General features: G+C 43.0%; 2 protein-coding genes and 1 pseudogene across 17 annotated transcripts; all 3 read left to right on the forward strand.

Annotated features, from left to right (window-relative positions):
• The first annotated feature begins 3,175 nt into the window (after positions 1-3,175).
• On the forward strand, positions 3,176-33,499 carry Cd59 (CD59 molecule (CD59 blood group)). 15 transcript variants are annotated; one of them, XM_087205569.1, is made up of 7 exons: positions 3,219-3,398; positions 6,810-6,860; positions 8,504-8,619; positions 9,900-9,983; positions 16,700-16,801; positions 22,502-22,544; positions 31,892-33,499. In XM_087205569.1, exons 4-7 carry the CDS (start codon positions 9,917-9,919, stop codon positions 31,926-31,928), a joined length of 249 nt encoding a protein of 82 aa, XP_087061695.1. In that variant the 5' UTR covers positions 3,219-3,398; positions 6,810-6,860; positions 8,504-8,619; positions 9,900-9,916; the 3' UTR covers positions 31,929-33,499. The 15 variants fall into 15 exon arrangements, with proteins under 15 accessions (XP_087061686.1, XP_087061695.1, XP_087061681.1 ...); XM_087205557.1 differs by lacking the exons at positions 3,219-3,398; positions 22,502-22,544 and adding exons at positions 3,445-3,480; positions 4,026-4,122; XM_087205555.1 differs by lacking the exon at positions 22,502-22,544.
• LOC101710950 (enhancer of rudimentary homolog pseudogene) lies at positions 28,443-29,170 on the forward strand (annotated as a pseudogene).
• A 9,590-nt stretch (positions 33,500-43,089) lies between the features above and the next one.
• On the forward strand, positions 43,090-52,001 carry LOC101710581 (uncharacterized protein C11orf91 homolog). Of its 2 annotated transcripts, none has more exons than XM_021264140.2 (2): positions 43,090-45,209; positions 47,264-52,001. In XM_021264140.2, exon 1 carries the CDS (start codon positions 44,680-44,682, stop codon positions 45,160-45,162), a length of 483 nt encoding a protein of 160 aa, XP_021119799.1. In that variant the 5' UTR covers positions 43,090-44,679; the 3' UTR covers positions 45,163-45,209; positions 47,264-52,001. The 2 variants fall into 2 exon arrangements, with proteins under 2 accessions (XP_021119799.1, XP_004852124.2); XM_004852067.3 differs by having other exon boundaries at positions 43,092-45,154.
• Positions 52,002-71,288: the final 19,287 nt, after the last annotated feature.

Genomic DNA, 71,288 nt, shown 5'->3' on the forward strand with positions numbered 1-71,288 from the left:
AGAAACTTCTAGTGACCCGAATTGAAGACCAGACACCGAAGTACATCTTCAGCATCCTGAAGATCATGACTAAAGCAAAGTGTTTATTTGCACTGTTGGAAGAAAAGGCTGGAAGAGACTAGGATGTTGAATTTACTGCTCACTATGGCTTTATAGGATTCGTGAATGATTCATAACAATGTGAAATTGAGCGTTGAGTCTGAGTGCAGATATAAAGCCAACTGAAGAACTTTGGGAAGAGAGAAGATTAGTGGAGGGAAATTATTGCCAAAGCAAATCCTTAATCCCACAGAGGTTTGTAGAAATATACTGCTGTTTGCACAGGGGTGAGATCACCTGACAGTGCAGTCACCTAATGGCATGTCTCAGAAAGTTTCCCCTCCACTAAGTCAGACATGGTTGCTTCATCAGGCTACCAAATCCTATTATGTCCTATTTTTCCCTGAGTCAACTGGCTTCTCCATTTAGGCTGCCATAATAAAACACCGTAGCCTGTGTAATAGCCAAACAGTAGAAATTAATCGCTCACAGTTCTGGAGAATGGAAAGTCCAAGATCAAGGCACCAGCAGATTCGGAGTCTGGTGTCTACACTGTTCCCTAAGATGGAGCCTTCTTGCTGTGCCCTCACATGGTGGAAGGGGCAAATGAGCTCTGCGGTCTCTCTTCTAAGTGCACTAATCCTATTCATGAGGGCCAACTCCTCAGGACCTGATAACCGCCTAAAAGTCCATCTCATACTCTTGCTTTGGGATTTGGATTCAACATTCAAGGTGTGATTGAGAAATACAGTGTGTATGTAAGTAAAACTTATTACGATAAAAGTGACATCGCCATTCCTCCCTCTCAGAAACTCCCCTCTCAGATTAAACACACACATTTCTTGCCACTTCCTGAAGCAGTTTTGGACTCTTTCATGAGTATCTAGTTGCCCTGTCATATCCGTCTTGATGTCCCGAATTCATTCAAAATGTTTCCATTTCATGGTCACTTTGACTTGAGGGAGGAGCCTGAAGTTGCACAGTGCCAGATCCAGTGAGTAAGTTGCATGAGGACACTAATGTTTTTATGAGTCTGTCTTTCTACTGTATGTGACTCGGCACTGTATTCCCTATACTTCTGATCACACTTCATAAAGACACTTAGGAAAGAGGACATTGATAACTGCTTAAGAAAATAGCAAGAATGATGGGACAGGTGTATTTGGAATGGGGGCCAGGGGAGGTTTTTTGATGAAAATCAATAGCAATGTGTCTTACTGAAAACTTTTAATGTAAACATTCACTCTTTTTCAACAACGCTTTGGGAGAAGCACACATTCAGACCCCAGTATCACCCAGTTATTTAAGAAACTAAACTTTAGAGTTAAACTAAACCAGAGACCTTGTTATTCTTTGCATCCTTTTTCTGGATGACTTCCTGTTTCTAAAGTACCCCAAATCACCCCTGAATCTCTATCTGATCCTTGCATCCTTAGAATGCTCGCTGCTTGTTCTATCAAAATTCATAGTATTGGGCCAGGGATTTAGCTCACTGGTTCCACAGCCTGCCTTGAAAGTGCAAGGTCCTGAGTTTGATTTCCGGTACTGAAAAAAAAATTCAATGTCATGGTTATGTTGAATGAATGATCACTGGTTCATAGCAAGGTCTTGTTGGTTAATAAGCCTCTGTGTTTAATTTCATGGCACAAATGCTTATTCATACAGAAATGGAATTTTAACAGCATTAACATTGCTCAAAGCAGACTAAACAGCCATTTCTGGTTCTCAGACCTCTTGAGAACTACCCATGCTTTACTTGTTCATCTAAAGCTCAGGGTAAGACAGATAAGTAAATTAAAGGTGGCTTAAATAGTGTTCTGGGGTTTTTTGAGACCAGGTCTTATTATGTAGTTGAGGCTGGCCTTGAACTCACTATGTATCCCAGCTGGCCTCAAACTCAGGATGATCCTCCTACCTCAGCCTCCCAGGAGCTAGGATTACAGGCATGCTGCACAACGCCTGGCTAGTTTAAATAGTTCAGGAGTGTTATGATTTACCTTTACATGTCCCGCCACAAGCCTCATGTGCTCAAAGGTAGGGTTTTTGGAAAGTGATTAGATCATGTAGGGGCTTACAGCTGACTTGCCATTAGGAGGGAGAGTCTGGTCAGAAGGGGGAGGGTCTATCTCCCTCCCTCCTCCCTTGATGTCACTCTGTGTCCTGTCTGTGATACCTGGAGCATCTCCTTTGCCCGGTGTCTCTGCCATGATCGTCCTGCCTTGGGGCCAGCCAGCTGTGGGCTGAAACTTTTACAAACCATCAAACAAAGGAAACCTTTCCTCCTTTGAATCGTGGCTGTCACGTATTGTGTCCCAGCAGCAGCGTTGAGGACTGTGACTAAGAGAAGGGGTTATTTTCTTGTGACAAGGCAGAGGTAACAAGGACTGACACCATGGCACAATGGTGTCATCAATGTTCCAGACGTGTTTCCATTGCCATCCTAGCACTAGACTTTCCTCTGAAAGGTCTCCCCTTGCAAACTGGCAGCTACAGCCACTGCACTCAAGGAAGTACGATGAGAAAAGGGCAAAGTCAAGTTCAGGGAAACCAGAGGTCATGTGGAAGATAAGGGGAGATGGCCCAGGGATGCAGGAATTAACACAGGCAGCACAGGGACCTGGTACAAAGGAACCGGAGTGACCCAGACAAACTACAGGCCTGAATTCGGCAGTAACAATGGGGCAGAGTGAAGTGGAGTCGAAATTGAGGTATCTAAAAGGTAAAGCAGGTACGACTGGAGTGGACCTGAGGGAAGGGAAGAAATCAAAATTGGTTTCCAGGTAGATTGTAGGAAAAGCGGTTGGAATGGAGATAGATGTGCAGAACATCTGCAGCCAGCTCAGGTTGGAGGTAAAGATGTGCAAACTGTCTGCAAAGGTATAAACCCCCAAGATGCGTAAAGCAGAGTGGATATGCTACAGCCTCTGGGAGAGCACAGAGAGTAACAATTCTCAGTCCAATCCTGAGAACAACAAATTGAGGAGCAGAGGCAAGGAGAGGAAAAGAGAGAGGGAAGGAAAGAAAGGAGAGAAAAGAGAGGGAAGAAGGAAGAAATAAAGAGAGGGAGAAAAAGGGCTTCAAAGCTTTGCTTTTCTGCCTCCACTTGTGCCCTATCTCAAGCTCAGAACAGCTTGTAAATGCAAAACAACTTGCTTCAAGACACTACCAGAGTTGTGGCTGGAAGTTACTTGGAGCCAGAGTCTCCGCCCAGGAATGGGCGCTGGCCTCTACCGCAGGGAGGCGAGGGGTTGACCCTGGGCGTGGCCGAGACCTGCGGGCTCCAGTCTGGTGAAGGGGACCGGAGAGCGCCAGGCCTAAGCAGAAGCAGGTCGGACTGGAGCAGAACCAGGCGCTCCCAGGTGAGGTCCAAGGCCCTCCGGAAACAGAGCTGGAGTGGGGGGTGGGCTGGGGCTGAAGGCGCAGGCGCCGCGGCCGGCGCAGGTATGGCGGGCTGGGGAATACGGGTCTGCAGTGTCTCCCAGGGAACGCCTAGCTTCTCCCCATCCTCGCTGGGAAACCTAGCCGGGTGTCTGCGATGGGGCAAGGGGTTCCTGGTCAGCCAAGCCCCAGGCTCCCAGCGCGCAGGGACGACGACGGGGTGGGGGTGGGCGGTGTTTACCACTAAGGGGGCAGGGAACGGGCCTCTCCTTAAAACGCCAGCATCCTGAGAACTCAGGCCTCTTCTCTTACCCCTGACCATCTAAACTCACCTGCAGCTCCTGCAGTTCAAAGAAAGAAATCACATTAGAAGGGAAGGAGTTAAGGCCATCCTCCGTGTGGTCTCAACCTTCCTTTCCCCAAGATCCATTTGTGGAATTGTACTAGCAGACATCTTTGTTCTCCTGCATGGGATTGGGCCACACTCTCCTTAGAGTCAGGGCCAATTGATTTCAATCTTTAGATAGTGCTTTTTATTGTCATTTCGTGGGGCACAGGTGCCCCTGTTGGTAATTGCAGCAAGCTGTTTAACCTCATTTTCTCATCAGTGAAATGCTAGGCCTTACTTCCTCGGGTGGTGGTAAGGACTACAGATCTGTCATCCAGGGAATGGCACAGCCTGGAACCTGGTACCAGGAACAACAGGTGATTTTTCAGGCCTCCCTGTCCTCCCTCTGTTATAGTTCTTCATTATAGGTAATTTACTCACAGTTCCTAGGAGGCACACAGACCTCAGAATGTCAGTGTTGGGAGGTGGTTGTTTACTGTGCTTGGGTAATTTATCATTGGAAGAAAAAGAGGGAGTTTTCTGTGACAAGCTGAACATACCAGTAACTTGGGACATAGGTTCTCAGTAGAAAATGGAAACTGCTCTAAGGAAAACACCCCATTATGCTTAGTGGTTTGGAAAGGAAACTTCAAAGGAGGCCTAGTGGTTCAGAAGATAAAAGTCCAGTAAGAAAGGCCCGGGTTTGAGGTCCAGGAACAGATCACAGAGAAGCCCTTGTAGGCAAAGGGCAGATATCTGAGCTCTCAAAGTTTCTGGGGTGGTTGTCTGTAGCAGCAGAACTCTGGGGGATTGGGAGGGGCTCTTCCATTGTGATGGTAATTTGCTCTTTGTCTCTCTCCTTGGGTCAGTAATTACTGTTTTGAGTGAGTGACTAATGTGTGGCTGTCTGGATAGGACTGTGTCCAAGGTCTGAAAGACTCAAGCTCCAGGTCCCTGACATTGCTGCCAAGGGGCTACACTATACCACTTGGGAATTACCAGGCCCTGATAGATAGAAGTAACATAGATCTTTTTACAACAATCCTCTTGCCTTGGGACAGGTAATTTCATCCCCTTGGGCCTCCATTCGCTTCCTATAAAATGAGAACAGTGGGTTTAATTTGTGAGGCTATATCTAGAGTTGAAGTTCATGAGCCCCAGGTCATTGGAGCAGAGATTGTATTTATGGTGAATCCTATGTAACTGTTGGTTTTAAAATCTCTTCTCAGAATGGCAGTGTTAGTGGTTAGTGCTGTACATGCCCCTCCCTGCAACACACACACACACACAAACACACACACACACAAACACACACACACACACACACACACACACACACACACACACGAGGGCTGGTGGGGTGAGGAGTAGAAAAGAAAAAAATCTTCTCTTTTCTGGCCTCCTCAGATGAATGTATTTTGGAGGCAGAATTCACAAGTTTCCCCACTGGGAAGTTAATGGATCCGACCTCAGACCTGGGTTTAAATGCTGTGTCACTGCATTCCAGTAATGTGGTTGCTATATTAGCTTTTTGTAGTTTTGAGTTGGTGTCTCCCTCTGTTGTCCTGGTGGGTCTGGATTCATGAGTTCAAGTGATCCTCCTGCCTCAGACTCCAAAGTTACTGGGACCACAGGCCCAGGCCACCAGGCCCAGCTTATGTTTTTCATTGCTCCAGAAACCAATCACAAGTTTAGCAGCTTAAAACAACACAAATTTACTGCTCTGTCATCCATCCAGAGTCTGACACGGTGGCACTGGGTGAACAATCCAGGTGGCAGGCTGAGGTCTCCGCGACAGGGTATGTCCATGTCCTTGCTCATCCAGGTTATTGGCAGAATGCAGTCCCGTGACTGGGAGACAGATCAGGTTTTCTTTGAGGGTGTTGGGTGAGGACTACTCTTAGCTTCTAGAGCCCACCTGTGTGCCTTGGCTCACAGGATCCTTCTTGTCTTTGAAGTCACCAATAGTGAGTTGAGTTCATCTCATTCTTCAGATTTTGCCCCTTTTTCTGATGTCACATCTTTCTGGCAGATTCTACTGCTTTCCTGTCCCCCTGTGAACAAGCTGGTGATCATGCTGGGTCTTTTGGATATTCAGGATAATCTCTCAAACCACAATCCCGTGTGGAGGTTGCTTGCCACATGAGGACGACTATATTCCGAGGTTCCTGAAGTTAGGATGTGGACATCACTGGGAGTAAGGGCCAACTAGCTAGATCCCTCTACCTCTTGCTTCTTATATTTGGAGGCAGAGATTACATTTCCTATCTAGTATTGTGAGGATTAGCTTGTACCTTAATATGTCAAGATCACCTACCATAGCAGTTGACTCATAATATTTGCTCACTAAATAGAAGTTAACTTGGCAACAAGGACTTGCCTAATGTCTTGCATTTATAAGCTAGTCCATTTAGCAGTGTAATCACAGGAGCCCTGAAGGGCAGAAGAAACTCATTATTTCATCAGCACTAGCTGGTCCTTTGACAGCCCAGCTGGGGAGACCCTTTCAACTCCATGCCTGGCCCTTGTGCTGAGTCAGTATAAGCCAGTTGTTCCCAGTGTGGTCCCCGGTCAGCAACAGGGCTAGGACCTGGGAACTGGCTGAAGTGCACTTTCTGGGGCCTGCATTAGACCTGGGAATTCCAGCCTCAGGAGGATAGGGTTGGGTGATGTGTTCCACAGCCTCCAGGTGACTCAGGTGCCCAGTGAAATGGAAAGCATTGTTGCAATTCCCCTTTCTTCCCCTCTCTTTGGCACTAGTTGGTGTCCACCCCAGTAGCTCTAAGATCCTTTCCTGTTCAGCAGTCAGTGTAGCCTGTTGCCTGGCACACACCTGCTCATGGTTGGTATCTGCTTAGAAGTTGCTATCTGAGGGATGGTGGCAGTGGAGTGGACAGTTAACCTTCTTAGGATTAAATCCACCCACCAGGGAATTCCTACACACTTTGTCATTAAATAATTGTTTCATATGTTAAATGCTTTCTGCTCAAGTTTCTCTGGATTGTATATACATATAGTATGTAATATATATATTTCTTTCTTTTTTTTTTTTTTTTGGTACCAGGGATTGAACTCGGGACCTTGTGCTTGTGAGGCAGGCACCAGAACCACTGAGGTAAACCCCTGGCCCGTATATTTCTTTATATTTGGGAGACTTGGAGTTTTTGGATGGATGATACCATGTTTTTGTTTTCCTATTTAAAACAGTGGAATATTGGTTCACACTATGATTTCTACCCAGGTATCAAAACATTTGCTTCCCAGAACGTTTTTAGCAATTTGATAAGAGATGTCATAAGTTGGTAAATCACCTTGCTGGTTTTTAGCTTCTCCTTGCATCCCAGGTGGCTGGGCATGAATAAATACTTGTCAGGTTGGTTTCACTATAAAATGAGAATCTTTAGTACTTCACCAGTCTTTTGCTCTTTCCTCTTGCTGTTTTCTGTAGTACCTCTGATCTGTGACCTCTGCTATCTGTTTGAACATTGCCAGCTGATGGGAGCTTTTTACACATCTTCGGGGTCTTGTTTTCCCTTTTGCACTGCATCCAGGATGTGGCAGGGCAGATAAGGGTTGGAAAATAGTCATTGGTTTAGGGCAGCAGTGGCGAACCCATGGCTCCTGTGGCATAGCGGGGCTATTTGTATCATTGAAAGCGTTAAAAGATTCGCCCTCACTCATTTAGGAAATCCCCAATCCCTCCCTTATTGATCTTCATTCTGCCTTTTGAAATTACATAACCTCTGGCTCCCTTGCTCAGCTGCCCTTCCCTTATTTGAAAACAGTAACTGTCTTTGGGACACCTTATCAAATAGAACAGCCCTGGTTCCTTCAACATTTTCCCCTTGCCTCTACAGCTGTTAATTATGCTATCCTGATAAGCCAGAAGCATTTCATACATGTGGCAACTTGGCTAAAAATATTATTTCCAGCCCAGATCTGAGCCTAGGAGAGAGTAAATTCTAGGATTCCCTCATCCTTCCAGACTGCTGGGATTACAGGCATCTACCACCATGCTCTGCGTGGACATCATTTTTTTTCTTTTTTGGTTCATTATAGAATATTTGGAGGAAGGGTGGCAACAGTTGAAGACTTAGGAATAAAAAAAGTTATAAATCTGTTTAGCATTAATACTGTCAACATCTCAGGGCAATTGTAAAATGGCTCTAGAACAATCAGCTGTCCCTTTTTCTGTACCCCTCCCCCAACACGTTGCTGTTGGAAGCTCATGTGTTACTAGTGGTTCACAAAGGCCCAGTCTGTTGATCTGAACAACCACACTGGTCACTTCCTTTCTGCACTCTCTTGGCCCTCCTGCAGCCTGTCATGGAGGCAGCTCTAGTGACTAACAGCCTCTTCTTGCCATGGGGATGCCTGTCACAGCAGCTGTTCTTTGTTTTTTTTTTTTTTTTGGTACCAGGGATTGAACTTGGGTCCTTGCGCTTGCAAGGCAAGCGACGGAACCACTGAGCTAAATCCCCGGCCCTAGCTGTTCTTAACTCTTAGAAAAGTGTCCAGTAGGCTGGGCATGGTGGTACAGGATTGTAGTCCTAGCATTCAGGAGGCTGAAGCAGAAGGATCCTTTTGAGTTTGAGGCCAGCCTGAGCTACATAGCGAGTTTAAGGCCAGTGTGAACTAACAGCAAGACCCTGTCTCAAAATAACCCCCTCCAAAAAAAAAAACTATCTGATGCTCCGTGCTTTACTGGTTCTTGTTGTAACCTCACATCAATACCCTCTTCTCCTTCCTTCCTTGCAGCAGTTTTTTGTGGGCCCCAGTCCTGTCTAACCCAAGTGTATAAATCATCTTCGCTACCCAGGAACCCATGAACATGGGGAACCCAGTGGGAAGCTGGCAGTGTGCTGAGTGAAGTGGTGAGTGTCACTTGTAAGGAAAAGCCAGGCCCTGTTTCTCCTTGATACCTTTCCCTAGCAGGACTCCATGTTTTTTCCTCTGGAAAATTCCAAAGGCCTGGATGGCCTGAATTGTCAGTTCCTGTGGGGCAAATGACCTGCAAAAGTGTGAGAGGTAATGCCCTGATAGCCTTAGGGACTTCTGCATTCCGGACCCAGTGGATGGCAGATGAGGACCATCTGTCCACAAGCCCTGAGTCTTACCCTGTGTGGCTCTGGAAGTAGCATGTGGAGCAGCCTGACTTTCAAGGTTGGGAGATTTTTTTTTCTTCAGACTAGGTCTTGCTGGCAGTTTAAGCTTGTTTTTAACTCACTGTGTAGCCTAGGGTGTGTTCAAACTTGTGCCAATCCTCGTTCCCCAGCCTCTCAGGTGGTGGGATTACAGGTGTGCACCACTGTGCCTGGCTGAGGGACTTCCTAGAACTGCTACCAAATCTTTGAACCTGGGGGGGATCCAAAACCTGCCTGTGCCTCGACCTGTTTATTGAGTGAAAGGAAGGTTCAAGGCATTTCAGCCTCCTTTTCTTACCTGCAGCCTATTGTTACACATCTAGTTCCTTGTGTAATGAGGACCACTCCTCAGATTGCCAGTACCTCTCCTTCCTTCCCCTGAATGTGTCCTTGTCACGTCTGGGTTGAGGAGCCAGAACTTGTCCACCTGTCACGCCTCAGCTTCCTGTTCTGGTGCTGAAAGCTTGCTGATCCCCTCAGAGGCAGCATTTGGTTCAATTCCCGCAGTGACCTGGCCTGCAGATGTGACCCCGTCTGCAGAAGTGACCCTCCAGCTCAGCCAGAAGCATGGCCTGGGCCGGCAGGGTGGGGGCTGAGGTTACCACATAGGTTGTTTTCTCACATACATTTTATTGGACTCAACAACCTTTGGGGAGATGGTGTTATTTCCACTGCAGGGCCATGAACACTGGGCTTGTGGGGACTGAGCTGATCTTGGTTTGAGGCTACTGTAGGTGGAACAGGTATTCCTGTGAACCTGAGGAGCTTTGGCTCCCCAGCAGCTGCCCCTCTCACAGGGTCGGGCAGTGTTTCTTCAGGAAGCCAAGGTCTCAGGAGGAGGAGGGTCCAGCGCTGTCATCCAGCACTGACAGTGCGCCTTGGCTATTGATTGGGCTGTTTGCTCCTTCCTTGTGTTTCTTAGGGTCCCCTTGGGCCTCCAGGTCTTGATTTCTGAGATAACCAGCAGTCATTTTTTGATCATGACAGCAGGTCTTGTCCCTTCCTTCCAGACTCTGTGGATATCACAATGAGAAGTCAGGGAGGTGTCACCCTGCTCAGGCTCCTGCTCGTCCTGGCTGCGCTGTGTTGCACAGGTGAGTGGCCCAGAGACCAGAACCATCCAGGCTGCCTGGCCATGAACTTGCTTTTCTTTGCCACCTGTCAAAAGCTGATGCCACTTATAGGGAATGGGTAAGGGGATGTTGCCAGAATCTCTACATGGGTTCTGGCCTCCTTTGAGCCACCACAGCATAAGGCAAATTAAAGAATAGACAGGAAATGAGACTCAGAATGACGAAGCTGGGTCTTGGGACCCTGCTGATGGCAGCAAAGACAAAGGCCCCCAAGCACATCCACCATATATTGAATACAGTCACGGGAAGGAATAGGGAGCAGGTTATGCTTTGAAGTCATCTAGGGAAATATACTGAACACCTGGCATGATGGCACCAGGCAGGGCTGTTAGGGAGTCGGCACAGCTTATCTTGCTTGGATAGAACAAACCAGTATGGGGACTGGGTGCAACTAGCACACAACCCATCGGGTCAGTGAGAAGCCATAATTCAGGTGAAAGGATTTTAATTGGGGACACACTCACCTCAGCTGCTTAAAACTCAGCAGAGCCTTGCTTCACAGACCAGGACCCAGGCCTCAGTAACAGCCATTAGCAAAGGAGCAATACTAGCCCAGCTCTACTACCAGACATGCCCATTTGAGTCACATAAGGGTTTGCTCTGACTCCTGATATAGAACAATATAGCTGAATTAAGGGAGGCAAGAACCATGTGCCACTCATAGCCCACTAGCACTGGACACCCACTGCCACAGTCTGCTACAGCCAGTGGCCCCAGTTTCTGCCCCAGTCCTTGCTCCAGACCTGGCTTTGGTTCTTTTGCTTCTAGTACTGCTGGTCCTCCAGGATTGTGTGACAACTTCCTTTTATGGCCTGGCTCTCAGCAGGTGCCTTCCTGAGTTACAGCTGTCCCCATTTTCAGGGCTGCTTTTTGCAGGGCTAGGGTGACAGGGAAGCTTTGGTTTCACCACTGTTGCTACAAGATATTTAGGCATTTTGGCAGATGCCACTCTTAGAATGCCGCCCAGGTCACTTTGGGGACTTCAGAGCTCAGTCCTTCTTCTGAGTGGCTTCTGGGCCACAGTGGTGGGGATCATAGTAATAGCTGTCGCCGTCTCAGCTAAAGCTTATAGCACTTCCATGGCAATCAGCAGTCTGAGCTTTTTACATGCATTTACTTATTCATCATGCCAACCCAATGGAATACTCTTTTTATTCCTCTTTTGCAAATAACAAGTTCGAGGCCCAAAGCAATAAAATAACTTCTGAGATAATACCCAGAAGGGAGCCTATGCCAGACTGTGAACCCTGCGTGGCCCCAGAGTTCCTGCCTTTCTTACTCCTACTCCAGGCCACCCCTCCCAGTGCCATCCCTTTCCTGGCCCAGCCCTTTCCTGCCACCCTTCCATGCTTCCTGGAGATGATGTCATGAATCTTTAGTTAATTCATCCTCAGTTTCTTGGGGTTTTTTTTTTTGTGGTACTGGGGATCAAATGCAGGACCTTGTGCTTGCAAGGCAGATGTGGTGCCACTGAGCTAAATCCTAGGATCATGCATCTTTAATTAAAATAGGAACAGTTATGCTACTTGCTCTACTACTTGCTACCTTTATAAGGATCAAACGTCATTTTCTGCCTGTGTCATGTTGGTACCATTAAACAGTTTTTCTTTCTTTTTGAGATGGAGGAAGAAAAAGAAGTAGCAATACAAGTTGAGCAATAAAAAAGAAAAATAAGGGCCGGGGATTTAGCTCAGTGGTTCTGCCGCCTGCCTCGAAAGCGCAAGGTCCTGAGTTCGATCCCCGGTACCAAAAAATAAAAACAATAAAGGCACCTCCAGTGTTGTGTTTCAGTAGCTCCCATATACCACTACTGTCATGTAGTCAGAACTCTGCCAAAGTCTATCTCATTTAAGCCTCTGGCCATCCCATGAAGGATTAGTGCATTGTGTCCAGGTGCTCAAGGACACACTTGCATCCTCTCTCTGTCTGGCAAAAAAGAGAAGTCACGACTTCCTCCTCACCCCTGCTCCCTTGTCCATGGGGAACCCGAGCAGGTGTGGGCGGTGATGTTATCCAGCCTGGTCTCCACACCCCACTCCTCTCTCAGTTCTTCCCCCCAGGGTGTTTCTTGTTCTCATGGCGGCAGCCACAGCCCACCTCCAGCAGTCTGCATCTGTCTGTGGGGCAAGCTGGGGTTTGGGGCCATCAGGTGCAGGTCTGGGGCACCCTTAAGCCCCCGCTCAGAGAAGTGGGCTCTGAAGCTCACAACACACATATGGACCTGCTCACACAACACACACACACACACGCGCACACACACATGAGAGACTGCCTTTGTTGCTGTCCAAAACACTGAGGAGCCCTCTGGGGAACCTTCAGGCCAACATGTTGTAGGCAGAAACATCCCATTGGCAGAAAATGACACTGGATCCTCACAGTGATGCAAATCAAATAGCATGACGAGTTCCCAACATTGCAGAGGTGGAGATGCAGGATGACTTCCAGTGGGAAGCAGGGGGAAGAACAGCCCAGAAACTGGTTTTCCAGAGGGTCCATTCCCTGCCACCCTGGCTAAGTAGCTAAACTATCAGAACCATGCACTGACTCATTGCTTGTCTTGAACCTCGGTGCCCTCGGTCCCAAATCTGTCCTGTTTCCTTCTCTTCTACTCAGGAGAGTTAGAGGAATGCCTGGTTAATCCCAGCTTGAGTTTTATGTATGTTTATTAGTACATATTTTGCATACAGAATGATCACATTCACCCTGGGGAATTTGTACCTGTGCATAACACATCTGAATTCTTCTCTTTTCCCCATTCCCCTGCCCTCCCTTCAACTCTTCCCCCTTCCCATTTACAAAAGCTTTGTTTCCATTTTTCCCTTCCATTTTCATTTTTTAAAGTCCCCTTTCCCTTCCTTCTCTCCCCCTCCCTTGCTCCCCTTCCCATTTGAACAAGCTCCTCCTACTTCCCAACATCTGTCCTCCATTATGCTCCTTGTTCACCCTTTGGGTTTCTCACACAAGAGAAACTGCAATATTTAAATATGTGTGTTTGATTTACTTAAAAGTGTGGTCTCGAGGTGCATGCATTTTATATCAACTGTGGAGCTATAAACATAGCTATGCATATATCACTGTGGTATGATATTTTTAAATGTTTTAGAAAGATACCTAAGACAGGCATAGAAGGGTCAAATGGAACCTCTCGTTTTAGTTTCTGGAGGAACCTCTATCCTGATTTCCGTAGTGGTTGTACCAGTTTACACTCCCAGCAGCAATGGAGAAGGCTTTCATTTCCCCCACAACCTCCCCAGCATTTGTTGTTGATTGATTTCTTGATGATAGCCATTCTTTCTGGAGTGAGGTGGAATCTCAGCATTGTTTCAGTTTAGATTTCTTGAATGACCAGTGATATTGCACATTTATTCCAGCTTGGGCTTTAGAACTGATGGCCTGGGTTCCAGTCTCATGCCGCCATTTGGTAGCTGTGTGACTTTGGACAAGCTCGTTAATATCTTAGTCTTAGTTTTCTCTTGCAAACTGGGGATGAAGCTACTTGAGCCTGTCTCTTCTAACAGTTCTATGAAGAGCTTAGCATAGAGTGCTTAGATGTTTGAGCATTAGATGAATGTGCTAGCCCTCAGTATTTCTGCCCCAAAGAAGTTTCAGACAAGGCCCTTGATCCCTCCAGAGATGGTCAAGAGGCCAAGTGAGCTCTGGCTTTGCCTAGTAAAGTCCCTTCTATGGGTGATCTTTTGAAGGTAGCCCTCAAATACCCAGGCTTGCCCGACACCCTCCCTCTTCCATTCTTTTCTTCTCCTGCCTGTGACACACATCCGGCACAAGGAAGGGACTGAAGAGAACTGGCATCTTCATGCATCTTCCCTGTGGGTCCCCTCTTGCCCAGGTGTGACAAACAGTGACACTGGGGGAGAACAAGCAGAGCAGTGTGACAGAGCCCTGCCCACAGGCTCCGGAGCTGTCACTTTGTAGCTGGTGGCCTTGGGTAAGTCATTTCCCCTCTCGAGACACCTGTCTTCTTGGGGGAGAAAAGAGGTTTTTTGAGTGATATTTCAAGGGGTTAACCTGGAAGCTTCCCAAATCAAGAGGTCCGGTGTGATTGGGATTTCACACCTGGAAAGCCAAGTTTGGCCATTAAGCCTATACAGAGCCTGGCTCCTGACTGTGCTCAGGTAGTGAGGACCGGCTCTGCCCTGGACCTCTGGAAACATCTCCATATCCCCTGGTGATAAACTGAGGCTTCAGCCTCACAGCTAGAAGTCAGCTCTTGAAGTCTAAAACCCACACTTGGTTTAACCATGACATTCTTCTATGAGATTCTACATGCTGCTTCTTTGAAATGTCTTTGTACCTGCAGGTGCTGCCAGATATTCCATCATGGTGGAAGCCATGTGTTGGGAAGGTCATTTCTCTCTGAGAAAGGCATGGCCACATGAATCAGGAAGATTTTCTTCTGAATCTTGGCACCTCTGCCTGTCCACATCACAAATGTTGACCATGACTCATCTTTTTCTTGTTATCATCCTTGTAAAAAATGGTGAAGGAAACTGGGTGTGGTGGTGGCCACCTGTGATCCCAGTACTCCTGGAAGGTGACTCAGGAAGTTGCAAGTTCAATCCTCACCTGTGCAATTTAGCAACTAACCCTGTCTTAGAATATTAAACAAGGGTTACTAAGTGCTGGGGATATAGCTCAGTTCAAAGGCCTTGGGTTCAGTCCCCAGTATCACAAAAAGAAAAAAAAAAGGAAAAAGAATCTAGGAAAACCTGAAGTTTAGCTAGGAAATATGAATCTTAGGAACATGAGTGGGAGCACTAGTTGGTTCTCAAATGAGACAACTGAGGGCAGTTTGCCTCTGGTGTAAACTGTTCCTCGTGTCCAGTGACTCTGCTGTGACTGAGCTGTCCCACCCACAAGGGCTTAGAGCTCAGCTGCTTTCTTGCCCTCGACTGTGTACACTGCCGGCCCTGGGTCAGTCTCTTAGCAGGGAAAAGTTTGGTGAGGACTCCGTATCCCAGAGGTCATCAAACTTTTCAAATAAAGGGCTAGACAGTGAGTATTTTAGGCTTTGCAGGCCAGGAGACAAAGTCAAGGATATTATGTAAGTTCTTATGTAAATAACAAGAGAGAAACAAATTTCCTCTTTTTTTTTTCTCTTGCGGTACTAGGAATTTGACCCAGGGCCCTGCTAGGCAAGCACTGTACCACTGAGCTTTCGCCCCAGCCCCAGCCCTTTTCATTTTTGTTATCTTGAAACACTAAGTCTCTTGAAACAAGAAACAGTCTCTCTCTCTCAAGAAACTCTTGAAACACTAAGTATCTTGAAGTCACTAAGTCTCCCAGGCTACCCTGTAATCTGAGATCCTCCTTCCTCAGAATCCCAAGTAGCTAGAATTACAGATGTGCACCACATCACCTGGCTTCCACCAAATTCTGACTGTCAAAGTTCACAATGTAATAATTAACTATAAATATATAATATACATTTGCTAATGGGGGTAATACCTTTTTTCTCGGGAGGATAACATTTTGCTTCATTTGGGTTAAAAATTAATGTTCCTATCACCAAGTGGTTGCAAATGTTTATCTGTGAATATTAATTGGTAAAATGATTTTACATATCTTATCTTTGAAAAGGTCCTTTCACACAAATAGGGAATTATCCATTGGAGTGTGATCTCACTGAGCTTATTTTTGCCTGGAAGACACTTGCGGGACTCTGCTCTCAATGTTTTCTGCTTCATAAGTCATTTCATTGCACACAAGTCATCTGCCAGGTGAAGGATGGGAAAAGCTTCTCAGCTGTGGTTGGATGGATTTGGGAATGGGGATATTCCCATTGCACTTGCTCCAGGGCCCCAAAGACATTACTGGAACTGTGGGTGGAGCTTGGAAATGTATAAGTACTGTGCATCTGGGAGGGGGTGGAAGCTCAACATGAATCTCTGGCCTGCCTCCAATTGAAAACATTTTTATAGGTTTTTAATCTTCCTGTGAAAAATCCACACAATGCACAGATAAAATCACCACAGGATCTTTACTCTCACCTTTTGCAGAATCAATATTGCCTCTGCAGTGCCTCTGACTTTCTTCTGTTCTTGCGCTCCCCTCACTAATGTCTCTGCAGTCTTTTTCTTTTCAGCGAGACCATGTCTGGCAAGTCTAGGTTTGGGTTCATTTTTCTTTGCGTAATCTAAGGAATCATAAACCATGCCAAAGCCACTTGTCTTGCTACTACCAAAATGGATTCTGAATCCAAATGAAAAGATGACATCTGGTACGGTCTTGAACATTCTAGGTAGTTTTTCCCAAATTTCTGCCTTAGGTATTGTTGCTTTGCCAGAGTAAAGGACATTGATGACTATTTTGTTTCCTTTTAAGTAATCAGAACTTCCGGGTCCAGGTAGTTTTTGCTTTTGATTTGGTGCGGTTTAGTTTTTTGAGACAGGGCCTCTATGTAGTTCAGGCTTGTCTTGAATTGATTTTGTAGCTCATGCTGGTCTTCAACTCATGGCAGTCCTCCTGCCTCTGCCACCAGAGGGCTGATATTACAGGTGTCCACACTCAGCTGGTCTGTATAGTTACTGTGTCCTTCATAGGCAGGGCTGAGCTTCAGGCAGCGGCAGCCGGCAGGGTGGAACTATAGGCAGAAAGCTGTATTCTTCTGTCAGGAGGTCAATTAGTGCTGCTTTAACACACTTTCTTCTTAATTCTAGGTTTCAGCCTGACTTGCTATGAGTGTGCTTCCCACAATCAAAACTGCACTGTTCCCATAGTGTGTGCACCAGATATCGATGCATGCCTCTATGCTAAAGCTGGTAAGAGACCCCCCATTCCCTGCCTCCTGCATATAAAGGGGTGATGACAGCCTGGGGAACGTCTGCCTCTTCCATTCTCATTCCACTTATACCCATAAGGAAAAGCCACACTGTTCATTAGCACCAGCTGTGCATTAGGCACTATGCCCTTTCCATAAAGTTTTTGTTTGCTGCTTCTTACCTACTTCTCAGTCTGATCTTTTATTCTTATTTAATACATGAGGAAATAGAACCTCAGATTAATGAACAGGATAAGGTCAGTTAACCTATTTAGAATATGAATATGGAAATTCATCTGATTCTGAGCTTATGCTTTTATTTATTTATTTAAATTATTTATTTTTTGGTACCAGAGATCAAACTTGGGACCTTGCACTTGCGAGGCAGGCGGTGGAACCACTGAGCTAAATCCCCAGCCTGTGAGCTTTTGCTTTTAAATGAATACACTGTGCTACCTTCCAAACTTTTGAGAGACTTTTGTGTGCCAGGGCCTGAGCTAGGGTCTAAAGATGATGGCTCCTGCTATAATCCCAGCTCCTCAGGAAGAAGGGGTGGGGAATCAAGTTTGAGGTTAGCCTAGGCAATTTGGAGAGGCCCTGTCTTAAAATTAAAAAAAAAAATTAAAGCACTGGAGATGCAGCTCCAAGCACTTGCCTAGCAAGCATGAACCCATGGACTGAATCCCCCGTACTGGGGGTGGAGTAGAGGAGAGACATTGCAAAAATGATGACAAAGAACCAGTTGGCTGTCTTAGTAACTTTATTTATACTTCTGTGTCGTTCCATGGGGGATCTAGTACATACAGATTTCCAAGGGGACACAAGCTGAGCTGAGAGGACAAATAAGAGTTAGGAGGGCTAAGAAGGCAAAGGTGTTCCTGGGATGGGCAACAGCAGGTTCCCATTGCAGTGGCCCTGGAGAGCAAAGTGCTCATGAGTGTGGTACACGCAAGTCTTGTCCAATCTGCATCTCCTAGTTGGCTACACTGTGGACTGTCCACCTCCATAAGGCCTGTTAAACCAGAAGGTATGGAATGGTAGACAGAGGATAGAAACCACAAAGCCGTGGACCCTTTCATTTTACTGGGTGTGATTCATGCTTGAATAGATGTGTATAATTTATGTACTAGTGAGGAATGGCAGTTCCAGGTTGATCTTGTTCTGTAAGGCAAAACTTCCAAGTTTCCACTTTTAAGAGATTAAAAATATCATTTTTCAAGATTATTTTCACTCTTACACTCTCTACTGCAAATTCTTCCTGTTGTCAATATCAAGGAATGGTGAAGATGTCTGGTAAACTCATGAAAGCCTTGGGCAACCCACAGTGTCAGAAACTCCTCTAAGAGTGAAGAATAATTTCCTCAGAAAAAAGCAATCCTTCCATAAGTAAGAACCAATTAGACTGATGATGACTAAAACATGAAAGTATCAGCCAGACCTAGTGGTGCACACCATAATTCCTGCATTGCAGGAGGCTGAGACAGGAGGATTGAAAGTTCAAGCCCAGCCTGGGCTACTTAGCAGTTTAGTGACATCCTGTTTTTAATGAAAGAAATAAAATGGGATTGGGATATCAGGGTGAAGGTCCTGGATTTTATCCTCACTACTACTAAAGAAAATATCTGATACTTTTGATATAAATTCCTGGAATGCAGCTAAAATCACAAGTCCTATATCCTAAGTCCTGGATTCTGTAGGAGGACAGTTCCTTGGCCTTCACTGGGGAACATCTTAGTTCACTGTTAATGTAGAAAATGTACTAAGGCCCCTGGAGAGAAAGTAATCACCCCCCCCCCAATGTCTGATCACCAGTTTAATTTCCAAATGTTTGGAATAAGAATTGGACACCAATTAGGAGCTCTGGCTTCTGTCCTGCTACTGGTCGTTTATTTCCACCTGTATTTTTTTTAATCCATGAAATATGTTTTGGATAGTAGAGGGAGAAAGGAGAGGGACATAGACCAGAGCCATAATCTTTTGTTCAACTCTCAAATCCCATAGTTTCTTATCTGGATTGTTAAGATTTTAAAAATGGTTAATATAAACAATGAGAATGGCTCAAATTTAAAACACCAACAGCATCACGTGCTACTGAGGCAGTAGAGTAACAGGAACTCTCAGCACTAATAGTGGGAATGTGCAATGGTACAGGAGCACTTTGGCAGTTTTCCACAAAGCTAAACATACTCTTTCCCTAAGATTTAGCTGTTGCATCCTTTGAGATTTGCCAAAAAGAGATGAAAACTTATGTTCACATAAGAACATGCACATGGAGGCTAATAATAGCCTAATTGATAATTGCTAAAACTTGGAAGCAGCCAAGATGTCCTTCCGTAGATGAATAGATAAACTGTGGAACATCAATGAAATTTTACTCAGCACTGAGAAGGAATGAGTTGTCAGGCCATGGAAAGCCATAGAGGAAACTGAAACACATATTAGTGAGTGAAAGAAGCCAATGTGAAAAGGCCACATACTGTATGACTCCATTTACATGGCATTCTGGAAAAGACAAACTATGGAACCAATCAAAAGGTCAGTAATTGCCAGATGTCAAGGTGAAAGGAAGGATGAATATGAAGAACTCAGAGGGCAACAAGGCCACTCTGTGTGATGGGACCTGCATGTCATGTGTACACTTTCCAACTTCCCCAGGATGTGTACAATGGATTGGCTGCTGTTTTTCCTCTTAAAGGTCCATGTGTTGGAGGCTGGGTCTTCAGCATGATGATATTGGGAAGTAGATCTTTGGTTTTTTTGGTACCGGGGATCAAACTCAGGTCCTTTCGCTTGTGAGGCAGGTGGTGGAACCACTGAGCTAAATCTCCGGCCTAGAAGTAGAACTTTTAAGAGGTGAGACCTAGTGGGGGTCCTTTGGTCAGATGGGGATAAGTCCTTGAAACGAATTAAACTAGATCTTGTGCAACCTCTTAGTAGCTCATGGGAGAGGATTGTTATAAAGAAGTCTGACCCTGGCTCCATCAGCTCTCTCTGGCTCGTGTTTTGAGTTATGACTTTTCTTTTTTTAAACTGTATATCCTTTTATTGGTACATTTTAGGTATACAATATAATGACATTCATCATTGGAAATGTGCATCTTTGCATAATGTCTCTTGGTTCTTATTTTTTTCCTCCTTCCCCTGCCCTCCCTTCAACCCCTCCATCCCTCCCTATTTACAAAGACTTTGTTCCATTTTTTCATTTTCTCATATTAATTCCATTTCCTTCTTTCCTTTCCCTACCCCTCCCACTTCCCCTTTGCCCCTTTTCTTCCTATTTCACATTATTATACCTTTTCGTCCTTATTTACACTTTCAGTTTCTCACACTAGAGAAAGTATTCAGTATTTACACGTGTGTCCTACTTATTTCACTTAAGAATATCACCTCAATGTGCATCCTTTTAGCAATAAATGTCTCTAATTTCTCATTTTTTATGGCTGAGTACTACTCCATTTTTATAAAAAAAGACAAACACATTTTCTTTATCCAGTCTCCAGTTAATGGGCATTTGGGCTGTTTCCAAGTTTTAGCTATTACAAATTATAGTGCTGTGAACATGGATGCACATATATCACTGTGGTATGATTCTTTTAATTCTTTGGGGAAGATACCAGCAGGGGAATAGTTGGGTCAAATGGGACTTCCAATCCTAGTTCTTTTAGGTATGTCCATACTGATTTCCACAGTGGTTGCACCAGTCAACACTCCACCAGCAGTGGAGCAGGGTTCCTCTTTCCCCCACAGCCAAGCCAGCATTTGTTATTGGTTCATTTCATGATAGCAGCCATTCTTTCTGGGGTGAGGTGGAATCTCAGCCTTGTTTTCATTTGCATCTCTCAAATGACCAGTGATGTTGAACATGTTTTTATGTATTCATTTGCTATTTCTACTTCTTTGTCTGAGAAATGTCTGTTCATTTCAGATGCCCATTTTCAGATTGGGTCTTTAAATTTGGAAGGTCTGATTTTTTAAAGTTCTTTATAGATTCAAGATAGTAGACCTTTGACTGAGGAAAAGCAGTGAAAATTTTTTCCAATATTGTGGGTTGTCTCTTCACACTGTTGGTGGTTTCTCTTGCTGTGCAGAAGCTTTTTAGTAAGAAAAGATCCCACTTGTTGATTGTTTGTGCTAGTTCACGGGCAACTGAAGGTTTGTTCATAAAATCTTTTTCTACACCAATGTCTTCACGAGTTCTACCTAACCTCTGTTCCAGCCGGTTCAGCGTTTCTGTGTCGATATTTAGATCTTTAATCCATTTCAATTTTAGATTATTGCATGGTGAGAGATATAGGTCTAATTTTAATCTTTGGCAAGTTGAAACCCAATATTTCCAGCACCATTTATTAAAGAGGCTATCTTTCCTCCAGTGAGGATGTTTGGCTCCTTACTCAAAGATGAGGTGGCTGAGTGTGTCTGGGGTTGTTTCTGCATCTTCTAATCTGTTCCACTGGTCCTCAGGTCTGTTCTTTGCCAGTACCATGCTGTTTTTATCACAGTAGCTTTGTAGTAGAGTTTCAAGTTGGGGGTTGTGATACCCCCTGCCATGTCTCTGTTACCTAGAATTGCTTTTGCTATTCTGGGTCTCTTGTTCCAAATGAATTTTTGGATTGTTTTCTCAAGGTCCATGAAGTATACTCCTCGGATTTCAATTGGGATTGCATTAAATCTATATAGCAGTTTTGGAAGTATGGCCATTTTCACTTTCTTGATGCTTTCTACCAAGGAGCAAGGGATGTCTTTCCATTTTCTGATATTATCTTCAATCTCTCTTTTCAGAGTGCTATAGTGTTCAGAGAAGAGGTCTTTGATTTCTATTGTTAGGTTGATTCCTAGATATTTCAGTTTTTTGGATGCTATTGTGAAAGGAATTATTTGTCCTATTTCTGTCTCAGTGAGTCTATTGTTTGTGTAGAGGAAAGCTATTGATTTTTGTGTGTTGACCTTATATCCAGCTACTTGACTGAATTTGGTTATTAAGTCTAGAAGACTTTTGGTGGAGTTCTTGGGGTCTTCTATATAGAGTATCATGTCATCTGCAAATAATGACAATTTGACTTCTTCATTTTCTATCTTTATTCCTTTTATTTCTTTTTCTTGTCTAATTGCCATGGCTAATGTTTCCAAAACTATATTGAACAAGAGTGGTGATAGTGGATATCCTTATCTTGTTTCTGATTTTAGTGTGAAGGATTTCAGTTTTTGACCTTTTAGTATGATATTGACTGTTGGTTTTTCAAAGATGGCTTTTATCAGATTGAGGTAGAGACTGTCTATTCCAATTTTGTGTAGGATTTTTATCATAAATGCATGTTGGATTTTGACAAATGCTTTCTCTGAATCTATTGAGATGATCATATGGTTTTTGTCCTTGGCTCTATTAATATAGTGTATCACATTTATTGATGTGTGTATGTTGAAACATCCCAGCATCCCTGGGATGAATCCCACTTGGTCATGGTGTATGATCTTCTTGAAGATCTTCTGCATTCCATTTGCCAGTATCTTATTAAGGATTTTTGCATCTATGTTCATTAGTGAGATTGGCCTATAGTTTTCTTTTTCGCTTGGGTGTTTCTCTGCTTTGGGGATCAAGGTGATGCTTGCTTCCAGGAATGCATTTGGTAATATTGCTTCCCTTTCAGTTTTGTTGAAGAGTTTAAACAGTAGTGACAGTAGTTCCTCTCTAAATGTCTTGTAGAATTCACCAGTGAAGCCATCAAGACCTGGGCTTACCTTAGTTGGTAAGTTTTTAATTACATTTTCAATTTCATTGTTATTGGGTCATTTAGAATTTTTTGGTCTTCTTCGTTCAACTTTGGTAATTCATATGTATCTAGGAATCTGTCCATTTCTTCTGTGTTTTCCATCTTATTGTCATATAGGTTCTGGAAGTAGGTATTGATGATCCTCTGGATTTCTGCTGGGCCTGTTGTAATTTCATCTTTTTCATTCCTAATTGCATGGATTTGGGTTTTTTCTTTCCTTTTTCTGATAAGGTTGTCTGAGGGTTTGTCAATTTTGTTTATTCTTTTGAAAAACCAACTCTTGGCTTCATTGATTTTTTTTTGTATCGTTCTCTTAGTCTCCATTGGATTGATTTCTGCTCTGATCTTTACAATTTCCTCCCTTGTATGAGCTTTGGGTTTGTCTTGCTCTTCTTTTTCTAGAAGCTTGAGGTTCAGCATCAGGTTGTTTAATTGGGCTCTCTCTGTTTTCCTAATATGAGTATTTAATGCTATGAATTTCCCTCATAAGACTGCTTTCATTGTGTCCCATAGATTCCAATATGTTCTCTTGTCATTGTCATTTAATTGAAGGAACTGTCTGATTTCTTCTTTAATTTCCTCTGTGACCCATTGGTTATTCAGAAGTGTGTTGTTCAATTTCCACGTGTTTATGAAAATTTTCCAGTTTTTTTTCCTATTGATCTCCAGTTTTATCTCACTATGGTCTGATAATATACAGGGGATAACTTCACTTCCTTTGCACTTGCCTAAATATGTTCTATGAATGAGTATGTGGTGTGTTTTGGGGAACGACCCATGTGCAGCTGAAAAAAATGTGTATTCTGATTTTGTAGGGTGGAACACTCTGTAAACATCTGTGAAGTTCATTTGTTCAAGAGTTTGATTGAATTCTAGTATTTTGTTGCTTGTTTTTTGTGTAGTTCATCTATTTGTGACAGTGGCATATTGAGGTCCCCCACTACTATTGTATTAGTGCTTATATGATTTTTCATGTCCGTTAGTATTTGTTTTTTATAGTTTGGTGCATTAGTGTTTGGTGCATAGATATTTAGGATTGTCATCTCTTCCTTTTGGATTGTTCCCTTTACAAGGATGTAGTGTCCTTCCTTGTCTCTCTTAATCAGTGTTGGTTTGAAATCCACTTGGTCTGCAAAGAGGATAGCTACTCTTGTTTTTTTGGGGGGTTCTTGTCACATGGAGTATTATTTTCCACCCTTTAACTTTCATTGTATGAATTTCTTTTTGAATTAAGTGTGTTTCTTATATGCAGCATATTGTTGGATTTTGCTTCTTGACCCATTCTGCCAGTCTATTTCTTTGGATTGGTGAATTGAGACCATTACATTGATGGTTATAACTGATATGTATTGAGTTATCTTGTCATGACTTTTTCTTTTTGTTGGATTCTCCCCCTTTGCATTTAATTTCTTGTGGTGCCCAACAGATTCATTCTGCTGGGCTTCCTTGGGTTGTGATCCTAATTGTCTTTTCCTAGGATTTTGTCTAGAATTTTTTGGAGTGCTGGTTTGGTATTCATGAAGTTACTAAGGTGCTCTTTGTCATGAAAGTATCTTATTTCACCATCGATTTTGAAAGATAGTTTTGCAGGGTACATCAATCTGGATTGGAGGTTGTTTTCCTTAGGGCTTGAAATACATCACTCTAACCCCTTCTTGCCTTGAGGGTTTGTATTAAGAAGTGTGCTGTGATTCTGGTGGGCTTTCCTTTGTATGTGATTTGTTTCTTTTCTCTAACTGCTTGTAGAACTTTGTTCTTTTGTTGGGTTTCTGGAATGTTAACTATTATATGCCTATACGTAGATTTTTTTTGATCTAGGCTAGTTGGAGTCCTATATGCCTCGTTTATCTGTATGTCAAGTTCTTTTCCTCTGCTTGGGAAATTTTCTGCCATCACTTCTGTGAACAGTTTCTTTGTGTCATCTGCACTCTGCTGTTTCTTCATTGACTCCAATCAGTCTTATGTTATTCTTCTTTGCATCATCTCGCAGCTGCTGGATTGATTTCTCATGGTCCCTTACAATTTTAAAGCAATTTTTCTTTTCCTGGTCACTAATTGCAATCTTATCTTCTATATCTGAAATTCTGTCCTCACATTGGCTCATTCTGCTGCATACACTTTCAGTGGAGTTTTTAATCTCCTGGAAATCTGTTTGCATCTGTTTTATGGCTTCCATTTGTTTCCTTTTTTTGTTTGTTTGTTTGTTTGTTTCCTATGTTTTGATTCCATCATGTTCCTCAGCTCCTCTATTTTTTTATCTATGTCCTCTCTAGATTTATTAATCATGTCTTCCAGTATGGGTACAAACTCTGCTGTTATGTGAGAAATTATTTCTGATTTCATTTTTTCCAGTTCGTCTTTCATTGCTAGTTCAGGGAGTCCAGGTGGTTGAGTATCAGAGTGTTCCATCTCATTTCCCTTTGGGGTTGGTGTAGGTGATCTGGAAGTCTGGTTCTGAGGCTTGTTTAAGTGTCTTCTCATTTTGAGGGGTGGGGGGAGGAGTTCTGTTGGCACTCATATGGCTCACCTTCTCTGGGAGCTGTGGCATGCCTGCCTGGAAGCCTCCTCTGCCCAGGAAGCTGTGCCATGCCTACCTGGAAGCCTCCTCTGCACCGGGAGGTGTGGCACGCTGACCCGGAAGCCTCTTTTGCACTGGGAGCTGTGGCATGTTGACCCAGAAGCCTCCTTTGTGCTGGGAACTGTAGCTTGCCTACCTGGAAGCCTCCTCTGCTCTAGGAACTGTGGCACACTGACTCAGAAGCCTTTTCTGCCCTGGGAGCTGTGGCATGTTGACCTAGAAGCCTCCGCTGCACTAGGAGCCGTGGCACGCTGACCCAGAAGCCTCCTCTGCACTGGGAGCTGTCCCACCACTTGATCCTCTGCTCAGGTCTCACAAGGCTGCCATCATGGTGTTGAGTAGACAGTGTTCTCAAATGGAGGTTTTTGAGTTATGACTTTTCTGTTTTTTGGGGAGGATATGATCTCTGCTCCCACACATGTCCCCATTAGGATATGACATCATCCATTTTTAATCCCTCACCAAGGGCTCAACAAAGCGCTGCCCAGTCTTGGACTTTGAATCTGCAGAACTGAGCTAAATGAACTCCATTTCTTTATAAACTTAGCCTGTGCCAGGCATTTTTAATAACTAAAAAGACACTGCTATAATGTACAACAGCAGAAATAAACCCTAACATAACCTGTGGGTGATAATGATGAATCCATGTATGATTAGCAGTGATAACACATGGTACCACACTGGGTTGATGGTGGGAAGGTTGTGTTTTGGGGACAGGGGGTTTTGTACTTTCTGCTGCATTTTTCTGTGAACCTAAAATTGCTTTAAAGAAATATATGTGTGTGTGTGTGTGTATATATATAATATACTATATCTTTTTTAAAGTGATATGAATCTCAAAATATTTTCTTCTTAAAATAGCCCTTCATTTCTGCAGGTTTTACATCCAGGAATTCAATTAAACATGGATCAACAATCTTTGAAAAAATTTTATCCTGAATATATAGACTTTGCCCCTTTTTATTGTATCATTACACAATCTCAGAGCATTTTCATCATGTTAGGTATTATAATCCAGACATGTATTCAGGAAGATGAGTGTAGGTACTACACAAATGCTATACCATTTTATGTAAGGGACTTGGACACCCTCAGATCATGCTGTCCTGAGAGGTCCTGGAAGCAGTCCCTTTTGGATACCAGGGGTTGACTCTACAGGTGTTCTAGCCTTATGGTAAGGTAGGTGTATCTAAATCTATCTAATCTATCTAATCTGTCTATCTCTGATTGACATTAGCCTAGGAGAAGCAGAGCATGCTGTCATAAATACGAGTCAAAGGCCAGGCACTAAAGAGGAAATCACTTCTCTAGCCACCATTTTCCCCTTAGCTGAAGAATGGGAATGTTACCCCCGGGTCAGTCATTGGTGCAGTTAGAAGACAGAATGAGTCTAATGGTGTTGCAAAAAGTTTAGAAGAGAGACAGGTGTTGAGTTGTTGCTAAATCAGCCATTGTGTGCTGCCACTTGGCAATGTAACCCATGGCATGTAAACCACATTCAAAGAACTTAGAGTGTCCAAGGAGCCTCTGATGACAATGCCAAGCGGCCATTGCCGTGATTGCATTCTGAAGAACATTTAGCGATGCCTAGGACCTTTGGAAGCTGTTGCTTAGATGGATTTGAGCCAAGTCTTTAAAAAGGGGGTGGGGGAATATGCTAGGCAGAGATAACCTCTAACACTCCCATGATTGATAGAAACCACTTTCCTTGGGAGAGTCCCATCTGGCTTTGGGGAGAAAGTCACCATCGTAAGGTGGTTGTTCAAATGTGATTATTCAAGTAAAATGCTTGGCACACTGCAAGATGAATAGGAAGTGATTGACTGGTAGTGATTATTAATAAATGAGTCACTGTTCTCCCCAAGCTGATAGGCTTCTTTAATTAAAATTAGGGTAAGTTTAATGCTTTTGAAGCTCCAATACTACTGAACTGCAGCAACTTTTGACATAATATTAGAAGCATCTACTTACATAATTTTTCTAAAAATAGGACCATAATGGCATATTTTTGTAGAAATTTCCTGTATTACTGAATCACCTAATGATTTTTAAATGAAGTTTAAAATATTTTTAAAGTTAAAGTCATCCATAATACAGAAAAATATCAATCCATATAGAAATACAAATGAAGAGAATTCTCCCAAGTAGGTAACGCAGAATCCTCTCAGAGAACAAGTACACATTTATCCCTGTGCCTAAACATTTTATTTACATAAATGGATTACATTTTAAGTTCTTTTCTGAGATGTAATTCCCATACTAGAAAATATACATTGTAAAGCACACCATTCAGTAGCTCCTAGAATTATCACAAGGTTGTAACACTATCATCACTATCTAATTCCAGGACATTTTTGTCATCCCCAAAAGAAATCCCTTACCTGTTAACAATTATTCTCCATTCCTCTCTCCCACATTTCCTGGAAGACACTGATCTATTTTTTTGTCTTTGTGCACTTGCCTATTCTGGGCACTTCATATAAATGGAGCCATACAGTATTGTGGTCCTTTATAACTGGCTTCTTTCCCTAAACTCAGTGTTTTCAAGATTCACTATGCTGTAGCAGATATCACCCTCTTTCCCTGAAAATAATATCTCACCAGGAAGTAACCAGCCTTGAAAAGTAGAGATCAGAAATGCCAGCCCCAATCAGCCTATCCCTGCCTTACCTGCCATCACTATTCTCTTGCTCTGTGGCTGCTCTGTAAAGCAGATAAGGCAGATAATCAGGTGGTTGGGGCTGGCATTTTGATCTCTACTTTTCAAGGCTGATTATTTTCCAGCTAGGTCTTATTTTGGGGGGAATTCGGTAGTACTTCATTCTTTGTTATGGTCAAAACATAATCCATTGTATAGATGTACCACATTTTGTTTACCTGTTTACTATTTAGTGGAGTTTGGGGTAATTTTCACTTTTTAGCTATCTTGAATAATGCTGCTATGTACATTTCTGTACAAGCTCTTGTTAGTATAGTTTTCCATTCTCTTGGTTAGGTGAACCAAGGAGTAGAATTGCTGGTCATATGGTGACTCTATTTTAACTCTTTGAGGAACTTTTCCAAGACACTTCCACCATTTCATATTCCCACCAGCAATGTTTGAGTGTCCCACTTTCTCTACTTCCTTGCCTAACACATGGTTTTTTCTAGTTTCTTCATCATTGCCTTTCTAAAAGGTGTGAAGTAATATCTCATTGTGATTTTGATTTTGATTTTCCTACTGATTAATGATGTTGTGCATCTTCACATAACCTGTTTCCAATTTGTATATCTTCTTTGTGGAAATATCTGTTGAAATCCTTTGTCCGTATTTTAATTGGAATATTTATCATTTTATTACGGAGTGATATGAATGTTTTAAAATATATGCTGGATACTAAATTATAATCATGCACTTTGCACACATTTTATTTTTTTGTGTGCCTTGTCTTTTTCAATAATGTCCTTTAAGAGATTGTCTGTTGGTGGCATTGTGGCTGAGCTCGTGTGTGGCTTGAGTCAGCGGTTGCTGCAGCAAAAAGAGTTTGGCGTGATGTCTCACACTATTTTGCTGGTGCAACCTACCAAGAGGCCAGAAGGCAGAACTTAAGCTGACTATGATGAGTCTGTTAATGAATGCATGGAAGGCGTTTGTAAAATGTATGAAGAGCATCTGAAGAGAATGAACCCCCAGCAGCCCCTCTATCACATACGATATCAGTCAGTTGTTTGATTTTATTGATGATCTGGCAGACTTTAGTTGCCTTGTTTACCGAGCTGATACCCAGACTTACCAGCCTTATAACAGACTGGATCAAAGAGAAGATCTATGTGCTCCTTCGTTGGCAGGCCCAACAGGCTGGAAAATAATGGTGTTGGAAGCATTAGGGGCTGGGGGTGGGGTTGGAACACAGGTGTGTACAGCGTACTGTAGTGGGAGTTTTGTATTATGGTAATCCTGTTTTCCATTTTGTTACACTCTGGCCAGGATTGAATGTATTAGATGAAATGTGAGATGTGAGAATCTTTTCAATCCGAAACCTCCATTGCCCCCTTTTTCTTTTCCTTTCTTTTTTTTTACTTAAACATTTTTATGATGATTTGGATGGAAGTTGTTCTTTGTCAGTGTTGGTTCCAGTCCTTCAGATTGTTCATATCTGCTTTATAACATTCACTATACTAAGCTTTTGAAGATGGGGTGGAGAATGATGACACAGTTTAGTTATGTCCTCAAAAAAAAGTCTTAGAAATAAATAAATGTTCTTTAGTTAAAAAATAATAATAATAATCTTTGAAGCAAAAGTTTAAATTTTGACAAAGTCCAATTTATTTTTCTGCATTTTTCATTTAAGGATTCTTTATTTTTAGACAACCTACATGACATTTTTTCCCTTAAAAAGCAATGCTGCCATTGTTTTCTAAATAAATTACAAGAGGACATCAGTCCCCTGTATCTTAACTACTAGTGTTGTTTGGATCACAGGCAGTAGCCAGTTATGATGATGGATCCAAAAAAATCTCCAAATTGGTTAAAATTTTTCCATTCCTAAACCATCCTTAAAGAGAATCCCACTCTCATTATAGCCCAGAAAAGTAATTGTGATACTTAACTGGTTGTGTCAACTTGAGTAAGAAATGCCCAGCTATATTGGGTCAGCATAGTTCTGGGTGTGGCTGAAGGGATTTACTGAGGACAGGAGACCCACCCTGGGTAGGCTTGTCACTTGAATGGTGTAAAGGGAAATGAAGTAAGATGCACTTCTGTTTCTTCAGAGGGGCTCCACTCTTCACCTTCATCTTGGGTGTCGTCTCCTGACTTCCCATGCAGACTCTTAAGCCTCCAGCACAGACGCTTCAGCCTTCCGTTGCAGACCCTTTGGCCTCTTGGTAGGGACTCACTTGGGACACTACAGTGAGCGCCAGGCCTTCACCTGGATCCTTTAGATCCCCAGCGTGCAGAGGGCCGTTTTGCACTCTTCCACACCTGACTCTTGGAGTGGCCATTGTAAGCCAGTCTTGTAAATTCTTACATGTTTGTTGTGTTAGTTACTTTTCTTTTGTTGCTGAGACAAAATAACCGACACCCAAAGTTAGAGGGGAAGGGATTTATTTGGCTGACAGTTTTCAGAGTTTTCATTCTATAGTTAGCCAGCTCCAAACCGGGGATTCCAAATGGGTATTGCAGAGGAGAAAAAACATGGCACACAAAAGGTACCAAAGGCAACATCTTTCTGCCTCTTTTATACCATCCAGACCACTGGGATTACGGCAGTTCTAAACCACTCACTCCCATGTAGTGGTTTAGTAATCACAAGTCCTTTAATCCCAGTATCACACACTCTGGATTCAGCTACCTCTGACTAAATGAGGCTTTGAGGGGACAATCAGACCCAAACCACAACACTTGTATATCTTGCATTGAATCTGTTGCTCTAGTGAGCGCTGACTGATACAGCATCCATGCTGTCTAATTGTCTAAAGTCATGCTTTCCTCCAATGAAGATCTGGCAGGTTTTTTTTGAAATTAGCAAGGATATGCTGGATTCCGTGGGCCCCTTTATGAAAGGTTTTATTCTTTCCACTCTGTGCTTCAAATTTACCTTTGATGGATTTCAGATAATCTTTGATGTACTTTCTTGAAGGCTTTTTCTGTAAAGCTGGTTTCCTACACATGCCGGCTCATGACACCAGTGATTAGTGGGCCTGCCTTCACCTTTGGGGCTTCAGCAGAGGTGTTTCCACATGAGCAGAACATCACGGTGACCTCTCTCCTACTGACCATCTTCCCCTCCACCTCCAGCCACAGCCCATCTTGGTTCCCCAAATCTTGCAAATTTCAGAGACTGTCTCCTCATGGCTGATGAGGTCCCTGGAGATACTCATGCTGGTGGCTGGAGGGAGACTGGGTGATACCAACTTTTACCAGGAGCCAAGTGCAAGATGCAGACCAGGGGAGGAGGGGTGTAGCTTCTGGTTTTGTTATTTTAACTCTGGCTCTTTCCATGCCTGAATATACATGCCCAGGTCATTCCTCAGCTGCATGGAAGTCAATTGTATGGAATCTCTCCATAATTTCTTCACCTCTTAATGAAGAGACTGCTTGTTTTCCAGCTTCCTGCTATATAGATATTATTACAGTGATCATTGTTGAGCATAACCTTTTCAACAAGTATCTTCATAGGGTAGACTCCAAAAGTAAAATTGCTAGGTAAAATGGAGCATGGTTTTAAAATACAGGGTAGATAATACCAGATCTCCTTCTTGAACAATAGTATAAGTATCTGTCACCTCCCCTACCTCACTGCCCCCACCCAAAAAGAAAAAAAAATTGTACTGGCTCTTATAAATCTTCAGTTTTATTTTTATTTTGTTTTGTTTTGCATTTTAGTACTAGAGATTGAAGCCAGGACCTTCACACTGAGCTACATCCCTGGCCTCCTTTTTAAAAATTATTTTTCTAAGATCATCTCTCTAAGTCGAAATGTGCCCAGGCTGGACTGGAACTTGTGATCCTACTATTTCAGCTTCCCAGTGTGCTGGAATTACACATGTGTGCCTCCATACCCATTTTCGACTTTTTTGTGGGAATGTTCTATTTTGAGACGTACTGTCATTTACTTCGTTGTTCCCATCCACAACCCTCCTAGAATGACTTTTCTTGCCTACATCTCTGTGTTTCCACAGGATAAGTTTCAAGAAGCACATAGAAGGATTCATTGGCAGAAACAGAATTTTACCTTCTCACTCCATGTGTATCTCTCCACAGGCCAACGAGTATATCAACAATGCTGGAGGTATGCTGACTGCAACTCGCAAACTATTATGAACAGATTACGAGAGAACCAGGTATTATACAGATGTTGCCAGAAGGATCTGTGTAACACAGGACTCCAGAAAGACGATGGAACAGCTCCCTTATCAGGGAAGACAATGCTGCTGGTGACCCCGTTTCTGGCCGCAGTCTGGAATCTTTGCTTCTAAGTCAGTTCCAGCAAGGATTTCCTCAAGTTCTTCCATTTCCTTGCTGCTATTCTCCAAAGCCTTTATTGTTTTCCAGCTGAAACCTGTTAGGCAAGAATAAAATAAGCTTGAACACCATGAATGAGAGATGAGAAGCCCAGTGCTGTGCAGAGAGGGGCCCTCTGAGGGAGAAGCTGGAGGGAGAAGCGTGTGTAACTAGTAGGTTACGTACTTCCTTCTCTCCTCTTTGGAGGACCCATTTGGCAGTGGCAGCTTAAGTGGGTCCTTGGCAACCTGCAGGTATTTCCCTCTGGTTCCTTGGGTGGAGTTAACTGGTATGACCAGTACTTGATTGAGAAAGGTGCTGACAGATTGTTTTTCAGTATCCTCTGTCCCAAGGAACACTTTCCTAAACGTCCTGGCTTGTGCTTCTGTGTAGGCACACTCCGTGTGCTGGATGTGGGCTGTCAGTCAGGAGAAATCTATGGAGGGTTTTTGTTGTGTTTTTTGCAGTGCCGTGGATTGCAGCCAGAGCTCATGCATGGTAGACAAGCGCTCTACCATTGAGCCACACCCCCAGCCTGAGCAGTGATGTTCTTAAAGCAGAGTGATCGGGATCAGTATTCTGTCTCAGTTAGAGGATGTGTGCAGGGAAGGGCAGGCTTTAGAGAGAGAGAGAAAAAATATGGAAGTAGGAAAGGAGGGAGGGAAGGAAGGAAAAAAAGAAAAAAGAAAGAGCTTTGCTGTCTTTCAATATGAAAGTATGATTCCCTAAAATAATAGTGCATCAAAGCTATTTCTGTCTCCTTTTTCCTGGAAAAGTGGTATTATCTTGATAACTTGATTTTGCACCCATAATTAAAGAACATTCTGTGCCATGTGACAGGAAGTATTGAGCGTGCTTTTAAATAGTATGCTTCATGCATGTGCCCATAGAATGCATGTAGTGGAAGCAGCCTTTCGGGCTGCCATTTTGACTCCCAAATGTCATTATTAATAGCGACAGAGCCCAAGCATATTTTACTTGCCTGCATTCAGCTTGTTGGCTCCTAGCTGACTCAGCACAGATCATATGAAATGTGTTTGTAAGGGGTATTGCACTAGCCACAAATATGGAAGGTCTTGGAAGCTGTGTTTTAAAAAAATAAAAAGCTAATGCCCTCTTTAGGAGGGGCAAGATTTTGAACATTGAATTTTGTCAAGATTCAGGAGATTTAAGGACATTTATATTCTGGTGATTTTGGTGGTATTTAACAACATAGCTGGATTTTGCAAATAAAGGAAGAATTTCTTGATAAATATTAATAAAAAATAATTCTAAGTTATATGCTCTGCTAGATTAATGCATTATGTAATCTTTCAGATAACAATGTAGTAATGGCACTTGGCTGGAAATAAAATGTAATCAAATGGATGAGTGTGGTTACTGGTCCAGAAGGATAACAGCACACAAAGTACTCTCAATGGTAGCAATGGAAAGAAGAAATCTTGGGCTGTACCAATTTTCATCTGATGATGACATTCATTACCTGGAGAGAGAAAAATAGAGACTTTTCTCATCACAACCTAGTCCTGCTTGGTGTTCTGTGTTCTCTGTTGGCTCCATGTTTTTCCTGACACCCTTTTTAATTCTCTGTTCCAAGACAAATTGATACACATGACTCTTTCCTCAGTAGGATATTCTTCTGCCTGAGAAAGTGCTAATCATGCCCACAACCACTGGCTGAGAAAAGCAACTCACTTTATACAAGTGTTAAGCAACAAGAACTCATTTTTGACTCACTTAGGCAGGAAATGATTTCTTTGGAACTTTGTGGAGAAATGCATCCAGAGCCCCCAAAAGTCAGGAATTGGACAGTTCCAAAAGTCTTTCAAAGAATTCAGATTCCAGTATGAGACTCTGACTGCTGTCTTGAGTCATGTATCTGCTTCCCGGCCAGAGTGCATTGGGGAAAGGGTAGTTCTTTAAGCAGAATCTGAGTGGTAGTAGATGGGAAGAGGGCTGCTGATCAGCTGAAGTTGGCAAGGGTCACGTGAATGACCTTAAGCCCGAGGTTTCTTTCTGCAAAAAGTTGCTGTGGCTCATGTCATAGAATAAGGATTGAGTTCACACACCCAAAGGTAACACAAAAAAGGCCAGATGAATGGAGGGCCAGTAACATTTGCTTGCATGGCTTCAGAGAAACTTTTGTAGTTCACAATACTGGGTAGTGACAACCCCACTAGGTCTTCTTTAGGGGATAAGCTGTGGGTACAAGGAACAACCAATGGGTAGGTCAGTGGAATTTACAGTACGTCCTGAAGGATGCTGACTATCGTCCAGCTTAATTGGAGTTACTGGGCTTCAAGGTATGGGCATATTCCTCTTGCATCTCACAGTCAACCCCATGACTTAACATTGCACTGTGTCTTAGTTACTTTTCTTATTGCTAAGACAAATTCCAGACATCCAAAGTTAAAGGAGGAAAGGTTTGTTTTGGCTCCGAGTTTATAGAAGTTTCAGTCCATAAACGGCTAGCTCTTAGGCAGCATGACTTGGCAGAGGGCCATCACAGAGGAGAAAGAGTTCATGGGCAGAAGGCAGTGAAGTAGCTAAGAAGCATCAAGTGATGACAGCAGCTGCCTCTCTGTCCCTTTTATTCTATCCAGGCTACACAGCCTAGGACAGGTAGCACTCACACCCAGGGTGGGCCTTCCCATTATCCACACCCAGAACTATGGTAAACCAATCACTGGACTAATTTAGTAATCATACACCCTTGATCCCAGCATCACACACTTAATTCCAGCATCACATAGATCAGCCAGCACTGAAAATTCCCACCTATGACCCCATGAGGCTTTGGGGGTACATCTAGACACAAGCAATAACATGCTATATGTGCCTGACTCACAGGTTTTGGAGTTTGGGCCTCCTGAGAAAATGAACCAGCTTTATATATGTTCATCCACTTATTCACTGTGCGTCTGGTTATAAACATAGGGTTGGTTGGTTTTCACTTTTGTGAGATTTAATTTTCTGTATCTACCTTAAGAATTATTGTGAAGCATGAAGGAATGCATTTGGAAAGGATCTAGCAAATAGGGAGTTGCTATAACAGAAATGCCAGTTATGTGGATATTATGGTTTGGATGTCCGTCGTCCCCCCCCCCCCCCCCCCCCGGCAACTCGTGTTGAAGGCTTGGGGCCCAGCCAGTAGTGCTATAGGGAGGTTCTGCAATCATTAGGGGGTGGGGCATGGGGGAAGAAATTTGGGTCATTGGGTTTGTGCATGGAATGGGATACTGGGACCCTGGCCCCTTCCTCTATCTCTGCTTCCTGGCTGCCATGAAGTAAGTAGATTGACTGCCCTGTACTTCTTGCCCTGAGGTTCTGTCTTGCCTTCTCAAAAGCAGTGTAGCCATCCAATCGCAGAAAGGAAGGTCTGAAACTGATCTGCAACAATCTTTTTCTCATTATGAGTTTGTTTTTCTCAGGTATTTTTTTTACAGAGGCAGAAATCTGACTAACACAATGTAGTTGGTAAAGCTACAAGAGTGAGATAGCAGACCAGACTGTATTTTCCCACCAAATGACATAAGTAGAGCAGGCTCTTCTTTTCAAATTATTTGTATTATTTACATAAGATCTTGCAATGGAAATCTTTTTTATCGGAATGGAAGCTTCTTGTTCAGACGTACATTATTTGGGATAAGATAAGTGACCATTTTGAGTGCTTTAATTTATAGCTGGGTGCCTGTGATGGCTCCCTTTTTCTCCAGAAGGGAGGGACAGCATGCACTCTGCAGGGGACAAAACACCAAACTAGGAAACTCAGGGTTCCTTGTATAGGGAGTGGGACACTTCCTTTCTGTGACAGGCTCCCCGGGGTATTGCTGTGCTCACTCTTGCTGTTGTTCTAGGTTAGTCAGCCCCATCAAGTCAATCCTATATATGATACTTGCTCATCCTGGGTGGTTTTTGGGGGGGATTTTTTGTTTTGTTTTGTTTTTGAGACAGGGTCTTGCTACATAGCTCAGGCTGGTTTTGAGCTCACTGTGTAGCCCAGGCTGGCCTCAAACTTGCAGCAACCCTGCTGCCTCAGCCTCCTGAGTGCTCAGATTACAGACATGTGCCACCACACCGGGCTTAAAATAACATTATAACTAAGGGTATAGTAGTAACAACTTGAGATCCTATTATGTGCCAGGCACTACTCTAAGCACTGTTGGGTTACCAGTTCTCTTAATTTTTTGTTTCCAATATGAAGAGTATAATCTGTACTCAAACCCATCAGAGTGTTTATAGATTACAGGTGATGTCCTGTGTTAGTGAGTGGGACTAGAGGGCCTGGACAGCTCTCCTCTTGAATTCAGTAAGGTCTATCCTTATTATAACACCCTCTGCCTTTTTCTGTTTCTTTTCTTTATCCCCCCATTAACTTTATTGGTACATTTTAGGTATAAAGTACAGTTATATTCATCATTGGGATCTTGTACCATTACATGAGTCTCTTGGTTATTTTTTTTCCCCTTCCCTTGCCCTCCCTTCACCCCCTCCACCCTTCCCTATTTGCAAAGACCTTGTTTCCATTTTTTTCCTCTTCTCATATTTTTTCCTTTCCCTTTTTTCCCTTCCCCTACCCCTCCTAATTCCCCTGCTCTTTCAGACCTTTTCTTCAGGTTACACAATATCAGTTATACATTTTTAAAATTACAATATTAAGATCTAGGAGACATTACCACAGATTTTACAGAATTTAAAAGGATATAGAAAGCATATTACAAAAATCTTTTTTGAAATAAATTTGACAACTTCTAAGTACCTTGGAAGACAAATTAATGAAACTAACTCTGGAGGAAATAAAAAATTTGAATAGCACCTATTAAAGAAAGTATATTCCTAGTTTGAAAACCTACCTGTATGACAACAGCAGGCTCATAAACATTTTAACTGATAAATTATATCAAACAATTAAAGCAGAAAAAAGAAGGAACACTTCTCCCCTCATTTTAGGAACTCAACATTGTGCTAATCCTAAAACTGGATAAAGATAATAGAAGAAAAAAGTATGAACATAGATAGAAATTTGTTTAACAAAACCAACTATTGGAAGTCAGATCTGGCAGGATGTAGAAAGTGGTTTTGTTATAGGGATGGCAGTGTTGGTTCAGCATTGGAAGATCCACCCCCAAAAGTCATCATTTAAACAGAGGAAAGGAAAAAGCCATATGATCCTGTCACTAGTTGGAGAAAAAGTATTGGACTAAATTCTACAGCTGTTCATGGTAAAAGCTATCAGGAGCCTAGAAGTAGAACAGAACCTTCTCAACAGATTAAAGACATGTACTCCATACTTCCAGCGAGAACGCCTTATGTGAATGGAGAAGATACAATGCTTTCTTCTTAAGGTGGGGAACAAGGGCAGATATGCTTACTCTTTATCTGTCCATTAAACTTTGAAACCTAGTCCCCATCAAAATAGTCTGGCAATAAAATGACACAACTAGGATAGGATTGGCATGGCAGAAGCAAAATCTTTATATGTAGATGAAATGATCATCTACACAGAAAATACTAAGATCTCTAGGAGCCCCTAGAACTTGTACTTGAATTTAGCAGGATTAGAAAACACAAGGTATATATAAAAATTCAGGTCTGTGAATACTTGCTATAAATGAAGAATTAGATATTGAAATTTAAAAGTTATGTAGGAGTACAAAGGACACAGAAAAGCCAAAAACAAAAACAAAAGCAGTGTTGGAAGATGTTTAGCACCCAATTTTAAGACTTCTAAAGCTACAGTAATCAAGGCAGTGTTGGTGTAAGAAAAGACATATAGATCATTTGAATAAAACAGAGAATCTAAAAATAGAACCACACATATATGGTCCACTGAGTTTTGAAAGATTATTTAACATTAGCATTTTATAGAATATAAACTCCATTCAAGAGCTGAGGAAGAGATAGTGTCTTCAGCAAACGGCACTAGAACACCTGGTATCCATATATAAAAAATGAATCTCAACCCTTTTTTTCCATACATGAAAATAACTTGAAGGGATCTATGAACCTAAATAAGAAAGCCTAAAAGTATAAAACTTTAAGAAGAAATTATAAGGGAAAATATTTATGAATTCAGGGTAGGCAAGAACTACCTAGGATACAAAAAACATGATGTATAAAAGAAAATATTGATAAATGGGATTCCATCAAAATTTAGAACTTTAAATGACATCATTAAAATGAAAAGTAGTCCTTAAACAGACCATATTTACAATACATATAACCTATGACCAGAATATATAAAGAATTCTTAGAGCTCATTAATAGACCCCCCAATTAAAATGTGGACGTAAGAAGATGATAAATAGCCAGTATAGCACAAGGAATGGTGTGCAACTCTAGAATCAGAAAAATACTAATCAGTACAATAATAAGATTGAATTATACACTCATTAGGGGGAAGAAGTTAAAAGTTTTAAAAGCCTTGTCATGACTTTTTCTTTTTTTTGGATTCTCCCCCTTTGCGTTTAATTTGTCACGCCCAATGCATTCATTCTGCTGGGTTTTCTGGGGTTGTGATCCTCATTGTCTTTTCCTAGGGTATTGTCTAAAATTTTTTGGAGTGCCGGTTTGGTATTCATGAAGTTCCTGAGGTGCTCTTGTCATGAAAGTATCTTATTTCTCCATCAATTTTGAAAGATAGTTTTGCAGGGTACATCAATCTGGGTTGGAGGCTGTTTTCCTTTAGGGCTTGAAATACATCACTCCAAGCTCTTCTTGCCTTGAGGGTTTGCGTTGAGAAGTCCGCTGTGATTCTGATGGGCTTTCCTTTGTATGTGATTTGTTTCTTTTCTCTCACTGCTTGTAGAATTTTATTCTTCTGTTGGATTTCTGGAATCCTAACTATTATATGTCTATGTGTAGATTTTTTTTGATTAAGGCTAGCTGGAGTCCTATATGCCTCACCTATCTGTATGTCAAGTTCTTTTCCCCTCCTTGGGAGGTTTTCTACCATCACCTCTGTGAAGAGCTTTTTTATGTCATCTGCACTCTCTCCTCTTTCCTCACTGACTCCAATCAGTCTTATGTTATTCTTCTTTGCATCATCTTGCAACTGCTGGATTGATTTCTCATGTTCCCTTACAATTTTAAAGCAATTTTTCTTTTCCTCCTCACCAATTGCAATCTTATCTTCTATATGTGAAATTCTATCCTCACATTGGTTCATTCTGCTGTGCAGACTTTCGATAGAGTTTTTATTCTCTTAGAAATCTGTATCTGTTTTATGGATTCCATTTGTTTCCTATGTTGGGATTCCATCATGTTCCTCAGATCCTCTATTTTTTATCTGTGTCCTCTCTAGATTTATTAATCATGTCTTGCACCATGAGCAAAATCTTTGCTGTTATCTGAGTAATTATTTGTGATTTCATTTTTCCCAGATCCTCTTTTGTGGCCAGTTCAGAGAGTCCAGGCGATTGAGTATTGGAGTGTTCCATCTCATTTTCCTTTGGGGTTGCTGTAGGTGATCTGGAAGTCTGTTTTTGAGGCTTGTTTATGTGTCTTCTCATTTCCACGGTGGGTGGGGTGGTGCTTCTGGTGCCCACGCAGCTCACCTTCTCTGCCCTAGGAGCTTGGGATGGCGGTCGGGGAGCTTCCTTCCGGGTGCTGGGACCAGCTGAGCTTCACTCCCTTTTTCTGTTTCTTGAAGTAACTTGAGAAAGTTCCTGTTTCCTTTCCCTAGTAATCAAAAATCCCTGACCAAGACAAATAGTGGTCAGAAAGGTTAACTGAAGGCTATTAACCAAGTCACCATTCACCTTCCGAAGGTAAGAAACACCTACAAACCTCTGTGTCATTGTCAGGTAATGATGCCACCTACTATAGGAAATGTTTGGATTTTAGCCGCTGTTCCCTTCCTTTCTGGTAACAGAACCACAATTGTATTTTGGGGAGTTATAGCCATTAAATTTAGCCTCTGGAGGATTAATAAAATTAGCCTACCTTCCTCTAGCCAAAGGATGGGCGCGTTCTCTCCTGGGATTTGACTTGAGTAAAGTTATGCAAGTGAAAAAAAATATTTTTTTTGGTTGAAAATCTGCCTTAGGAAGGTATTCAGCTTTAAGCCACAGACAGCCCCACTCAGAGTAGTGTAAAAGAATAGTCTGATATCCTTGCATAAGCTGTCCATTGAGAAGCAGCTGCTAGCATTAGTTCAGTTGCTCAGCAATATTGGGTTTGATGTTTAGGTGATATTCTTAGTTTTGACTTCATGAACACAAAGTGATTGCAGAAGTTCCCCCATTGTACCCAGGTTCAAGACAGTAAGAGAAAATGAAGGGAAAACTTCAGTTGTTTCTTTCCTTTTACTAGGAAAGTAAAATTTTCCCAGAAAACCCCAAACTCTCTTCTGGTCAAATCCTCTGGGTGAAACTGTTTTGTGGCCACCCCTTGTGGGGATGGGGGATAGGCAAGGTGAACGTTTACTTTTTCCAGCCTCTTGGGCTAAAGTCAGCAGGGAGAAAGGGTTGACAATAGTGAGATTCCAGCCATCAGCTTCTACCACCTCACACTGGCCATACTGAAGAGGCCCATTGACTCCTTCCTGTTCCCAAATCCCTGAGGTTGTCCTGCTCTCTGCACCTTCTACATCTAGTTCTTAAGCTTGCAGTGCCATGAGTTATCTCATAGTCCTCCGATAAAAATCTCTGCCAACTGATGGATAGAAAATTCTGACCTACCCTGTAAATGTTCCCCTCGAGATGACGTGAAAATATGCAACAGCCAGCGTCTGCTGTAAAGTCAGCTCAGGGTAGCGCAGCTAGTTCATGCTGGTTGATGGGGCTTAAACCAGGGTCTCTCTTCTCCCAGGCATGTCCTACCTGCATGTCCTACCCCACTACACTACTTCTCAGGAGTCAGTTTATCAAAAAAAACCCTCTTTTTTGACTCTGCAAACACACTGGAAAAAGTCTCACCAGGAAAAAAATATTTAAGAGCTGGACTACATTTTTTAGAAACTTTCTTGAAATAGCACTGTGCAGGGAGGTGGAAATGCCTAAGCCCCCAAGTCCAGACCAACACAATGGTTAGTTCAGATGGGTAATAAAGAAAAACTGTTCTGGGTTTCTTAGACTAGCTTGGCTCTTAAATATTGGCACAAATGACTCCCAGTGAGAGCCAGGAAGACCACAAAGGTGCCTTGCCCTGAGCCTGGGGGCGGTGGGGAAGTGGTGGGGAGGAGTGGTGAAGAGGTGGGGCCCTGGAGCCAGCCTGCCTATTGGGAATGCCAGCTCTGCTAACTGGTCACAGGACCTGGGCGCAAGTCACCTGCCAAACCACATGTATCTCAGTTTCCTTGTGTGTAATGGGGGATAATAGCACCGACAGATTTGGGTTGACAGAAACATTAATGAGGGAGGGAAGGAGGGGAGGTTCCTTTGAGTTAGATTCAAGCTTTCTCTGTCTCTTCACTGACCTGGGTTTCCTGGACCTTTGTTTGCCAACAACAACTCAAAAGGTTTTGCTGACTCTACTGTGCCTTGTTATTACAGAATTGGGACTTTACTTGCAGAGTAGGTCTTATCTCAGTATTTTTTTTTTAATCAGGAACTTGAGTTTACTTGTGTAGTTGTTGGAGCAAACATTTTTGGTCAACTTCTTATTTAACCAAACAACTTATGAATTATTTTTTAACTAAACTGCTCCGTATAAAATCTATGTAGATTATTGTGGAGTTGTGGAGGATCTGTAAATTGTTTATCCTTTAATGGATACAGTCAAGTAAAAACATAATTCTCTTGCAACATTTAAAGCACATAATGCAAAAACCTCTTTCCTTCTAGGGCTGATCAACATGTAATACCAAGAGCACCATACCATGTCCAAGTACTTAGAATGCCACATTTAATCTTGCCAGTCCAAGTGAGTGAGTGCCATTGCTCTTTCCATTATATACATTTTAAAAATAGGTTCAGAAAGGTTCATGCACACAATCAAGAACATGTGAATCGAGGGCTTGGTCCCAGGTTTGAGTCCAGAATCCTGGCTCTTACCATCACTACAGTTCTGTAAGAATTAAAAAAAAAAATTTTCCTCTACACTTTTAGTTCCTGTAGCCAGGGCCTGTGAACTAAATTGACAAAAGCAGATTAACAGAAGGACAGGTTCATTACTCATGCACTTGGGGGCTTCACAGAAAGAAAGTGATTACCCACAGAAGTGGTTATGCTTGAGAGCTTATATACCATTTTAACAAAGAGTGATGCACAGAGAAGTGACAGGTCAAAGGAAAAGGATTTGGGTTTCTAGGGCCAATGGAGTGTGGGAATAGCAAAAAATGGTGAAACGAATGCAAAGTGCAGGCTCTTTAGTAAGGTTCATTACATAGACTCAAGTTAGCGTCCCCTCCAGTGATGAGCCTGTCCCCTGGCATGAGACAGGTAAGGAGAGACAGTTTCACAAAGGAAAATAGATGTTACCTTTACAGAGGGAACTTTATCTCCTCCTTGGAGGAAGAAAGGGGAGTTCTTGTTCACCTGCTTTCAAGCCAAAAGAATTCTGATGTCAAAGTGGCACTTTTTTTGTTTTGTTTTTTGGTACTGGAGATCAAACTCGGGTCCTCGCACTTGTGGGGCAGGTGGCTGAACCACTGAGCTAAATCCCTGGCCCCAAAGTGGCATATTTTAGATTAGTATATTCTGATCTCCATAGTTCCCATACACATGACATTATTTTATTTTTTATTTATTTTATTGTATTTTTTTTGGTACCAGGGACCAAACTCTGGACCTTACACTTGCAAGGCAGGCGCTGGAACCACTGAGCTAAATCCCCGGCCTCATGACACTATTTTAAAAGTTTCCAAATCTTTATCCAGCCTTATAATATGCTGAGAATTATGGGACACTTGGGATGGCTTCTTGCTCTCAAGAAGTTCACAGGTCAGTGTAAAGTTTCAGATAAGCCCTCAACCGGAGCACTCCCCCTTACATTTGGACAGTTTCCAAGTTTTCAAGTGCCTCATACACATTCTTCCGCCTTCTGCTTGATAATCTCAAACAACCCTATGGGGAAGCCTGACTTTTTTATTTCTACTACATAGAAAACTGACTCAGATTTTAAGCAACTTGCTGAAGGTTACCCAGCTTGGATACCCTGACTTTACTTTGCTGTTATACACATACATATACACATGAATATGTATATAAAATATGCATATAAACATTTTCATAAATTATGAAAAAAATATATATTTTTTCAGTGTCACCCAAAAGCTCCTGCACCCCCACGTGGGGCTTTTGGGAGTGGATGGAACATGGGTGTGTGATACCCATGATATCAGTGGATTAGTCCACTGATAGGTTTAACATAGTTCTGGATGTGGATAATGGGAAGGCCTACCCTGGGTGTGGGTGGCACCATCCAGTAGGCCTGTAGGCTGCTTTGGATAAAAGGAAAAGGAAGGCTTGCTACTTGCTCCTGTCTGTCCTGCCATGGACTGTTTCTTCTCTGTCATGCTGCCCTGCCTTGGAACCAGGCAACTATGGACTGAAGCCTCTATATACTGTGAGCTGAAATGAACCTTTCTTCCTTTAACTTGTGGGTGGCAGGTATTTTGTTTCAGCCATGGGAAAGTAAGACACACACATACAGTTCACTTGTGGAGCTAGTGCTACATGTGATCTTAAGTAACCCCCACCCATCCTTGTGTATCACCCAATAATAATTGCTTCCTATCAATCCAACGCTAATACAGGCTATGCATAAATGAGCTGGTGACGTCCCTTGGACACAGTGCCAAGGGCTCAAGAACAAAGTGTGAGGGGTTTGAGGTGGGCCCAGGAGGATTTCCTTTTGGTGGTTAATTTGTTGTCTGTCAGCTCCAGATAACTTACGCGTTTGAGAGAGAACTGCACTTCACTGAAAACATTCTTTGCTTCCAGGCCATTGCAAGTCCAGATGAGGTTCCCATTTTCCAGATATTCCACGATACTGCTAAGTTTGGCAGAAACATAAGTTGGCTCTAATAGCCATTCCCTAGCAATCCTCTTCTCCTTTGCCTCCCAGTGTAGGGAATGAAAAATTAGCACTCACTTTCTCTGGGCGGTCAGTGAGGCCAGGAAGAAGCCAGCTGGGAGGGCCAGGGAAGGCTGTTAGGAAATATGCTCTCCCTCATAAAGGGAGAGGAAGGCTGAGCAAAGTTTACTCCTGCAGCCTTGGCCAACTCCCCGCTTCCTGCTTTTGGGTACAGATTAGGATGTGACAGCAGGAGGCTTGGGGACCCAAGAGGCAGAGGGAGGAGCCTCGGGGCCAGGCCGGGCCGGGGGCGGGGCTACGGGGCCTCTGCCAGCAAAGTGGAAGCCAAGGGCCTGCCTTGAGGAGAGGCTTTGCCCCAACAGCAGCGAGGCCATGCTTTCAATGGACAGCCCAGGTTCTGGGGCGTGGCCTCCGAACTTCAGTTCCCCGCCCACTCGGGGCGGGGCGGGGGCGAAGGAGTGGGCCCGCTCCTTCGGGGCGTGGCCTGTGGAACGTGGGACGCCAGTGAGTCAGAGCCTTGGCGCGAGTCTCCCGGCGCGGGGTTCCTCCCACGCACACTCATTCAAAAGATGCCGAAGGTGCGGCGCGGCAGCCGGAGTCCCAGGATGAGCCAGCGGCCGGCACCGCCCCGCTATTTCCCGTCCCTCTACGACGGTGGCATCTCCTCCTCTCCGTTCAAAGAGTTCAACATCTGGGAGAAGCTCTTCGAGCCGCTGAAGGCGGGCGGGGCGCCGGCGGGCGAGGAGGCGGGGGACGGACCCCTGCCCCAGGTGCCCTTCGCCCTGGAGCCCCGGCCGCCGCCTGGCGTGGGTCCCCCCGGCGAGTGCCCCTGGCCCTCAGGCCTGGCCTCCATCCCCTATGAGCCTCTGTGCTTCTACTCGCCGCCGCCGGGCCCTGAGGTGGCTCCCTCGCCCACGGCTCCCAGCCCCGCGGGCTCCCCGCTCGCCTCTGCCCTCCACCCCGAGGAGTTGTGCGAGCTGGAGATCCAGATTAAGGAGCTGGAGTTGCTCGACATCATTGGGGACGGCTTCGACTCCCAGCGCTGTGGGTGACTTCGCCAGGGCCACCCGAGCCCACCCTCCCTGGTTGGCCCCACAAGGTGGCTATAGGCGCACACTCGAGCCCTCAGGAGTCCCTGATCCAAAATCTGTTCCCCAGAACCCAGGCTCCGCCCCCATCCTGGGTTCCCGCTGACTTCTTCCTCTACCCCAAGTCTGAAGTGCAGGCAATCTTTAGCTTCAGACTCCATACTAAGAGATATCTGTAATCTGGACTCAGCCCCACACCTAGGTCTCCACCCACCCCTCCCCATCTTGACATTTAACTGCACAGTAATATTCAGGCCCCTGGGGACTGGACTTCCAACCACCAGAGCCAGCCTTTATATAAAGACCTTGAAGGTTTCCTGTCCAAGCAAAGTGGGGCCTTCAGGTGGGAGGAGGGGGAAGTAGGTGAGGGTCAATTGGAGTGTCTGTAGGGGGAGGCAGGAATTGTGCAGGACCCAGAAAGCCCAAGGACTTTAACGGAGAGGCTTTGGGACACTCCACGTCTCAGTGCTGGAGGCTGGAGGGCAGCCTCCCTGCGATTCTGTGGCCCCACACCGGGGTCCTATACTCTGCCATCTGATCTCAGGGTGAAGTCTGAGGGATCTGGAACAGGCCAGGTGCTGATGTGGGTAGGGGTCCTCTGGTGTGTAGGCTGATTCGTGCTGGAGGGCGAGGGAGCTAAGTCCATTTGTACTCCCAGAAAGATCTATCGCACAGTCTTCAGGAGCTGTCCCTTCCCATCACCTGTCTGGTTAAACTTGCGCTTGCCCATTGGAGGAGGGAGGATGGTTCTAGAAAGACTGTGCCGACTGTTGGATACTGTCAGCAGGAAGCCAGGCCCTGATGCAGAGAGGAACCAGCTGCTCACTTTGCTCTTTGGTTCTTTGTGCCCTTGATGAAAGAATGAAGCCAAGGCACATAGGTGGCCACACAGAAGTCTAGGTAGAATTTATTGTAAAGCAGATGGATATATAGCGAGTTAGGCCTTCCAGAGAGCAGGCCAGCAATGCCACGAAGGCATCTGCCCCAAGTGGGAGTTTGGATGCCTTTTTATGCACACAAAAGTTACTCCTGAGTTTTTGGGAAGTATGATGATTATCCCTTCTATTTACATACTGTATTTTCCTATCAACATTTTTTTGTACGGGTTACTCTGAAATGTTGATATCTCAAAAATGTCTCCCTTGTTCCTTTCAGGTGGTCAGTCTAGGAAGTAGACCACGTCTCAGCTCAAGAAGGGAGGGTCTTTAAAGAACGCTCCCCTATATAATATCATTGAGCATAGGCCGTAGCACCCAGGAATGCTGCCTGCCTTACTTTGGAAATACAGTGCTACTTCAGTTCACAAACTTGATTCTTCCCACGAGTCTGATCCCAAACTGAGTTGGATATGAATGGAATCAAATTCAGTGGTTGTGTTCAATGTTGACCTGTGGGGAAATTTGATTCGGTTCTCATCCAATTCAGAGAGAATTGAGTTTCTGAACTGAGGCACAGCCAGGTGGCAGATAGCAAAAGGCATGCATGCAACATATGACCTTAAAATGCCATCGTGTTTGGCGGGATCCCTTTATCTGTAATCTGGACTCAGCCCCATAGGCCGAAGACCTAAGAAATTATCATATAGTATACATTGAATTCTTCATTTCTTTCCTTAAGTGTAACTGGCAAAGCATGCTATTTTGGACACATACACCCCTTCTTCCTCAGGCCCACTAATGTCTAACCTGCCTAACATATACAACAGGTTAAATGGGAGCCCACGCCACACAAAGAGGAAAAGTGCGAAATAACCTGCATGCCTAGCATGACCCCAGTTCATCATGCACCCTGGAACATAGCCTTTCTCATAGCCATGAAAGGAAAACAATTCCCTGGAAGACTTGGGCCTCCCTAAGGCCAGAATTTCTAACTATCTGTTCACCGGGTCAGATGTGTTTTGGCTGCTAGGACTTTTTCCTCTCATCTTGGATCACAAGTGGGTTTTAGGCTTCTGTAGAAAACACCTTTGGTTTCCCAGAAGCTTACTCTGGAAGAGATTTTTAGAGCCCTTTTCTCTATAGCTAAGCCCTTTTCTCTACAGCTGAGTTTGCTTTCTCTCCTGCAGATAAATTCCTGAAGGCGCTGAAAGATGAGAAGTTACAAGGACTGAAGACCAGGCCACTCGGAAAGAAGCTGGCCTTGCTGTCCTGAGGAGCTGCTCTCCAGAGCCGGGAACCCCCACTTAGGTTTTAGTGCTCAGATAACAAGTCCCACTTACTGTGATTGCAAAGATGGTTATTTTCTGTCCATATTTACTGCTGTCATTGCTCCCAGCATGTGCTCCACATGGAGTACCTGCGGTGTGGTCCATCGCAGGTCTCTCTCCTCTGTGCTGCTGCTGGGGGAGCTCCCTGCGGGGTCTGGAAGCTGCTACTGCACTGGCTTTCAGGGTCTCAAGACTCCAGAGGAGGGGACACCCAAACTGCTACAGCACGAAAACTACCAGGATGGATGTGTAGGAGGGAGGTGGGAGAAACCAAGGGGATGAGGTTTTAGGAAGATCAATTTAGTTTGGAATAAATGAGCCTGGAGTTTAGAGAAAGGCCTGGACTGCAGTATAAATTTAGGGAGTTGCTGACGTGTGGATGTATTTAAAGGGTGAGATTAAATGAGTCCCTTTGGGTGCCCGGAGGAAGAAATAGAACCATTTACATTTGGATATTCCTTTACACAAAACTCAAAACCAAAAATGTAAAACTTTCTGAGCACCAACATTTCCACCGTAAGTGGAGAATTCTATATCATGGAACTTTGTTTTGCGCACAAAATTATTTTAAATAATGCATAAAATTACCTGTAGGCTGCTATATGTGGTATAAAGAAAACATCAATGAAAGTCGTGTTTAGACTTGGGTCCTATCCCCAAGATAGCTCATTATGTATAATACTTAAAGATACTACTCCAAATCTGAAAAAAATGTCCGTAAGTCAAAACACTTTTCAAGCATTTTAGATAAGGGATATTCAGCCTGTATTGAACTTCATGGTGCTCAAGAGTTTGGGGAAAGAGGAGGAACCTCCAAAGAGAATGAAAAGGAGTGGCCAGTGAGGTAGGCATCTTAGACATCAAGTGAAGAACGTTACCAAGGAGGAGAGAGCAGTCAGCTCGGATGAATAGCGCTGGCAGGCCAGTGAGTCTGAGAAGTCACTCAGAGTTAGTGACACAAATTTAGCATTGGTGATAGTGTCGAGAACAGTTTTGCTTGAGTGATGGGGTTAATGCCTGAGTGGCATAGTTTTCAGAGAGAATGGGAAGAGCTGAATTGGAGACGATGGGCGCATATCATCCCTTAGAGCATTTGCCTGCACAAGAGGGCAACCAGGAGGCTGGAGCTGCCTGGGCCAAGGGCACAGTAAGAGAGGCTTTCATTAAGACAGAGGAGAAACTGCGTACTTGTGTTCTGAGGAATGATCTGGGAGAGAGAAATCATGATGATGGTGGAGAGAATGGAAGTCGCTGGAATGGCATCCTTGAGTCGGTAAGAGGCCTGATGCCTTAGTCTGTTTGCATAGTCCTGGAAACACACCAAGGCTGGGAAATTTATAAAGCACAGAAATTGATTTCTCCTAGTTCTGGAGGCCGGGAAGTCCAAGATCATGGCGCAGGAAGCATGGGAGCCTTGTCTCTCTGCTTCCAAGATACTCCCTTAAGGGCTGTGCCCATGGAATGTGTCCTTATGTGGCAGAAGGACAGTAGAGGAGATGAAGCCCAAGTTACAAGCCTCTTTTGAAACTCTGTGCATTCATTCATGAGAGAGGAGCCTGCATGACCTGCACACCTCCCAAAGGGCTTGCTGTCCACCACTGTTGCACTGAGGATGAAATTCCCAGCATGAAGTTTGAAGGCGACAGAACTGTTCAAACCATAGCAAGGGGGGATCCAGTTCACAGTAAAGAGATTGGCTTGGGAGGGGAGGACAGACTGTTCATTTGTAGAAATAGAAGTTACCCCTGCGGTATGAGGGTGCAGATGCTGGCAAGTGAGTAAAAGGTGTAGCAGGAATGCTGGAAGTTGTATACACTGCCCAAACCCTTATACAGCAATCTCCAGCTTGAGGACAGGAATGTGCATGTGTACAAGGCTGGAAACAGAACTGAATGCAGGGAGCCACACGGAGGCTGGAAAGCTGCAGAGTTCATGCCCCACTATGGCGACAGTGGATATCCAGTCCCAGCTGGATGTTGCCAAGGCAGGAGCGTGGGTACAGACCAGGTGAAAGCTCCTGGTTTCTAAACCACGGCAGTGAATCCACATGTTTCCAAAGCACTGTGCAGGCCAAAGGAAAAAGGCGGACTTCTCCCAGAGGTGGCAATCTGCCTACCCATTCCGGTCCTTCTCCCCGCCCTAGAAAGATACCCTAGGCGGTTGCTGCCAATGAAATTAGCTTGTTTTCCCAGAACACTTCAGGCTGCTCACACCATTGGTGGGCAGAGGCTGGAGAATCTTAATGAGAACAAATAATAAACCAAGTATGGGGGAAAACCCAGCCCAGAACTCAAATGGAGATAAGAGTATGTAGGGAGGCCTTGTTTCCATTCCCTCACCAAAGTCCAGGTCATGGTTATAAGAGGAGGCCACCTGGAAACTGCTCCCACTGACAGTGGTCTGGTGGAATGGGAATCACGTGATTGTCTGCTTCTGCAGAACACAGGGGAAGGAAATCCTATCTGGATACCATTCTGGCATCCTGTCTGGTCACCTTCTGAACTCCAGGTGCTCTGGTATCAACACCTTGGATGTGCAGATGCCACTCCCTGGATACCACACAGCACACAGAGGAATGAGATTAGATAGGAATCCAGAAAACTCTATGACATGAAGCTGGGGAATCACCTAACCTAGGGGCTCTTTTGGTTGGGGGAAGCAGAAGGCCACTCGTATAAGCATGGCAGACATCCTTTGTCAGGGTTGCCCGGACATGGAGAAGGAAAGGATGTGGGCCCACTGCTGCACACATCAGCTCTAACTGCCACTTTTTGGAGAGAAAGTACAACTGGCACAACATGAGTCACGCTGCCATCTCTGTTCTTGGTTGAAAATGGGATGGTCAGGGATCTATGGTTGCAGCTCCCCAGAAGTAGCTGGAGTGTGAGAGCAGCTGCTTCTCGAAAGGAGTCTAGGTGGACAATGACAGCACCTATCCCTCTCTGGACCTCACTTGGATTGGGCCCTGCCCAGAAGCCTCCTGTCTCTTTCTGCCACGTCTTCATGCCTTTTGGAGTCAGATTCCCCACACCTTCGCTCCTAGGGAGCTCACGGGAGTCAGGTCGGGTCCAAGTGCACATGAGTGTGAGCAGGCTGGTCTCTCTAAAGAGAAGGAAAGGCACCATGTGGATGTGGATGCCCCATTTTTTCAACCCTAGTTAGGAATCACAGAACTGCCTCTCCATTTCTGGACACTGAGGAAATAAATAGGCAGAGACAGGCCAAGGTGGCTATACTAAAGGAGCCACTGTCGCTGGGAGGGAGCAGAAACTGAAAGGGCTCCCCTCCCAATAGCCCAGGTGTCACTTCCTCCTATAAGTCTTCTCTGATTCTTCTCCCTGGGCTCTGAGTGACCTGTCCCTTCTCTGAGCTCCCACAGTGTGCCGAGCATCCCTTTCCTGGCATTTACCACCTGGAGTATAATGTCATCTCTTTAGCTCCACAGTGATTTCCCTGGGGGAAGGGCTAGGTCATCGTCACCACCACCCTGAGCAGGGCGGTTTGCACATAGCACACACTGCTGTGCCCACTGAGCAACTAATGGCTGTGGACCTGAGAGGAAAGAGTACTCCTGGTCTTACAGTCTGACTTAGGGTTCAGCTTGCTGAAGCATCGATTTCCATTAAATCCTAAGAAAGAATGAGCCAGTGTCGCGCTATTTCAGGAAATGTCTGTTTGTGACAGCATGGAGACTGCAGTGCCTGAGTTCTTTACTGGGACATGAGGACCGGCCTTAGATGGCCTTCTTACCTAGGATGTGGTACGGAGTGTAGTGGTTGAGGTTGCTGGCTCTGATGTCCAGCTGCCCACGCTGCAGCCCCAGCACATACCAGCCGGGTGACTTTGAATAAACTACTTAACCTTTCTGTATCCTTTTTCCTCATGTGTAAAATGAAGAAATTAGTAGGGCCCAACTTCACATACTGCTATGGGGTTTAAGTAAATAAATGTGTGGGAAGTACTCAGAATAACCCAAAGCAAGCACTTGATAAATATTAGCTCTTCTGTCTATCCATTCACAACTCACCTGGGATTATTCTTCTCACCTCAGAGTTTAGGTAAATCCAGCACAATCCGTAACTCTAAAAACAATGCACATAAATGAAGGCCTCATTCTTTACTCATTTACTCATGACCTTACTCTTTTAATAAAACAGATTCTTTTTTAAAATTTAATTTTATTGGTACATTTTAGGTATACAATATAATGACATTCACCATTGGAAATTTGCATCTTTGCATAATGTCTCTTGGTTCTTATTTTTTCCCCATTCCCCTGCCCTCCCTTCAAGCCCTCCATCCCTCCCTATTTATAAAGACTATGTTTCCTTTTTTTCATTTTCTCATATTAATTCCATTCCCTTCTTTCCTTTCCCCTACCCCTCCCACTTCCCACCTCCGCTTTGCCCCTTTTCTTCCCATTTCACATTATCTATTATACTTTTTAGTCCTTATTTTTACACTTTCAGATTCTCACACTAGAGAAACTATTTGGTATTTACACATGTGTGTCCTATTTATTTCACTTAAGAGTATCACCTCAATGTGCTTCCATTTAGCAATAAGTGTCTAATTTTTCATTTTTTATGGCTGAGTAGTACTCCATTTTATTTTTTTTAAAACCACATTTTCTTTACCCAGTCTCCAGTTGATGGGCATTTGGGCTGTTTCCAAGTTTTAGCTACTATGAATTGTGCTGCCATGAACATGGGTGCACATATATCACTGTGGTATGATTCTTTTAATTCTTTGGGGAAGATCCCCAGCAGGGGAATAGCTGGGTCAAATGGGACTTCCAGTCCTAGTTCTCTGAGGTATCTCCATACTGATTTCCACAGTGGTTGCACCAGTCTACACTCCCACCAGCAGTGGAGCAGGGTTCCTCTTTCCCCACAGCCCAGCCAGCATTTGTTATTGGTTGATTTCATGATAGCAGCCATTCTTTCTGGGGTGAGGTGGAATCTCAGCCTTGTTTTCATTTGCATCTCTCAAATGACCAGTGATGTTGAACATTTTTTTAATGTATTTATTTGATATTTCTTCTTCTTTGTTTGAGAAATGTCTATTCATTTCAGATGCCCATTTTGGGATTGGGTCTTTAAATTTGGGAGGTCTGATCTGTTTAAGTTCTTTATAGAGTCAAGATAGTAGACTTTTGTCTGAGGAACATCAGGTGAAGATTTTTTCCCACATTGTGGGTTGTCTCTTCACCCTGCTGGTGGTTTCTCTTGCTGTGCAGAAGCTTTTTAATAAGAAGAGATCCCACTTGTTGATTGTTTGTGCTAGTTCACGGGCAACTGAGGTTTTGTTCATAAAATCTTATCCTACACCAGTCTCTTCAAGAGTTCTACCTAACCTCCGTTTCAGGTGGTTCAGCATTTCTATTTTAATATTGAGATATTTAATCCATTTCAATTTTAGTTTAGTGCATGGTGAGAGATATAGGTCTAATCTTAATCTTTGGCAAGTGGAAACCCAATTTTTCCAGCACCATTTATTAAAGAGGCTATCTTTCCTCCAGTGAGGGTGTTTGGCTCCTTTATCAAAGATGAGATGGCTGAGTGTGTCTGGCGTTGTTTCTGCATCTTTTAATCTGTTCCACTGGTCCTCTGGTCTGTTTCTTTGCCAGTATCATGCTGTTTTTATCACAGTAGCTTTGTAGTAGAGTTGCAGGTTGGGGATTGTGATACCCCTTGCCATGTCTCTGTTACCTAGAATTGCTTTTGCTATTCTGGGTCTCTTCTTGTTCCAAATGAATTTTTGGATTGTTTTCTCAAGGTCCATGATGCATGCTGCTGGGATTTCAATTGGGATTGGATTGAATCTATAGAGCAGTTTTGAATGTATGGCCATTTTCACTATGTTGATTCTTCCTACCCAGGAACAGGGTATGTGTCTCCATTTTCTGATATCATCTTCAATCTCTCTTTTCAGAGTGCTATAGTTTTCAGAGAAGAGGTCTTTGATTTCTTTTGTTAGGTTCATTCCTAGGTATTTCAGTATTTTGGATGCTATTGTGAAAGGAATTGTTTGTCCTATTTCTGTCTCAGTGAGTCTGTTGTTCATGTAGAGTAAAGCTATTTATTTTTGTGTGTTGACCTTGTATCCAGCTACTTTACTGAATTTGGTTATTAAGTCAAGAAGTCTTTTGGTGGAGTTCTTGGGGTCTTCTATATAGAGTATCATGTCATCTGCAAATAATGACAATTTGACTTCTTCATTTCCTATCTTTATTCCTTTTATTTCTTTCTCTTGTCTAATTGCCATGGCTAATGTTTCTAAAACTATATCAAACAAGAGTAGTAATAATGGACATCATTGTCTTGTTTCTGATTTGAGTGTGAAGGATTTCAGTTTTTGACCTTTTAGTATGATATTGGCTGTTGGCTTTTCATAGGTGGCTTTTATCACATTGAGGTAGAGACCATCTATTCCAATTTTTTGTAGGGTTTTTATCATAAATGTGTGTTGGATTTTGTCAAATGCTTTTTCTGCGTCTATGGAGATAATCATATGGTTTTTGTCCTTGGCTCTGTTGATATAGTGTACTACATTTAATGATTTGTGTATGTTGAACCATCCCAGCATCCCTGGGATGAATCCCACTTGGTCAGGTTGTATGATCTTCTTGATGATCTTCTGCATTCTATTTGCCAGTATCTTATTGAGGATTTTTGCATCTATGTTCATTAGTGAGATTGGCCTAGAGTTCTGTTTTTCAGTTGAGTCTTTCTCTGCTTTGGGGATCAAGGTGATGCTTGCTTCCAGCAATGAATTTGGGAGTATTGCTTCCCTTTCAATTTCATTGAAGAGTTTAAACAGTAGTCACAGTAGTTCCTCTCTAAATGTCTTGTAGAATCCAGCAGTGAAGCCATCAGAACCTGGGCTTTTCTTAGTTGGTAAATTTTTAATTACATTTTCAATTTCATTGATTGACATTGGGTTGTTTAGAATATTTAGGTCTTCTTCGTTCAACTTTGGTAATTCATATGTATCTAGGAATCTGTCCATTTCTTCTGTGTTTTCCATCTTATTGTCATATAGGTTCTGGAAGTAGGTATTGATGATCCTCTGGATTTCTGCTGGGCCTGTTGTAATTTCATCTTTTTCATTCCTAATTGCATGGATTTGGGTTTTTTCTTTCCTTTTTCTAATAAGGTTGTTTAAGGGTTTGTCAATTTTGTTTATTCTTTTGAAAAACCAACTCTTGGCTTCATTGATTTTTTTTGTATCGTTCTCTTAGTCTCCATTGGATTGATTTCTGCTCTGATCTTTACAATTTCCTCCCTTGTATGAGCTTTGGGTTTGTCTTGCTCTTCTTTTTCTAGAAGCTTGAGGTTCAGCATCAGGTTGTTTAATTGGGCTCTCTCTGTTTTCCTAATATGAGTATTTAATGCTATGAATTTCCCTCATAAGACTGCTTTCATTGTGTCCCATAGATTCCAATATGTTCTCTTGTCATTGTCATTTAATTGAAGGAACTGTCTGATTTCTTCTTTAATTTCCTCTGTGACCCATTGGTTATTCAGAAGTGTGTTGTTCAATTTCCACGTGTTTATGAAAATTTTCCAGTTTTTTTTCCTATTGATCTCCAGTTTCATCTCACTGTGGTCTGATAATATACAGGGGATAACTTCACTTCCTTTGCACTTACTTAAACATGTTCTGTGAGTGAGTATGTGGTCTATTTTGGAGAACAACCTGTGTGCAGCTGAGAAGAATGTGTATTCTGATTTTGTAGGGTGGAACACTCTGTAAACATCTGTTAAGTTCATTTGTTCAAGAGTTTGATTGAGTTCTAGTATTTCATTACTTATTTTTTGTCTAGGTGATCTATTTGTGACAGTGGGGTATTGAGGTCCTCCACTACTATTGCATTAGTGCATATATGACTTTTCATGTCCGTTAGTATTTGTTTTATATAGTTGGGTGTACTATTGTTTGGTGCATAGATATTTATGATTGTCATCTATTCCTGTTGGATTGTTCCCTTTACAAGGATGTAGTGTCCTTCTTTGTCTCTCTTAATCAGTGTTGGTTTAAAATCTACTTGATCTGCAAAGAGGATAGCTACTCCTGCTTTTTTTTGGGTTCCCACGGCATGGAGTATTGTTTTCCACCCTTTAACTTTCAGTCTATGAGTTTCATTTTGAATTGTGTTTCTTATATGCAGCATATTGTTGGATTTTGCTTCTTGACCCATTCTGCCAGTCTATTTCTTTGGATTGGTGAATTGAGACCATTAATGTTGATGGTTATAACTGATACATATTGACTTATCATTGTGATGACTTTTTCTTTTTGTTTGATTCTCCCCCTTTACATTTAATTTCTTGTCATGCCTGACAGATTCATTCTGCTGGGCTTCTTGGGGTTGTGATCCTCATTGTCTTCTCCTAGGATATTATCTAAAATTTTTTGGAGTTCTGGTTTGGTATTCATGAAGTTCCTAAGGTGCTCTTTGTCATGAAATTATCTTGTTTCTCCATCAATTTTGAGAGATAGTTTTGCAGGGTACATCAATCTGGGTTGGAGGCTGTTTTCCTTTAGTGCTTGAAATACATCACTCCAAGCTCTTCTTGCCTTGATGGTTTGCATTGAGAAGTCTGCTGTGATTCTGATAGGTTTTTCTTTGTATGTGATTTGTTTATTTTCTCTAACTGCTTGTAGAACTTTGTATTTCGGTTGGGTTTCTGAAATCTTCACAATTTTATGCCTATGTGCAGATTTTTTTTGATCATGGCTATTTGGAGTCCTATATGCCTTGCTTATCTGTATGTCAAGCTCTTTTCCCCTGCTTGGGAAGCTTTCTGCCATCACTTCTGTGAACCGCTTCTTTGTGTCATCTGCACTCTCTCCTCTTTCTTCATTGACTCCAATCAATCTTATGACATTCTTCTTTGCATTGTCTAGCAGCTGCTGGATTGATTTTTCATGGTCCCTTACAATTTTAAAGCAATTTTTCTTTTCCTAGTCACTAATTGCAATCTTATCTTCTATATCTGAAATTCTGTCCTCACATTGGCTCATTTTGCTGTGTAGACTTTCAGCAGAGTTTTTGATCTCTGGGAAATCTATTTGCATCTGTTTTATGGATTCCATTTGTTTCCTATGTTGGGATTCCATCATGTTCCTCAGCTCCTCTCTAGATTTCTTAATCACGTCTTGCACTATGAGCACAATCTCTGCTGTTATCTGAGAAATTATTTCTGATTTCATTTTTTCCAGATCCTCTTTTGTTGCCAGTTCAGGGAGTCCAGGTGTTTGAGTATCAGAGTGTTCCATCTAGTTTCCCTTTGGGGTTGCTGTAAGTGATCTGGAAGTCTGGTTTTGAGATTTGTTTACGTGTCTTCTCATTTTGACCTGAGCGGCGGGGTGCTGTTGGCAACTGCGCAGCTCACCTCCTCTGAGCTGGGAGCAGTGGGACAGTGGCTCAGAAGCCCCTTTCTCTGGGCCAGGGGCAGCAGGACAGATGGTGGCCCGGAAGCCAAGTCATTAATATTTTTAAGCAGAGGAAGTTAATATATAATAACTGAAAACAATAAATGGGCTATCCTGATGCTATGTTTTAATCGTTAACCCAGGAAGTTCCAAGAATATGCAAACTACTGCGCTGAACTGGGCCCTCCGAAAATCTGTTGGGTTATTTGTTTTTGTTTTTGTTTTCTGTGCTGGGGATTGAGCCTGTGGCCTTGTGTATGCTAGGCAAGCACTGTGCCACTTAGCTATACCATCAACCCAGACCTCAAGGAATCTTCATACTCAACACTAAATAAATAGATAAATAACTAGATAATATAAAAAACAAAACACTGAAACCATCTAAAAATTTTCTGAATTTAATTTTAAACATTTCAAGGTATATTCCCCTGAGATTTCTACTCAAGTGAGTTTAAATTTCCAAAATAACAGAAGCAAACATAATGTTAATATATGCTGTTAATGATGGGAAAAGGTATGGTATCCTTAATTTATAAAGCGTGGATCCACATCAAGAGGAAATAGAGAGGGCCGGGGATTTAGCTTAGTGGTTCTGCCACCTGCCTCACAAGTGCAAAGTTCCAAGTTCAATCCCTAGTACCAAAAAACACACCGAAAAACAAAAAGAGGAAATAGAGAAACAACTGAAAAGAAAACTGAGCACAAAATAGGCTCATCAATTTGCAAAAAATAAAATATCTTTAAAAAGAACATATTCATTTTCAAATCTAAAATATGCCAGCTAAAACAGGATGCATTTAAAAATTTTACCAATCAAACTGAGCAACTTTGGTGAGTTTTTAAAGTGTTACCAAACTCAGTGCCGAGGAGGATCACCCTCAGCACCAGTCTGATGGAAGAATGCATACACGAGCAAATCTTTTTTGAAAGTTATCTGACAAAATGCCAAAAATACCTGGTGCATGTGTATGCATGTACACAGGCCCATGCATTCACATAAACGCAGTCACCCTCCCCACCCCAGGAATCCATCCCAAGATTCTTCATGGATTTGAGCAAATTTGAGGGAACTTAACTAGAAACTGTGAGAATCTCCAACAACAGGGAACTGTATGACTCCTTATGGCACATGGAGTAGAAAGCTAAGTGCTTTCCTATTCCAGCAAGTGATTTACCAAACTGACATTTCTGCTTTCCTATAAACTGTTGAAGGTGGACCAGACTCTCTTGGACAACCTGCACATCTGTGCCCTGTAAAGCTCAGCACAAGCCATCCAAGACTCAGCCATGTTCACGGCAAATGCCTCTTTATGCCAGTTGTGTTTGTTATCAAAAGCCTCAAGACATGTGCAAACACTGGGAGGTAGATATTCAGTGTCTGTGTGTGTCTTTTCTGCTCCTTATCCATGCTGTAGAAGTCAAGCCAGGATATTCTGGATATGACTTATGCAAGGAACTCAAGTTAAGTTGCCCTGCTGTCCAAGAAAGGGGTTTGTCTATTGCCCAAAGATTACAGAGCGGAAATACACTGGTTTGGATGTAAGATGAAGTGTTTAGGTATGCATCATTTTAAATAATTTTCCATGTTAACTTGCTTTTAAAATAATAAGGACCTATAATTCCCCAGCAGGTCAAATACACAAAGAGCTGCTAAAAACATGATAGGAATAATTGACAGACATGGAGGAATAGTGACAGCACGTGGAAGTGAAAAGAATAGAAATGGAATGTATAGTAAGCTCACCCCTTCGTGAGGTTTGCTTTTATTACATAAAACTAAATAGAAGTCCAAAAAGAGAATATATTACAAGATCCTCAAAATCCCCCCAAGATATTAACTAGCAGATGATTTTATTTTATATTTTCCATTTTGCTTTTGTAGAATTTGTAAAATTTTCTACTTCTTTTCATAATCAAAAGAGAAGTTACTTGAATTTTTATTTTAGTAATTGAAACTCTTCTCTTGTGGAAATTCTACTGGACAAATAATCAAAAAGAGATTGTGACCGAAGCCCATGAGAGTATTAGGCCAATGTGTACAGTCATTCAATAAGGTAAATATTCAGACTTTCTGCTGAGAAGAGACAACAGTCCTACAGAATAAGCCTGGGAATGGTGCAATGAATTTCCTCGGCAGGATGTGCCACAGAGGAACAAGGAGCCCATGGCACCCCTGTCGCCTTGGCTTGAGTGACACCAAGGGAGGAAGGCAGACAGGACAGAGCCAGGGGAAAACTCTGAATGTGGGAGGGGGCAACACCTGTGTGCCTATAAACTTGCGATCCTGGAGAAGCCAAGTTGTCTCCTCCTCCTTTGTCTTCTCTTTTTCAAATGAATTGGAGCTTGTTTTATTTTATTATTTTATTTTATTTTATTTTATTTTATTTTATTTTATTGAGATGGAGTCTTGAAGAGTTTCCAAGGCTTGTCTCAAATCCACAGGCTCAAGTGACCCTCCTGCCTCTGCTTCCCAAGTATCTGGGACTACCTGTCAGCACAGTGCTGGGCCTCTTTTCCTTCATTACATTTTTCCTGACCTGGCTTGAAACCCATAAACTGTGGAAATCTGCCAGAATTGAGAGACCTAACCACCAGGAGGCAGCATGAGGCCATAGCTTTGTCTAAAAATCAGATCTTTGTTTTGTGTGAGGTGGGCCCTCACTATGTTGCCTAGGCAGGCCTCAAACTCATGACTCTCCTGCCTCAGCTTCCCAAGTACTCAGCTGGGATCACAGGACTGTGCCACCGTGCCACCAAAGTCAGGAGATCTTAATCAGCTGGGCTCCCCTGCCCAGTCCTGTCTGTGTTTTAGAATCATCTGGGAAGCTTGTTTGTCTGAGACAAAGTTTGGCAGTGTTGCTCAGGCTGGCCTGGAGCTCCTGGGCTCACATAACCCTCCTGCTGCAGGGTCCCAAGTACTGGGACTACAGGTTCGTACTACCCAATCCAGTTTGAGGAGAGATTACAGGTGTGTGAGCTCTGCACTAAGCCAATTGCACTACTTATCCCCCAGCACAGGCCTTGCTATTTACAGGTTTCTTGAGTGATTCTGGGAAACCAAGGGTTGATGAGAAGCATTGAATCTCTCAAACCTGTAAAGGCACTGAGCGTGGTGGAACACATCTGTAACCCCAGCTACTGGAAAGGCTGAGGCAGTAGGATTGCAAATTCCAGGCCACCCTTGGAAACTCAGTGAGACCTTATCTCAAAATTTAAAAAGGGATGGGGAGGTAGTTCAGTGGCAGAGAGCTGGTGGGTTCAATTCCCAGTGCCACAAAACAAAAACAAAACCAAAAAAACTGAAAAGGCTTTTAGGATCACTTAGCTTAGCCCATTTACTCCCATTTCACAGCTCCTGCAGGAACAGAAGCCTTAGGGGTCACTCCTCAGAGCTCAGTTTCCATCCCTCCTCCAGTGTGGGGGAATTCCAGACTGACCTGCAGAATCAACTGGAGAACAGCCCCAGCCATGCACATGCTAAATTCAGGGCCTGTGTCTTCCAGGCAGCCAGAGGAGGGAGAGAGGAAGTCATAAGAGCTGTATCTGGGACTTCCTGGAGATGACGCAGGGCGGAAGACTAGTTGGATTTCAGTGGTCCATGAATAGCGGAGCTACATTTCAAACCAGATCAGCATAAATCACAGGCATCAGTGAGGTCCCAGATACTGGGAAGCCATGGGAGTCACCTCTGCGGGGACAGAAGGGGGCTCATGGGTACTGACCTTGATATCCAGTCAGAGAAACTATGACCTTGTATGAAATCTTCTAGGTTTTAGCCTGGATTCAGTGAGAAACGTGAAAGGAGGTTGAGAGCCTGGGAGGGACATATCTTAGGAAGATGCCCTGCCCTGCCCTTTCTTCTTTCCTTCCCCCTTCCCCTTCTAACCTCCCCTGCCAACTTCTCCCCGACCCTTCCTCTCCACCCTTTGTACTGGGATGGAACCCAGGGTCCTGTGCATGGGGAACAAGTGCTGTACCACTGAGCTGCACCCCTAGCCCCACTCATTTTTCATCTCTCTGCTTCACTTTCATCTTTGTTGACCAATTCCATCCTCTGATTTTTTTTTCCCGGGGATTGAACTCAGGACCTCGTGCTTGCAAGGTAGCCATGGCGCCACTGAGCTAAACCCCTGGTCCTATCCTCTGATCTTTTATAAATGTCACAGAAGTCTAATCATGGGGAGACAGCTGGAAAAAAACATATATTTTCCTGTGAACTGAAAAACATATATGCCAGTGATCAATCATGGATTTTTTTCTTCACGTGTGTATTATTTTATTGAAGAGAAATCATATAGAAAAAAATCGTAAAATTTCAGGAAGCACATATTTCTCCTAAACACGTTCGAATTCTGAACATCCGTTTTTACTCAGTACCAACTGCTCCCTTGCACAAAATTACGTGTCTCTGAATTTTAGATCTGTTCACTGAAGAGATTTAGAGAGAAGTGATAAAATTGGCTGCTGATCCTCTTGTACCTTCTCATTTATGTCATTTATGATTTGTGGACTGAAGAACAAGCAGGAGCATTAGTACTTCGTGCAGCCACCTATGGTTAATAAAACTTTATAATTGAAATTTGAACTGTATTGTTCAAACACAGAATACCTGGTTCTATTCACATATTCTGTGATAATAAAAATGTGTATCTATTGAAACTGTGCAAATTGAGAACTTCCTATATGTATGCATGTATATCGATATATATAACATAATATGCATGCATAATTTACAGGTATAATGTACACATCATTTGTCATATGTACACACTGAATACATACAGTCATGGGTCATTTAATGATGGAATACATGCTGAGAAATGGGTGATCTCATTGAGTGAATGTCACTGACCGGCATGCACTCACACATGCCTGGGCTGTCAGGTACAGCCCGGTGCTCCTGGTCCAGACTTGACCATGGGCAGCTGTGCATGTTGGTGAGCATGTGGGCACTGAATACAGCTAACCATAGACATGCGACGGGCAAGCCCAGCATGGCAGCTGAGAAGCAGTGCTGTGTGGGGCATTGTGGTGGACAGAGCTGGAAGCTGCACCTGAGCGTTGAATGAGCATGAAGGTCAAGGACACAACTATGCATTCTATAAGCACCATGCACTTAGGGTGTGGCAAATTTGTAATTTATAATTGAAGAAAAAAAATTATTTTGGTACTGGGAATCTAACTCAGGACCTCGAACTTGCCAGGCAGGCACTGTGCTGCTGAGCTGCATCCCTGGCTCTATAATTAAAGAAAATTTCCAGCACCAAAACCAATTTTTTTTCTTCAATTATAAATTAATCTTAGTCTACTGCATCTTTTTTACTTTATAAGCTTTTAAATGCTTAAAACTTTGGTTCTTATAATAATGGCATAAAACACAAAGACTAGGTGTGGTGACAAAGGCCAATAATCCCGGAAGTCTGAGAGGTTGAGGCAGGGGGATCACAGGTTTGAGCCCAGCCTTAGTGATTTAGTGAGACCCTGTCTCAAAATAAATCTAGAAGAGCTGGAGAGGTATCTCAATGTGAAGCCCCTAGGTTCAACCCCTGTACCACCAAGGAAAGCAAGAGCAAAAACAAACAAAAAAACCAAACATACAGGTGTATGTACATTTTCTTTGTTTATATTCTTATCCTATAAGCTTTTTTCTATTTTTAAAATTTCTATTTACTTTTCAAACTTTTTTGTTAAAAAGTAAGACACAAACAAACACCACAAACATTAATTAGCCTTGGCTCCACAGGGTCAGGATTCTCAATACTCTTGTCCCCCACCTCTCCTTATCTTGTCCCACAACAAGATCGTTAGGGGCAATAACACACACAGAGCTGTCACCTCCTCTGATAAGGAGAACTTCTTCTGGAATCTTCTCCAAGGACATGCCTGGGGCTGTTTTATATGTAGAAAGAAAGCATTCTAAAATAAAGATAAAATTATAGTGCAGTATGGTAATATATATCAACTGATAACATCACCATGTATTGTTAAGTATTGTGTGTTGTGCATAATTGTACTTTCTATACTTTTATAGGACTGTAAAAAGAGAGTAGATTTGTTTATACTAGTAAACATCACAAACACAGGAGTAATACATTGTACTATAATATTATCACAACAAGGTCTTGCTATGTAGTCAGGCTGGCCTTGAACTCACTGTGTGGGCTGGCACTGGACTCATGGTAAGCATCCTGCCTCAGCCTCCCAAGTGGTAGGATTACAGGCATGCACCGCCACATTCAGCTTTGCATTATAATCTTATAGGGCCACCATCATATATACAGTTCATCTGTTGCCTGAAATATCATTATAAAATGCATTACTCTCTCTCACACACACACACACACACACTTTTCTCTCTTCACACACACACACACACATACATATATGCACACTCTAAAGAAGTTAAGTGAAAAACCTGAAAAACTGGCCACACTAAGTACAGAATCTGAAACTCTCCTGGGCTGCTTTTGAAATGTAAAATGCTATCACTGCTTTCCAAAAATACGTTGGAATTTCTAATAAAATGAAACATAATCCTAAGGCCTGGCTATTCCACTTTTAGGGTATGCAAGAAAAACAAGAACATATGTCCACAAAGATTTCTATATGAACGGTCAGTGCACTTTTTTGGGGGGGTGGCGTAGGGGGATTGAACTTAGGACCTTGTGCTTGTGATGCAGGCAGTGGAACCTCTGAGCTAAATCTCCAGCCCCCAGCACTTTTTATTCATACTATCCAAGATGTAGAAAGAGCCCAGCTGTACATCAGCAGGCAAATGGAAAAGCTGCGCTGTATCCATAGCAGAGAATTCGGGTCAGCCATGGGAAACCTTTGGAGTGATAGTTGTAGGCTTGATTACATGCGTACCCATGTGTGATGGCTGACTGACTGTGTCAACTTGAGAAGTTGGTTAAGAGAAGATTAACTAAATCAACTCAGAATTCTGCACCCTGGGGTGTAGAGGACCTGCCTTAGGGTGGCTTGTCACCTGGATGGTATAGAGACGAAATGAAGGATGGATCTGCTTCTGTTCTTTGGAGGAGCTCCAATCTTCACCTTCACCTTAGACGTCATCTCCTGGCTTCCAGTGCAGACTCTTTGGCTTCCAGTGCAGATGCTTCTGCCCTCCAGCACGGATACTCTAGTCTTCCAGCACAGACTCTTTGGCTTCTGGCTCAGATCTCTCAGCCATCCAGCGTAGACTCTTCAGCCTTCCATCACAGACCCATCAGCCTCCTGATACCGACTCACATGGGACACTGCAGTGAGCTCCAGACATTCAACTGAATCCTTTGGTCTCCAGTGTGCAGACAGACCCTCTGCACTCTTCTTCATCTGACTCTACGGGTGGCTATTGTAAGCCAACTTTGTAAATTCACATATATTTGTATATCTTGTGTTATATTGGTTCCTCTAGTGAATACTGACAAACACCATGTTTGCCAAACATCATCTGACTTTGAACTGAAAATAGATGCATTTTAACCCCAAATTATACAGTAGTAGAGTTAACTTTTAAAAGTCCATTATCCCAGCATGACTTCATTTGCTTAAAAATGACTCTGGCAAGGGGACAAAGATGGAGGGAGTAGAGAGGGGACAAGAAGCCAATGAAAAAAGAACTAAGATGTGTTACGTGTATAGACCAACTCCCCATGATGACTGCAATTATTATGTGATGGGAAAATAACTTCCAATCTGTTTGTTGTCAGGTTGGCTCAGTTTGTGTCTCTCAATAACTGAAGAGTGGATACAAGGACAAAGGAGGTTAAGAGTAAGAATTTTTTTTTTAACTTAAGTGTTATTTATTGAACAGACCAGAGAAGAGAGTATAGGCCTCCTAGGCACAGGCCAGGAAAAACAAAAGCAGTGCAATTCTGTCTCTTGCTCAGCATATACACTTGTTGCCCCACCTGGCCATCTTGTTATTGATGGGCATCTTAAAGAAGTGGTCAGACTGCAGATAGGAAGCTATTTTCTCCAAAGCCTCAAAGCAGCACATGAAATCCTTCAGATTTGGAAACTCATCCAGGCACTTGGGTTCAAATAATATGGTTCTGGTCTAAGACATTGTAGGTAAGAAAATCCACAAAGGTGAGTTTTTCCCCTGCAAAACATAAGTACTTCCCCAGAAATAAGGAAAATTGTTTTAATTGTCCAGGTAGCTGTTCCAAGTACTGAGGTTTCAGTTTTTCATGGTCAGAGCTATACAAAGCTGCACCAGTTGATGCGGAAATCCATTATTTGATTTTCCATTATGTCCATCCGAATCTTTTTAAGAGTAATAAAAGTTTATTGAGAGAAAGCTCCTGAGAAACAGGAGGGGTCCTTAAAGTGGGTTACCACTGACGCTCTTTGTCCAGGGGTAACTTATACACAACCATTTGGGTGATAGAAAGAATTCAAACTACAGGTTAGTTATTAAGGTAGCTGAAGTAGAATAAGTAATACATTCCTTTAAGATTTATCTTTCCCGTAACTCTTATTGTTTAAAGTGATGGCTAACTGAACCTTTGACCTGTAACCTAGCTGTAGATAACATTTAACCTGGAGAAAAGCAAAGTAGGAATGTCTGGGTAGTCTACAATGTACGTGTTTTAAGTGCCATCTGGTTGTTATATGTCTGCGACTACAACCACTAACAGGAACTAGTTGTAAAAGAGAAACAGAAATTTTACTGACTAAGACTTACTGACTAAGACCACCAGGAATGAGGTAATGGTTAAAAGAAGATATAAAAGGAAATGTTAAAACAAAGGACAGCACAGACATTGATCAGATAAGTTTCTGGTGGTTCTGCCTTGCTAGCAAGTAAAGACTTTATTTTTTTACCCAAATTCTGTGATTCTGTACATTTCTTTCTGCGATTCCAGAGCATTGGCCCAAACTCCACCAGAGGGAGCAGCTCTCTGTCTCCTCAAGAGGAAAGGCAGGCCCCTGGGACTAATTTCCTAGGCTCCCTAACAGGACACAGAGACTCGCTCACTGGTTGCAGATCTCCCGAACCTGAGACGGAAGACGACAGAAGGAAGGCTGCTGCTATTGGTGTCTCATCTGTCTCTTTCCTTTGCTGGGTGAGAAACCCCGGGAAACCCCCTAGTTGTTAACTTTTGGTTTTGCTTTGGTTTCACTTTGTGAATTTGTATTTTGTAACTTTGGGCAAATACAGTGCAGGGGCCTAATCACCCCTTGTGCTTTGCCATTTAGGAAGATAGCTCCTCCACTTTGTTTTGGTTCACTTTGTGAACTTTGGGCAAAAATAGTGCAGGGGCCCAATCACCTCTTGTGCTTTGTCATTTGGGGAGGTAGCTTCTTTCATTTGTTTTGGTTATGGTTAGGGGGTCACCAGGAGGGAATGTGATAACTTCTGAATAAACGTGTGAGTGAAAGGGTTCTGGATTGGAGAGTGAGTGGAACTAGCTGCTGAACAAGACAAAGGGAGGAGGTGCTTGCGCTGCTTAACAAGTGCTCCCTGAGTCACGGAATTTGTGTGCATTCATGTTTTAAAAGGGCACAACAGTGAGCCTAAGTGACAGCCCATCTTAGCCTGAATGGACCTTAAAGTGGCTGAGAGGCCCGCAGACAGGCAGGCGAGAGAGTGATCCCCCACCTTTGTCTTGCATCTCCGTACAAAGGCACCCACACACACGAACACATGATTGGCCGATCATGGGGACAGAAACATCTCGTCCTACTGTTTTGGAATGCATGCTTAGGAATTTTAAGAAAGGTTTTACTGGAAATTATGGTATTAAGATGAAACCCAAAAAACTTAGAACCTTTTGTGAGTTAGAATGGCCCACGCTTTGCCCAGCTTGGCCAACTGAGAGATCCCTAGATGAGGGTCTCGTCTGGTCCGTCTGGCTAACAGTCACCACCCCTGGTCAGGAACATCCAGATCAATTTCCTTATATTGATTTATGTCTCAAATTGTGCCACAGAATGCCTCCTTGGCTTCATATGTGCACCCTGGAAGCAAAAAATAATATCCTGGTCCTCCATCAGAAAGGGGACAATGCTGAAAAGAAACTGGTCCTTTCAGATCTGGACCGAGAGAATTAGACTTTCCCCCTCCTTGTGTGTGACTAAATTCACAGGTGCAGAGGAGGTGGGGACAAAAGCATGAGAACTACTCCACCTTAGTGCACCAGAGGGTGCATGTTGTGGTCAGACTCAGAGAGGATTGAATAGGGCTTGCACTCAAGTTGGAAAAAAGAATTAAAAATTATTAAGAATTTAAAAAAAGAATTATCACTATAGTTATAAAAAATAAGTAATGGATTGAAAACAGATAAGAAAGCTCTGAAGGGCATAAAACAAAGCTAGAGAAAGTAAGAAATTTTACAAGAGAAATCAAGTTACAAATTTTAGCTAATTGATAAATGTATCTGTGTTTCAGTTTGAATTGTTGTTTAATTGGTGTGCTTAAAATATTTCTTGTATATTGCAAATTCTTCAATTGTAATTATAGGGTTAACTTGCTCTTTTCTGTACTTTATTGATAAAAAACTCAAGTCACTATGGTTCTATTGTCAGCCAACCAAATTTAAAGTGTAACAATCTGAGAAAAAAGGGACACTTTAAAATTTTAACAGCTAAAGACAAATTTGTGACAAAAGGTCTATAGTAAGTGAGATAAAAAATATTAAAAAGCTATAAATAAAAGAGATGCAATTTTGATATAAGAAATTTTGTACATTTGTCTGGTTAGAAAGATAAAAGAAATATACAAGACCAGAAGCTTTAGGTATGTCAAAAGATGTGTGAAAGTGATTTATCAAAAAATATGTATGTTTGTTGGTTTCAAGTTTGTTATGAAAAGTTTAAATATGTTTACATTGGTTGTCATCAAAGGGTTAAATTCTAAGTATGTTACTAATACGTGTACATTGGTCATCTTCAAAGAGTTTAAGAGCCAACAGGTTACAATATGACCTCCTCCTTTATAGTGAGAAAAAAAACTGTTAGGAAAAGGCACAAATATGTCAGACCAAGATGCAGTATTTGAGATTTGACTTTAAAAAAGGACAAAAGGAAGCAAGGTCCAGAGAAAAAAGTCATTTATTCTCTGCCAAGACCCCTCCAAAATGCTTCAATTATTTGATTCCATCTTTGCTACCCATTGTCCTAATTGGGAGGACTGTAAAAAAACTTTGTAGAACTTTGTTAACCCCTAAAGAAATGCAGAGTTTTAGGAGAAATTAAAAAGATTAATGCCACTAGAATGCCAGGTGATATGCAGAATCCAGATGCTTGGCATGAACAGCAATTCGCAGTAAATGTGCAGCCCAGTTGGGATCCCAATACCCAAGCAGGACAGGAAAACTTGAGAAATTATTGACAGTCCTTTTAGCAGGAATGAGGGCTGCAAGTAAAAGACCTACTAATATGATTAAAGTGTCAGACCCAGCAGGAGCCAAATGAGAGCCCTGGGAAATTTTATGAGCAGCTTTGCGAGGTCTACAGAATGTACACACCATTTGACCTGGCAGTTCCAGAAAACCATCAGCTAATTAATATAACTTTTGTAACCCAGTCAGCACCAGACTGTCAGGTAAAAGGGCTGAAGACTAAGACCAGACCAGGCCACAGCAAGTCTTTATTAGGGGAATAGATCTGCTGGGCTGTCTCTGAACAAAGGAGAGACAAAAAGCAATATGGCTGGGGCAGGGAGAGTCTTTTATAGAGACTGGGGTGAGGTTTGTCAGGGCTGAGGCGGGGTTGAGTGAGGTAGTGACTAGGGAATGGAGGAGCCGGTGATGTCACTAGGTGATAGGAGGTGAGCAAGTATTAGGTTACTTTCTAGGTGGGAACAGGGGCATACTGGGAAGAAGTGTTTGTTCTTTGGTGGGAGCAACCATCTTGGCATGATGTCACACAGGGGAAGGGGCAAGCCACGAGAGGAAGAGGGCAGCTACTATCCATAATAGCTGCTGAGGTAGTGGAAGACCTATCACAGACATTAGAAGGAAAACCCAAAGGCAGGAGACTTGCGCAGGCATGACTATAACACAAGTGTTGCAATTAGCTAGGAAAGTGTATGTGAATAGAGAGACAGTGAAAGAGAAAGAGAGAGCCAGGAAGGAAGATGAGCAGGATCAGAGGAGAGCTCCTTATATAACAGTAGCTATGGGAGCCAAGGAAGAGAAGGAAAAAGAAAGACAAGGAACAAAAGTAGAAGGAAGACAGAAGAAGGGATTTTGGCGTGAGGACTTACAAGTTTGACCAGTGTGCATATTGCAGAGAAAGGACATTATAAGAATAAGTGCCCAAGGCTCAAGGAAAAGAAAAAGCAGGACTTGAAGGAAAGGAAGGATACTGGCACATCATTGCCTGTGATGAAAGACAGTGACTGACAGGAACAGGGCTCAATGCAGCTAGGCCCCCATGAGCCCATGGTCAATATAAAGATAGGGGGCCAAAATATGTCCTTAATGGTGGACAGTGGTGCAGAACATTCAGTAGTAACAGCTCCAGTTGCCCCTCTGAGCGGAGAGCGCATCCAAGTGATTGGTGCCACTGGAATTTCAGAAAAGCCCATTTTGCTATGAAAGGACATGTGAAATTGGAGGACATAAGTGAAACATGAATTCTTGTATATGCCAGAATGTCCTATCCCCTTACTAGGAAGAGATTTATTATCTAAATTGTGAGCTACAATAACTTTCACCCAATGAGGAAATGCATCTCTGCATTTAGACCCAGAAAGAGATCTCATCATAATGGTAACAACTAAAAGAGAAGATGAATGGCAGTGTTACAATGTGGATGATGTTTGCCAGACTCCGCAAGAATTAAGAACTATGTTCCCTGGAGAATGGGCAGAGGAATCGCCCCTAGGCGTAGCTAAGAATCATCCACCCATAGTTATAAAATTAAAAGACAATTCTGCCCCCGTTGCTGTAAAACAATACCCAATGTCCAGGCAAGCCCGAATTGGGATTAAACCCCATATCATGAGATTAAAGGAATTCAGACTTATTAGACAAGGTAAGTCACCTTGGAACACCCCTTTGCTGCCTGTTTGGAAACCCAATGGGGACTATACGCCAGTGCAAGATCTATGCGCTGTAAATGACAGAACAGTAAGAGTGCATCCAGTGGTCCCTAAGCCCTATGCTTTGTTGGGTCTGATGCCCCCAGAAGCAGCATGGTTTACTTGTTTGGATTTAAAAGATCCCTTCCCATGGCTCCCCTCAGTCAACTCATCTTTTTTTTTTTGGTACCGGGGATCGAACTCGGGTCCTTGCACTTGAGCAGCAGGCGGCGAAACCACTGAGCTAAATCCCCGGTCCCCAGTCAACCCATCTTTGCATTTGAATGGGAAGACCTCAGTGATGGGAAAAAGACTCAGTTTACTTGGACTAGATTGCCACAGGGATTTAAAAACTCACCTATGCTTTTCAGGGAAGCCTTAGCCAAGGACTTGCTTACCTTCCCCATGGAACAATATAGCTGCATCCTATTGCAATATGTAGATGACTTGCTATTGTGTAGCCCAACCCAACAGCAATGCTGGGAAGGCACCAAAAAAAGTTGTTGCTGCACTTACAAGAAAATTGGATAGAAGGTATCATGGAAGAAAGCCCAGATTTGTGTACAGCATGTTAAATATTTAGGATTTCAAATAAGATAGGGCATGTGTTGCCTAGGAAATGAAAGGTTATTAGCGCCATCCCTGAACCCCAAACAAACAGCTGAGAAAGTTTCTTGGGGCGGCAGGCTTCTGTAGAATTTTAATTCTGGGTCTTGCAGAAATCTCTAAACTCCTTTATAAAGCCCTAAAGAGACAGGAGGAGAATCATCTGCATTGGACTATAGAACAAAAGGAAGCTTTTAAAAAATTGAAATTGACTTTGACAGCTGCCCCAGCCCTAGGCATACCAGATGTAAAGTGGCCTTTTACTCTACATGTGACTGAGAAAAACCATGTAGCCCTTGGAGTGTTGACCCAAGAAGTAAGCCCATGGAATCAACCAGTGACATATTTGTCTAAGAATTTAGATCCAGTAGCAAAAAGATGGCCTCCTTGTCTTTGGGCCTTAGCAGCTTCAGTTCTGTTGATCCAAGAATCAGACAAGCTGACTTTAGGTCAGGAACTGACTGTGCAGGTTCCACACACGGTCCTAGAACTGTTGAACACAAGGGAGCATCATTGACTCTCAAATAATTGGGTTACTCAGTATCAAGCCCTTCTCTGTGAGAACCCCTGCTTGTGGTTTATTCCTGTAAAAATTTTAAATCCTGCTACCTTTTTGCCCATGGAGACAGGCCCTCCCAATCATGACTGCTTGAGTGTCACTGATGAGCTCTTTTCCAGCCTCCCTGACTTGCAAACGGCACCCTTGTCCAATGCTGACCTTGTTCTGTTCACGGATGGGAGCAGCTTCATGGAAGATGGGGTTCATCATGCTGGATATGCAGTAACCACAAAAGATGAGGT

This window comes from Heterocephalus glaber, unplaced genomic scaffold (genome assembly GCF_053883595.1).
Source record: "Heterocephalus glaber isolate CG9 unplaced genomic scaffold, H.glaber_assembly_v1.0 deba00000594, whole genome shotgun sequence".
NCBI classification, from domain to species: Eukaryota; Metazoa; Chordata; class Mammalia; order Rodentia; family Bathyergidae; genus Heterocephalus; species Heterocephalus glaber.

Coding starts and splice junctions, on each gene's coding strand:
- LOC101710581 (XM_004852067.3), top strand. CDS start 44,680: ATGCCGAAGGTGCGGCGCGGCAGCCGGAGTCCCAGGATGAGCCAGCGG. Junction 45,155..47,263: donor CGGCTTCGACTCCCAGCGCT/GTGGGTGACTTC, acceptor TCTCTCCTGCAG/ATAAATTCCTGAAGGCGCTG.
- Cd59 (XM_087205560.1), top strand. CDS start 9,917: ATGAGAAGTCAGGGAGGTGTCACCCTGCTCAGGCTCCTGCTCGTCCTG. Junction 9,984..16,699: donor GGCTGCGCTGTGTTGCACAG/GTGAGTGGCCCA, acceptor TCTTAATTCTAG/GTTTCAGCCTGACTTGCTAT. Junction 16,802..31,891: donor ATGCCTCTATGCTAAAGCTG/GTAAGAGACCCC, acceptor ATCTCTCCACAG/GCCAACGAGTATATCAACAA.